This window comes from Nicotiana sylvestris, chromosome 9 (assembly GCF_000393655.2).
Source record: "Nicotiana sylvestris chromosome 9, ASM39365v2, whole genome shotgun sequence".
Classification (NCBI taxonomy): Eukaryota; Viridiplantae; Streptophyta; class Magnoliopsida; order Solanales; family Solanaceae; genus Nicotiana; species Nicotiana sylvestris.
In genome coordinates, this window is record NC_091065.1 from 16859476 (window position 1) to 16931564 (window position 72089).

Sequence of the window (72089 nt, forward strand, 5' to 3'; positions counted from 1 at the left end):
TTTCATTGTTCTTCTTCTTTGAAGAAGACACACTCAAAGTTTGTCTCCTGGGTTGTGCTAACAGAAGGAATAGATGCGAGATTAATGCCACGAACAACAAATCCTGAGAGTAATGAAAAAAGGCCAGAATAAGAAAAGTTATAGTAACAAGAAGGCACAGTAAGGTAAAATACCATGGGTTTTCATTTTCCACCCAAACTTTTGGGAGAGAAATTTCCACGATCTCTGGTCCATAGGGTCAACAATTATTTTTTTCTACCCAATCACGAAAGTCGAAAAGTGTACTAAAAACTTCCATGATTGCTGAAAAGGTAGGAAAAAATGAATTAGGAAATTGAATTATAAGAGAAAAAAAAAGCGATGAAGAAAAATACTCACGTACAAAGTTACACTTCTTAGGAAAGACATGTTTTCATAACCCATAAATCACGAGTGGGAACAACCACAAATCGGGCATACCATCCACGGGCACGATCATCCTTGGGGCTGACTAAAACTCTATTGCTTCTCGCCATAAGAGAAAAGACACCTTCGCGGAAAAGCTTCAGGGAATACAGATGGAGTAAGTGCTGAAAAGTAAAAGGGGTTGAAATTAAGTTTGATAAATAACGAAGGCAAGCTACTACCCTCTATACTATCGGATCTATTTGACCAAGACACACATTGAAATAACGGAAAAATTCAATAATCACTGGGTCAATAGGTGGGTTAAATCCCAGAGTGAAAGAATAGGTGTAAAAAACGAATAACCTTCACGATAAGAGGTTATTCATCGAACTAGAGGAAGAAGGCCAGGGGTGATTAAAGTAGGGTAACAATCGGCGAGATTAAGTATTGCTATGGAATAAACTTGCTTTCTCATTATCTCACAATCTGATTTGAAAGAGAACCTAAGGAACAATTTCAGAAACAACAGGCTCCTGCAACAATTCGTTATGGTCCTTACCTCTAGAGGAGGATCTAGGGGCCGGGGAAGTTTTGGCTTTGGAAGAAGAAGATTTTGAAATATTCTTTGGGAAAGGAGTAGAGATACGACTTGATATGGAACCTAAGCTATGGAGTCTACCACCTCTTCTACTCCTAACTGGGGTAAAGAAAGGAGGAAGTTCATCAATAATGATTTTCTTACAAGGGTCTGATAATGAAGAAGGGTTCGAAGAATGGAAAGCCATTTTAATGGTAAAAGCACGAGGTAGAAGTGAAATTGCAGAAGAAGTTTGGATGTGGATGCAAGCAAGTAGAAGAAGTTTTTGGGTAGTATGTAATGTGGTATTTATAAGGAAGAACCGTCATTATGAACCATCATCATGGAACCATCACTTCGAATTGATGCAGCCGCAGAACACCACCCTAAAAACACGTTATAAACTGCAGAACCAATCATGACTGGACATGTGTCCCGAGCATTAAATGGAAAGGACATACATCTCTTCGCTAATGGAGAAAACATAATGATGTTGGGAAGAGGCAAGGCGTTCCCACCATAAATAAACTTACCACTTCCCGAATATTCAGTTGGGAATATCTAGAAAGTGGGGGAACTATCTGTATTGGTGGAACAATAGGCATGACACATGGATTAACGTTATGGTATCAAATGGCATTTATATGAGGTTAATAAAGAAGAATGAGGCGCAGTTAAAATACTCACATGATTGATTACGGAAGGTTCCGTATATGATAACTGAGAAAGAATAAGTAAGCACGAGATACATGAATACTATAAAAGAGGAAGATTCATGAACATTTATGAATATGGAAAGAGAATCAACATCATCTCTGCTTATGCGCGATCGCTTATTATTACCATAACCATTACGAGTAATATTAATAACGGATAATTAATGCAGTTAACGTTAGTAACGAATAGGAATTAAGTGAGGGGAAACCATTACATATTATATCCTTATATAAGCGTCCTTATCTTATTTCGTACAATCATAAAAAAAGACTAACGAGTATATGCAATCCATCTTTTAGTTCTATATATTACTTGATGGAAGATTCTTGTTTGCAATTATCGAGAGAAAACAACAATCAACAATAAGATTTTTTTCCTTCGTTCGGTGTATTGTATTTCAATTACCTTTTATTCTCTTATTTTGAAAAAGTGAAATAAGCTTGGTTATTAGAAACCTGATTTATTTTATTATTGACTTTAATCACAAAAATTATTTTTTGGTTAAACAAACAGCTCCCTTAAATTAATTTCCTAATGTGTTTCTACGGGTAAATTTGGGTAAACTTCTTAGATCAATGTACTTTGAATATCGAATTGGGATGAAGTGCACTAGTAACCACTTTTAAGTTTACTATTTAAAAAATATTCACAATTTACAATATATTTAAAAATTAGTCAATTCATCCAAACTTCAGAACTAATTATCCTGAATTTTTATATCCTAAAATTTTGAGTTTATAATTTGAAATTTAAGACTTAGTGCCCAAAATTTTTTGAGATGTTAATTTATAATTCAGGACTAAGTGAACTGAAATTTTTTAACTGCTAATTTGAAATTCAAGACATAAAATTCTAATTTCTGTATACAATATTTGGACTTTAGGATACAATGTCCAGAAATTTGAACCTTGAGATTTAAACTTTAGAATAATTGAGCGAATTGATTAATCATTAAATACATTGAAAACTGTAAATATATTTTACACTTAATGCTTAAAAGTGACTACATGGTGTCATTTTCACTTTGAATTGTCATAAAAAAAAAATCTTCTAATATTACTTCCTCTGTTCCAGTTTATGTGAACCTATTTCTTTTTTGGTCCGTTTCAAAAAGAATGACCCCTTTCTAAATTTGATAATAATTTAGCTTAAACTTACAATTCTACCCTTAATGAGAAGTTTTTATAACCACATAAATATTCCGATACCCTTTTTTGATTTGTTTAGGACCACAAATTTAATAATACTTTCAAAAGATATTTTAAAAAGTTTATCGAAAAAGCATTTTCAAAAGTACAAAACGCCACGTAAAGTATGCACGAGCGCAAGACAAATAAGAATCCAACACGATTACACCTAATCAGTAAAGTATCTTCCTTTGTTGGAAGACAAAACAAAGAAAAAGGACACATACAAACGAAACAACTCTCTGCCATAATTCATTCACCTCATCTCTCCTCTCTCTTGCGGCGATCTTAATCTCTTACGTGGTTAATTTCTAAAACCCCTTTTGTTCTTATCTCTCTCTCTCTTTTTTTGTTTATTTTATGAAGTATATTATTAATTCGTATTACAATTCTTTTTGCTGTGTTTGTGGATCTGTTGGATTACTTCAAGAATTGGGTAATATTTCGTATTTCAATTCCTTTTAATCTCCTGGGTTTTTGACTTTTATGTACTGTGGATAAGAAATTTGCTTTGTATTGAAGCTAGGTTTTATAATTCTGAACCAAAAGCCATGTTTCTCATTTTTGGTTCTGTACTAAACCAGGAGCTTAGCTGGTGAAACTCTGAGGGTCACAGTTAGAATATAGAGAGTTATTGTGACATGAATTGCATAAGCAGAATTTTTGGTTCCTGTTTTAGTTTCAAGTTTAGGAGTTAATCATGTTTTATCTGGCTTTAAATATTTTTGAGTATCTTGCTCAATGTTGTCAAAAGCGAAAAGCTCTAAAAAGCGCTCCAGAGGTCTATTGGGGTTTTAAGCACAAAACGAAATTTAAGTGTGCGCTTCTTAACAATTAATACACTTATTTGCCGATTATATTTGTTGTTTAGTACTGATCGATTCAAGATAGAACACATGCTAATGAGTGACCACGTCGTAGTGCCTTGCCTACACTGAGGCGCAGCTTAAGCGCCTTAAATGAGCCTTTGGCAACATTGATCTTGCCTATAATACTTGACTAGAGACAGAATGGACATATATGGGAAATGGATTTTGATGATTCATTTAGCTGGCTCCAACTAATTTTGGATTGAGGCGTAGTTGATTTATTGATTTGCTTATATTTACCTGCAGTCTGTTATACATTTGTGCTCATGTATTTTTGTTTTTTTCTGAATATCGCTATGTTTATTGCGTCTGATGAACATTTTATGTTCTTCATCTTGTTTTTGCCCTTCCAAGAGGGCTTCATATGTACTTGCTTGCTTACAATGTGGGCGCGTTCCCCTCCTTAATTGCTTAGAAAAATAATCCTCTTCAGCAGAGGCAATTCCAGGATTTAAACTCTATGGGTTCCACCTTTAATACTAATTGCATTGAACTCATTATATTTAAAGTTATGGTTTCATATCGACTACTTGTTATAATATTTAGTGAATTTCCACACATAAATTTTTCCACGCCGCAAGTACTGGGTTCAGATGAACCCGATAACAATATGTTGCATCCGCGCCACAAGTATTAGGTTCAGATGAAGACGAACCCGAATACAATATGTTGCATTGCCTCTATTGTTCAGCCTATAACTTAGCTGCATAAATTTAGATGGTTTATAGCGAGCGGAAGCAAAGAATATGCTTTCTTTTCCCTATTATATTTTTCTCAGGAGAAGCAGGTTTAGGAGGTTTCTTAGCATTAATGTTGTTATCTTTAATGAGTTTTTGCGCAGGAGTGTTGACAATATGGAGCATGATGAGACGGGATGCCAACCCCCTCCTGAAGGCCCTATTTTGTGCGTTAACAACTGTGGCTTCTTTGGAAGTGCTGCAAACATGAACATGTGCTCTAAGTGTTACAGGGACACAGTATTGAAACAAGAACAAGCTAAGTTAGCTGCATCATCGATTGAAAATCTTGTCAATGGATCAACCGCCAGTGAGAAGGGGGAAACTATTGTTGTTGGCTCTGTCGATGTGCAATCTGATTCTGTGGAAGCAAAGGCTGTAGCTTTGCCATCATCTCCAATTTCAAGCTCCAGTGTCGTTGCTGAAGTAAAGGCTAAGGAGGGTCCTAACCGCTGCGGCACTTGTAAAAAAAGGGTTGGCTTCACTGGATTCAAGTGTCGCTGCGGTCACCTGTATTGTGGAGCACACCGTTACTCGGATAAACATGACTGCCAGTTTGATTACCGCTCTGCTGCCCAAGATGCAATAGCAAAGGCCAACCCTGTTGTGAAGGCAGAAAAGCTTGACAAGATCTAGAAGGGGTATTGTGCTTAAATTTGGTGATTTCATTTGGTTTTCCTCTGGTGGCAACATATAATATGAGATCTTATTAAACCTCAGGGGCAAAGAAGATTAAAAGATATTGCAGCTTGAAGAATTATTAGGAGAATTTGTGTGTTGGCTACAGTTTCATGCCTTCCTTTGTGCTGGTTTGATATCCACTTTGATTACGTCTGTTATGTGTTGTTCTGATTCACCTGGTATTCTATCCTATATTACATGTCTAAATGGTATGTGCGAATCTAGATAATATGGTTCTAGAAAATGTCCGTTGACATGGTTGTGCTTTGGCATTGTAAATTTCGCTACATGATCTCTTGTATGTTTTCAGCCAATGTTTCAGATATCATCTTCAATTCATTTTGCTTTCTAGCTATGTCTCACCTGTTTTTGCTACTATTTGGGATCTTGAACTTGACTATATCATATTCTCCGTGAGCGCATATTGGTTATGAGTTACCTTTTAATGGTTAGTAATACGTTTTGCTCTATTATTCAATAATGCTTGGTACTGATCAGCCCCCAGAAGGGGGGCCTTGGCGTAACTGGTAAAGTTGCCTCCATATGACCAGGAGGTTACGGGTTCGAGCCGTAGAAACAGTCTCTTGCAAAAATGCAGGGTAAGGCTGCGTATAATAGACCATTGTGGTTCGGCCCTTCCCGGGACCCCGCGCATAGCGGGAGCTTAGTGAACCAACCTGCCCACTGATTAGCTGCCAGTAATTCTGGCAATTAACATTCAAGACTAGTGTTGTATTTTTCTGAATATGGTTGAGATCTTATGCTATTTATCATCTGTACCAACAACTTGCGCCTGAGCAAAGGAGGGATCATTGCCCAAAAGTAAGTAGCTTCTTATTTCAGACGTCAACGTAGAGTCAATAGCATAATAGGAAGATTAGTTAGTAGGTCTTCTTTTTTATATTGGAGAAATATCCTGTGGGCTTCTGGCCGACTCTAGTTGATGGACAGGTTTTGAAACCCCACCGTGTATGAGCCTGTCCCTCTACGTTCATCTCAACTTAAATACCAAGCTTTGTTTGTAGCAGGGTTAGAATGCTTTACGTGCCCCCTAACACGCACCATTCTTATTCACTTGGTATTTATCAGATATTATACATCTAAGTGGTATGTGCAGATCTACATGGCATTGAAAAACATCTGTTGACATGGTTATGCTGTGTCAGGCAGACCTAAGAAATACTGGGGGACAGGTGATTAGGCAGGAGATGGCGCGACTTCAGATCGCTGAGGACATGGCCCTAAATAGGAGAGTGGAGGTCGAGGATTAGGGTAGAAGGTTATCAGGTAGTTGAGAGTTTTCTCCTTTCTTACCGGTAGCACTAGTAGCACGTATGTACTCTCATATCTCTAAGATTTATATTACACCATGTTGTTTAGCTTGTTTCAGTTACCGTATTCTCCCGTTATTACTATTTTGGTGCTACTCACTTTGTTCCCCTGTCTACCCCCTTTCTTCTTATTTCTCTCTGTCTGCTGCTTTTTCTTCTCCTCCCTACTTTTCTGAACCGAGGGTCTACTGGAAACAGCCTCTCTACTTTCACTAAGCAGGGGTAAGGTCTGCGTACATACTACTCTCCCCAGACCTCAAGTATACTACTCTCCCCAGACCTCAAGTATGGGAATATACTGGGTATGTTGTTGACATGGTTATGCTGTGGCATTGTAAATTTCGCTTCATGATCTATTGTACGTCTTCATCCAATGTTGCCGATATCATTTTCAATTCATTTTACTTTCTAGCTAAGTTATTCCTGAATTTGAGCTGAATTTTGCTGTAGTTTGTCTTTGACTTCTGTAGGTCAGATTATCAGAAACAAATACAATGTAACTGGCTAACAGCTTGTTTGGATGGTTGTTACCCATCGTTTTATAATGTAGTATATTGTGTCGTATTGTATTGTATTGTATTGTATCGTTTTATGAATACAACGTTTGGATAAATTATATTGTTTGCTGCTGTTAAATAATATTTTACTGTTTTGTTTGACTGTATTTTACTGTAGTGTAACTGATAAGTTTACTAAAATGCCCTTAATTGTTTAAATATTAAATTTATCAAGAATTAAGCATAAAAATAAGTTAAGAAAATCCCTTTCTACTAATTTATCACTAAATTTGTCTTATAAATAGATTAAGCAATTAAATTTATGCAAATTCTAACAAAATTAGCAATTTTATGTTGGAGTTGGGAGCGGCAGAAGTTCTAGAAAAAAAGGGACGAAGACAATACAGGTGATAGGTGGGAGATTTGGAGTTAAAAAAAAAGTAAAAGGGTAAAATATAATTATGAAGTAGTAAGTTATGGCATAATTGGAAAGAAAAATAAGAAATAATTCCACCACATCAAATTTGTTGTTTCAAAAAATGAGACTTTTGATTGTTTCGGAACAATGGAACAATGAATTTAATAATACAATACAACTAATTTTAATGAAACAATCAATATAAACATTATTTTGTAATAACAATACAATACGATACAATGAGTAACAACCATTCAAACAAGCTGCAAGATGTGGTGTATGCTGCATATTCATATCGTTTGATAATGTAAAAAATCAAACGAAGCGCATGGACAATTTTGTTACTCCCTCTATTTTATTTTGTATGAGATTCTCCATTTTAATCTGTTTTGAGAAGAACGATACCTTTAATATTTAATAACTCTTTAATTTTAGTTTTAAATTTCACCTTTAGAGCCAGTTTGGAAAGCCTCCTAGGAATTGGATTCATGTATAATTAGGTGTGATTATGTAGTTTGATATGTTTGTCTAATCAAGTAATTATTTGGTCAGTATGAAATTAGGTGTAATTTTGTAGAGTAATTATACTTTCCAATTCTCAACGGGAGGTGAGAATTGATGGTAATTATATTGTATAATTAGAAGATAATGTAACTTTTCTAATTCTTTTTTATTTTATTTTTTCAAATATCTTAAATAGTCTTATGTTTACATAATTTCTATTATTTTCATTTTTCAACCTTCCAACATTTTTCTTAAAGGGCGCTTCATGTAATTTTTCAACTCTTAAACACAATTTCGTATATTACTAGATTTGTTTTCTCTTCATTAAATATAAGTAATTATGAAGAGAAAATACCTTCTAAATTCATGTCTTTTTGATATATAAAGAGTGCGACAAATCATTAACTTCATAGTATGTTCATGAGTTGGTAAAAAAATATGAATTCATAATTAAAACTTAATTATTTTAAATAAAGAGATTACATTTGAAAGATAGTCATGATACCAATTATTCTTGACAAGTATTATTTATTAATTTATTTAACAATATTATTCTAGTAAAAGTATAATTTAAATACTTGGTTATAAATAATATCTAATATTTATTATAAATAATATTTAATATTTATTAATATCTAATATTTATATATGTAACATATTAAGATTTGCTTACTTTGTATTGCACTAACTCTATTTTCTAATCATTAATTATTATAAAAAATATTTTCTAAGTTTATGTCAACTTTCTTATATTCACATGTTGGTAAAAAAAATGTTCGTTATTAAACTTTTTGTTGTGTAAAAATATTATTAATTTGGAATGTATTCAATAATTCATTGCGTGAAGCTTTTGATTCTTGCCAGAGTTAGTTTGTATAATTAGCAAAAATAATTAGTAAAAGCAGATGCCCATTTTGCCCTGTCATTGATTTGAGCATAATTTAAGGTGGATTTCATATCTGCAGATTCTTGGCCGGAGTATTTGAAGGTTGATATATGGTGAAAGCGAGGTATCTCAAGTAAAATAAACCTTCTATAATATTTGGCCTAGATTCGCTCTTTTTCACACCCAAACCAGATTCAAGAGATCTACCACCCTCTTCTACTCTTTGGTGTTTCCGGCAGTATCTTCCGCCGTTACGCCGCCGTCAGCCGCCACAATCTTCTACTCAAAAAACTCACTCATTTTCTTATAAATCGTTTTGAACCTTAATTTTTGTAAAAGTTTAATTCCGTACTTGTTTTTTGAGTTTGTCATTTAACATTAGTGATTTTGACTTGGTCAAGATCTGCTTCGAATTTTGGGATCCACAGCTTTTTGCTGATCTACGGCTGCTTCACTTCATATATCAGTCTGAGTTTTGTCTCCGCACTTCCAATCGCTTTTACCCACTTCTCCTTTCAACTCTCTCATTGCTATTCCTCTCATCTTTTCCTCATCTCTATCAGCTGTTTCTGTATGTGCGATGCTTTTTTGACTATTTTGGATAGAGATCTGTTTGATGTGATCCGGCAGTGAAGTGCTAAACGACGGTGAACCTTTTTTCTGTTTATCTTATCTTATAACCACCTGTGTTTAAAAAAACGGGAACTATTTTCATTCCCTCAAGGTGGTGATTCCGAGTTTCCGATCGTTGTTCAATTGTTACGGCCGACATTTCGACTCCGTCCTTGATTCATTAATGCAAAGAGGTAGCGGTGATAGCTCCTTCTGGTTTTTTGGTCGTGGTATTTTCTGTATTTTCAGGAATTCTCGGAGTATTGGAGACAAGTTGGGCGCACGAGCACTGGCAAAGGAGAGCAACCTGGGCGAGTGTCAGCAAGTGGGCGGGAGCGTACAACTACATCGAGCACAGCAAATCAGCCACAGGTTTTGTTATCGGGAATTGGTACCTCCTGTTTTACTGTTTCCCTTTTGGTGTTAGCTAAATTACTGTTATTTTACTTCGCAATAGTTAAACCTTTGAACTAGGATACTAGCTACCACGTGTTTCCTTCAAGTTTGATTTGTGTACGTTGTACACTAGCGAGACTTCTCTAGATTGTTGTAGGTGTAGTGGCTGCAGTCTGGGATGATAGAATAAGGGCATGTCCTCGGGTGGGGCAGAGTGTGGGGTGGGGTTCAGGGGGTGGGTCGGGTAGCAGGGTAGGTAGAGGGGGCAAGGGAGCATATAGGTTGAGAATCGGGTCATGGAACATAGGTTCACTAACGAGTAAATCCATAGAGTTGGCGAAAATCCTGCAGAAGAGGAAGATTAATATAGCGTGTGTCCAGGAAACTAGGTGGGTCGGATCGAGGGCGAAAAACGTGGATGGGTATAAGTTGTGGTACTCTGGTGTCCTGAGGGGTAAGAATGGAGTGGGTATCCTGGTAGATAGCCATCTTAGGGAGTCCGTGGTAGAGGTCAGGCGGGTGAATGATAGGCTAATGACTATAAAGTTGGTGGTGGGTGAGGGTACTTTAAATGTCGTTAGCGCGTACGCACCACAAGCAGGCTTGGATGAGGATATTAAAAGGCAATTTTGGGAGGGGTTGGATGAGATTGTTCGTAGTATACCGCCTTCTGAGAGGTTATTCATAGGAGGAGATTTCAATGGTCATATTGGGTTATCTGCAGGTGGGTACACTGAGGTGCATGGCGGATTTGGTTTCGGAGAGCGGAACGGAGGGGGCATTGCGCTGTTGGACTTTGCCAAGGCTTTCGATCTAGTCATTGCAAACTCGAGTTTTACGAAGCGGGATGAACATTTGGTTACTTACCAAAGTTCGGTGGCGAAGACTCAGATTGACTATCTACTCCTCAGGAGATGCGACAGAAGGTTGTGCGAGGACTGCAAGGTTATCCCAGGTGAGACCCTCTCAACGCAGCATAGGCTTTTGGTGATGGACATTTGTATTAGGATAAGGAGGAAGAAGAGGTCAGTACAAGGACGCCCCAGGATTAGGTGGGGCGCCTTAACTAAGGATAAAGCTAAAGAGTTGGAAGGAAGGTTATCGGCAATGGGAGCTTGGAGAAGTAGTGGGGACGCAAACACAATGTGGTCGACGACTGCGGACTGTATAAGAAAGGCGGCGAGAGAGGTGTTAGGGATATCTACGGGACACTATGGTGGACACAAAGGAGATTGGTGGTGGAATGCAGTTGTCCAAGGTAAAGTGGAAGCAAAGAAGGCGGCTTACCTAAGGTTAGTAGGGAGCACTGACGAGGAGGAGAAGAGAGAGAACAGTCAAAGGTATAAGGTAGCTAGGAAGGAGGCGAAGATGGCAGTGACAGAGGCTAAAACGACAGCTTTTGCTCGTCTGTATGAGGAGCTAAGGAACAAAGGTGGGGAGAAGAAGTTATTCCGACTCGCTAAGGCGAGAGAGAGGACAACTCGGGATCTGGACCAAGTGAGGTGCATAAAAGATGATGACGGCAAAGTTTTGATGGGAGATGACCAGATTAAGAGGAGGTGGCAGACCTACTTTCATAAACTTCTAAGTGAAGAAGGGGATCAGGATATTATACTTGGGGAATCGAGGAATGCCGACAGTCACCATGAAGTAAGTAATTGTAGGGACATTGAGATCGATGAAGTCATGGAGGCAATGCGTAAGATGAGAAGGGGCAGAGCTACCGGGCCAGACGAGATTCCGGTTGAACTGTGGAGGTGTGTGGGTCAAGCAGGCTTGGAATGGCTTACTGCATTGTTTAGTGTTATATTCAAGACTAATAGAATGCCTGAAGAGTGGAGGTGGAGTACAATGGTCCCGTTGTATAAGAACAAAGGTGATGTCCAGAGCTGTAACAACTATAGGGGCATCAAATTACTAAGTCATACCATGAAAGTTTGGGAGAGAGTGGTAGAAATGAGAGTGCGAAGGACGGTGTCTATTTCAGACAACCAGTTCGGGTTCATGCCGGGACGATCTACCACAGAAGCTATCCACCTTATTAGGAGGATGGTGGAACAGTACAGAGATAAGAAGAAGGATCTCCACATGGTGTTTATTGATCTGGAGAAAGCGTACGATAAGGTTCCTAGGAAGGTCTTATGGAGCTGCTTAGAGGATAAAGGGGTCCCGAGTAACTATATTAGGGTGATTAAAGACATGTATGATGGAGCTAAGACTCGGGTTAGGACAGTAGGAGGCGACTCTGAACACTTTCCAGTTATTACGGGATTGCACCAAGGGTCTGCGCTCAGCCCATTCCTATTTGCCCTAGTGATGGATGCACTGACTCATCATATTCAAGGGGAGGTTCCATGGTGCATGCTATTTGCTGATGACATTATTCTAATTGACGAGACAAGAGGCGGCGTCAACGAGAGGCTAGAGATTTGGAGACATGCTCTTGAGTCTAAAGGTTTCAAGTTGAGTAGGACGAAGACGGAATACCTCGAGTGCAAATTTGGAGTTGAGCCGACGGAAGCGGGAGTTGAAGTGAGGCTTGACTCTCAAGTCATTCCCAAGAAAGATAGTTTCAAGTACCTTGGATCGGTTATTCAGGGGATCGGGGAGATTGACGAGGATGTCACACACCGTATAGGGGTGGGGTGGATGAAGTGGAGGTTAGCGTCGGGAGTTTTGTGTGACAAGAAAGTGCCACCGTTACTAAAAGGTAAGTTTTATAGAGCAGTAGTTAGGCCTGCCATGTTGTATGGAACTGAATGTTGGCCGGTAAAGAACTTACACACCCAGAAGATGAAAGTAGCAGAGATGAGGATGTTAAGGTGGATGTGCGGGCATACAAGGATGGATAAGATTAGGAATGCAGATATTCGAGAGAAGGTGGGTGTGGCCCCCATGGAGGACAAGATGCGGGAAGTAAGACTCAGATGGTTTGGGCACATTCAGAGGAGGAGCACTGATGCACCGGTGAGGAGGTGTGAGCGACTGGCTGTAGTGGGCACGCGGAGAGGTAGAGGGAGACCTAAGAAGTATTGGGGAGAGGTGATCAGACAGGACATGGCGCGACTTAGGATTACGGAGGACATGGCCCTTGATAGGGAATTATGGAGGTCGAGCATTAAGGTTGTAGGTTAGGGGAGAGGGTGAATATTTCTACAGCACAACTGAGAGAGACTATCTAGTTAGGAGTTAGACTAGGAATGTCAGTGGTCGTCTATTGATGCAGGGCTTTACCTTCTAGTTGTACTATACCAGCCATCTAATTCGTAGTTCGTATTTCGTATCCTGTATTTCATATTTCGTATCCCCTATATATTGTTGTTATTTTATTACGCATTTTTATGGTACTAATATATTATATCCTATTGCTTTTTTTTAGCCGAGGGTCTCCTGGAAACAGCCTCTCTACCCTTCGGGGTAGGGGTAAGGTCTGCGTACATATTACCCTCCCCAGACCCCACTTGTGGGATTATATTGGGTCGTTGTTGTTGTTGTTGTTGTTGTTGTTGGAATGTAGATTATTATTTCTCAATTTATAATTTTTAAATATGTTTATAACAAACATTTATTTTAAATTTCATAATAAATTAATATTATTATTAATTACATAGAAATGTTCGAGTAAAAACAAAGAGTCAAAACATACTTTGACTCTACCAATTTTTAAGCTCTTGTTCTATTCTTAACAAGCATCGTATTTTGTTAAGATTTACTATGTAATCAAAACAAAGAAAAGAGAGATAAATGTATTTAGAGTAAGGGTGTTAATAAAGTCGGGCCGACCCACTAACAACTCAGTTCGATCCGGTTCAGCCCGGACCAGCCCGGTTCGGTAAGGGGTGGGACGGGTTGGCTAGGGTAGGAGGTTGTGCCGGACGGGGTCGGTGTCGCGCCCTCTTTTCCTCGCGAAATCGGGTTTATGACATTTGGGAAGACAACTCATTCCCTTTCGGGAATTGGGTTTGAAGTGAAGAGTCGCCACCTAATGATTTGAGTGCATTAGGACACTAGGGAAGGTTTGATTAAAACAACCAGAGATTGGGTAAGGGCTTGAAATTATCTCAAGGGGAAGGTGTTAGGCACCCCTCAAGATCCACTAGTATGGTTCTCGGCCAAGCTATTATTGTGACTTTAAGTACGAACAACACATAGGCAAATAAAGGCTTCAAATAAGAGAGGATTTTTCACGTAATAAACAAAAGTAAGAAAAATGAACTAAAAGAGTTGATTTTCTTAAAAGAATGGTTTAAAAAGATTTAAAAGAAACAAAGAAAACAAAGGAGAAGGGGGGTCCTAGGTTTATTAATAATACGGATCACCCCACACAACATCCGGTAATCACTCCTCAGTGAGGGGCTACACGTGATGTTATTGCGTGGTCATCATATCCATATCTACCCTTTCCCACCCTGTTAAGGTATTAAAGCGCGGAATGGTCTCATTTACTTATTGCATGCTATTACCCGCCCCAATCCTATCAGCCCCGGAGGCACTAGGGACTACTAATCTTAGAGGGAGGAGGTATTGAGCTTATTTGTGATTTCAAAAGGTAAAATACTAAGGCGACAAATAAAACACATATAGCGAGTTTGGGGAAAGCATATAAACAAATAAAAGGGCTCAAACAGACATCCTTTAAACCAAAAAATCACATAATGTAGCATGACTTGCATGTACTGTTTTAGGTCTGATTAAAAATTAAAGGGTCGAGGCAGACTGATTTATTACATAGTTCAGATAAGAAGCTCGAATCAGGCATGCCTTCTAGTTGTTGCATATAAAATCTGATTCAGTTTATAAACTTTCACCCTATGGCTTGCCTAAGTGTTAGACGAAGACCCTATAGGCATGATATCTACTGATTCCAGAAACAATGAAGTAAACATGAATACATACTGGTTTAAGAAAAAAAATCGTTTGTTATTAAAGAAAGGTGAGTTTTAGCAAAAGAGCACAAGTCATTTGTGATTGGTTTTAAACTTATAAGCAAATGAAGCGATTCAGATTCGTTTAAAGCTCCTATAGGCATGATTTCTATGTGTTGTCGAGTTTGGAAATTTTTACAGACATAACAAGATTGCAGAAATCCTATAGGCAGCATCTAAATGCTGTACTTCGTTTAAGCCTATGAACATGATATCTAGATACAGTTAGTTATTTAAGCCCTATAAACAGGTTTGCCTAGTGACAGATGCATATGCAAGATTCGGATTTCCAGTTAACTATGAGCATGGTATCTATATGAGAGATGCAGAAATTTAACTATAGGCAGGATATCCATATGAATGCAGAATTCCTTATAGGCATAGTATCTATATATGAAAGTGCAGAATTCCTTATAGGCATAGTATCTACATATGAAAGTGCAGAATTCCCATAGGCAGGATATCTATGTGATATGCAGAGATCAGAAATTCCCTATGAGCAGGATATCTACCCCTTTTACATACATAGTTATTCCCCCTTTTTCACCAGCCATCCCAATAGTTTATTACAAAGTTATTACAGTCCAGAAAAATAAAGTAAAGAAAATACATCAGAAGTTGAAAATTACAATCAAGGAGAGTCGATTCAAACTTCCTGTCTGAAGTATGGAGTAAACCAACTCCAAAGATCATGTTTCAAAGCCTTTCTACCACTTGGGTGTGTCAAAGTTCCCTAAGAGTTTCATAAGAACTCCGGGCAGTGCTTACATCCAAATGTATCGCCATATTAAGCCAAAGTGCAGTGTGGAAGGGCCAGCCCTCAGGTGTCCAAGTTCAGAGGGAACTCAAGGTCCCAAGGCAAGGCTCATAAGAGGGGGGCAGAACTTAGAGACTAGGAGAGAGTGCAAGTGCAGAATTCTGAAAGGGGAAAAAGGGAAGGGAAATAGTACAATAGGGATATATGGAATGAGGGATTGCGAGAGCACAAGAAGAGAAGGTTGATGGGCATACCCAGCAATAGGATGTGCTGGCATACCCTCCAGCCTGTTTAGAGGTTAAGACCCCATTGGTTCAAAGCTCAGTTCATGGACAACAACTCATATTGCCATGCCCTAAGCCACCATTTACAATCACATAGGGGTAATGGGATATGGAGCAAAGATTCACAACAAAAACAGGCAGTAGAACATAGGCATTACAAAGCTAAATGTTGAACTCTACAGAAAATAATAAAGTAGACATGGATACAAAGACTGTAAGTAAACACATTGGGGTGATGCTGAAACTTAAATCAGGACATACCAGTTTCGAAGAAATAAGTAGAAAAAGCAGTAGTCTTGTAAAACCCAAAGTGCAAACAGGAAGACAGAATACTGTAAGTGTGAGTTTAGAAGAGATTGTGAAATTGTGAAGTCTGAAGTGTGTGTTTTGTGAAAAGGGTCGTGCCTTTTATAGTGTAGAAAGCAAGCAGAAATAAGGTAAGAAAATAGTTTGAAAAATGATTGTCAATCAATTACACAAGGCTTCCCTTAATTAAGGGATTCAGATTCAAAACGAGTAAAAACTTTTAAGGAAAGGAATTGAATAAACACTTTGTGTAAAGCATGCAATTGAGGGCAAATACATAAAGGTTATTTAAGGACAGGGTTTTGACAGTACACGGTTTGTGCAAATAAGGTAAGGGAGTCAATTAACAGCCAATAAATCACAAGGTCTGAGATTTGGTATGAATGAACCAAGTCAGAAAAGATGAAGAAGGGTTTTACTTAAGTCGAGTAACAGAGGAAATCAGTAAAAGATGGAAAGAAATCAATCAATCTATATTCAGAAGGAAGTTTGCACTAATTGCAAATTTGAAAACCATTTAGAGGAAAATTCATCACATATTAGGAGCATGTGAGCATGAAAAAAGACTGTCGTGTAAATCAGTAGAAATTCCAATGTAGAAGAGTTTAGCAAAAGGTTCAGCATTGTATGAAAAAAAGATGTCCAAACTCAGTTCAGAGACTCAAAGTCAGTCTGAAAGAGTTAAGGGTTCTAAAATAAAACCCTAGTTCAATCAAACCTCGGCAGAACCCCCAAATTCTAGGGTTTCCCCCTTGAATCAAGTACAGAGATGAGGAGGCAAGTAGTCGAATCGAAACATGTTTAGAGGTTTCAGAAAAAACTGAAACTTCTAACATGCTTCTTCCAGCAACAGAACTCATGAATAACATGTAAATACAGTAGAGGGGTTCAAGGCAAACAGAGTAAAGAAACTAATTCGAAACATGATGAGAAAAGACTGATAAGAACAGTAGAAGAAAGCATGCTTAAGAAGATCCTTTTAAAAGAAACTTAAACAAAGTTCAATAGAAGAAAAATAGTAAGAACACTTAAGAACACGGTAGAAGAATACAGTAGGCGAAACATACCAGAACATAGTAGAAGAAAATAACAGGACATAGTAGAAAAGCATACAAAAACATAGTATAGAAAGCACAGTAGAAGAACATACAAGAACGAAATATAGAAAGCACAGTAGAAGAACATACATGGTAGAAGGAAAAAATAGAACACAGTAGAGGCAAATAAACACAAAAGAAAAGGAAAAGAAAGTGAGAGAAACACTTAAGCATTTTCAGAAAACCCTAAATCATAAAAGAAAGACTTTGAAAAATGTAATTTTTGAAAGAAAAGTTAGGGAGATCGTTTGAAAACTCAAAGAGAGCACATATACACAACGGATCTAAAGATATCGGAGAGAACCTCAAAGGGTTAGGGTTTCAGAAGAACCCTAGAAATGAGAAAGGCTTTGAAAAGGTCACCGATCTGAGTCGGAGAGGTCAGACCCAGGCTCAAAATACCATGGTACGCCGGAGCAAGGCCGGCGATGACTATGGAACCTTGAATCGACAGAGGTCTGGGTGCAAACCTTCGAGGCCTGGCCTCGAATCTTCAGGTATCAGGTGTGTAAGAGCAAGGGAAGGTGAGTATAGGGCCCTCACAGCTTGGGAAACCATGGTTTCCGGTGGGTTTCGAGGTAGAAGATGATGAGAGGTGGCTAGGGTTAGGGAAGGGTCAAGAGAGTTTGAGAGAGGAGAGGGGTTTCAGAGGCGGCGGGTGAATGAAAATGTTTTTAGGGTTGAGGTGTTTGTGAATTAAAAAAGGAAAGGTAGAATCGTGGCCGTTGATCATTTTGATCAACGACCTGGATCAAAAGGGGAGCCGGGCGGGTTGGATAACGAGTCAAGGGTCGTGTAATTTAAAATTGCAATTGGGTTTAATTGGGGGGTTGATTTGGGCTACAATTGAAATGAAATAGGGTTAGTATTTAAATAGCCACTTTTCCCCTTTTCATTTTATAAAAAATAGTAAATGATTTCTGGAAATAAATTAAAGGTACCACACTAATTAATAATTTATAAATATTAAATAAAAAATACTAGAATCAATTTTTTAATTATAAACACAATTAAATCTTACAATAGGCTGAAATTGCAATTATATGCAATTTAGCTTTAAAAATACTAAATAAATTTGTAAAAATGTGTGAAAATTACCTTAACTTTATTTTGGTATAAATATGAGAATAAAATAAGTTAATCACCAAAATGATAATTTGAGGAATAATTATTGGTTTTTGTACTGCTAAAATTGGGCAATAAATTGTTTTAAAAATCTTTAAAAAATTAGGAAAAATACTAAAACATCTGGAAACACTTATATATGCATACATATGATATTTTGAAAGTATTTTTCATTTATAAAAAATATACAGGGAAAGGTATCAACAACTGCCCCTCTTTACCTGGGAAGGATGAAAGAGTTATCGGGTAAATATATGATGACCAATTTTGACCAAACGGAATAGTTTGAAGATTTTGACCGAGCTCTAGCTCCTGAACTGCCTACATATCCCTGATCTTACAGAAATCAGTCCATATGTAGTTCAGGATCTGTTGGCGGAATATGCCGATGGAGATTTTCCGAGACGTACGCGATATTTGGGCTAGGATGGATGGTAATAGTCTAATAGGGTTGCGGGAACTGGAGCGGGATTGCTCCTGCTGGGATGGTCGTTGCTCGCCGGTTTACCTGCAAATGAACAATATGTTGTGCGGAAATTTAAACATGATGCAAGTTCCCGTTGGACCATGAAATGTTGTCTTTGGACGGTTAGAATGACGTCCTCAGACCATGATGTCCTGAGCCATGAAGTGTATAATAAGGATTCGCAGGCCATGAAGTGGTGCTCTCGGGCCATGAGAATGATGCCTCCGAACTATGACGCCTTTCAATAATGATATGCAAAAGATAAAAGGGGTCCTCAGGCCATGACATGGCGTTCTCGGGCTATGAAAATGGTGCCTCCGAACAATGACGCCCTTGGATGATTCAGCGATCTTTCAGCCTATGAAATGCAGTAGGTGGCGATCTTTCAGCTAATGCAAATGTAAATAAGGTGGCGATCTTTCAGCCATGCAAGATATAAATAAAGTGGCGATCTTTCAGCCGATGCAAGATATAAATGCAGTGGCGATCTTTCAGCTGATGCAATATGTAAATAAAGTGGCGATCTTTCAGCCAATGCAAGATGTAAGTAAAATGGCGATCTTTCAGCCATGCAAGATGGAGGTAGAGCTTAACCTCGGAAGGCATAATAGTAGCCTTATGCAATGCAGAGAATGCAGATGGAGACAGAGCTTAGTCTCGGAAGGCATAATGGTAGCCTTATGCAATGCAGGAAATAAAAGGTGAATAGTAATAAAATTTCTTAGCTGATAGCTGATTGCGATATTGTGGCTACTGGGGATATTGTGCGCGGATAGCGACCGTGAATATGTGTAATAGTTCTGAGAGTTGTGTTCCTGAAAAGTATGAGTTGTATATTCGATGATTTTGCGACTTGGGTACCTGCATCCAAAGAAAAATCGTGAGTTTTGCAAAGGGGAAAGGTTAGTTCGTATTCCCGTCGACATGCTCGGCTCTTGTTTGCGTATCATTGGGGTAGCGTTGCTAAACAGAGCAATTTTGGTAACAGACATGCATGATTTAGTAAAAAATATAGTATAGATACATAATCGAGAATAGTTTTCTTTAGATGAACCGACGACTGCGACGTGGTTCAAGACATTGCAACTTCTCTTGCTCCAAAATTTTGAGGGCCCTCCTTAAAATTCTGCCCCAGTTTACTGGGCTGTTGCTTCTGACGGCTGTTGCTTCTGACGAATGGCTGGAATTGACTTTGGAATTTTGAGGGTCCTCCTTAAAATTCTGCCCTAGTTTCCAATAGCGGGGGAAATGGAAATTTTATTGAATTGTGACCGAACCCATAGGGCTGCCTAAGTATCCCCTATTAAACGGGAATCAGGTCAGGCGTAATTCAAATTACATCATATAAGGAAAACATAAAGATTATACATAGTATCGCTTGACTGCGTCTGAATTGATCGGCTTTGGCCAAACTTCTCCGTTCATTTCTACAAGTACGAGGGCTCCTCCTGTAAGAACCCGGTAAACCATGTACGGACCCTGCCAATTGGGAGGGAATTTCCCTTTGGCTTTATCTTGATGCAAAAATTTTTTCTTTAACACCAGCTGTCCCGGTGTGAATTGTCTAAGCTTGACTCTTTTATTGAAGGCTCTGGACATTCTGTTCTGATAGAGCTGACCGTGGCAAACTGCATTCATTCTCTTTCCGTCTAAAAGAGCTAGTTGCTCGTAATGACTCTTCACCCATTCTGCGTCGTCGAGCTCTGCTTCTTGTATGATCCTTAAGGAAGAAATTTCTACCTCAGAGGGAATGACTGCCTCTGTATCGTAGACCAGCATATAGGGGTTGCCCCAATTGATGTGCGGTCTGTGGTGCGGTACCCCAATAAAGCAAATGATAACTTCTCGTGCCACTGTTTATGCTTCTCTATTATTTTCCTCAATATCTTCTTGATATTCTTATTGGTGGCTTCTACGGCTCCGTTCATCTAAGGTCTGTAGGCTGTAGAATTCTTGTGTTTGATCTTAAAGGTTTCACACATGACTTTCATCAGGTCACTATTGATGTTGGAACCGTTATCAGTGACAATTGACTCAAGGATCCCGATGGCAAACGATACGGTCGCGGACAAAATCTGCCATGACTTTCTTAGTCACTGCTCTGTAAGATGCTGCTTCAACCCATTTGGTGAAATAATCAACTGCTACTAGGATAAACTTGTGCCTGTTTGATGCGGCAGGTTCGATTGGTCCGATAACATCCATTCCCCAGGCGACGAACGGACACGGCGAGCTTGTTGCATTAAGCTCATTTGGAGGCACCTTTATCATGTATACATGTATCTGGCAGCGATGCCACTTTCGGACATACTGGATGCAGTTTGTTTCCATAGTTATCCAAAAGTAACCAGCTCGGAGTATTTTCTTTTCTAAAACAAAGCCATTCATATGTGGACCGCAAGTCCCTGCATGAATTTCCTCTAATAGCATGGATGCTTCCTTTGCGTTGACACACCTTAGCAATCCCAAATCAGGAATCCTCCTGTACAGGATTCCTCCGGTGTGAAAGAAATTGTTGGATAACCTCCGAAGTGTGCGCTTCTGAGTAGCGTTTGCGAGTTCTGGGTATTCTCTTTTTGCCAAGTATTCCTTGATATCATGAAACCAAGGCTTTCCGTCTGCTTCTTCTTCGACATGAGCACAGTAAGCAGGCTGATTATGGATCTTTACCGGAACGAGATCAATGAAATTCTTGTCTGGATGTTGTATCATGGATGATAGGGTAGCCAGTGCATCGGCGAATTCATTATGGACCCTGGGAACATGTTGGAATTCTGTCTTTGTGAACCTCTTTCTCAACTCCTGTACATGATGCAGATAAGGAAGTATTTTGGCGTTCTTGTTCGCCCATTCTTCTCGGACTTGATGTATAAGCAAGTCTGAATCCCCAATTACTAGCAACTCTTAGATGTTCATGTCAATGGCCATCTTGAGCGCTAAGATGCAGGCTTAGTACTCAGCCATATTGTTGGTGCATGGGAACCTGAGCTTGGCAGATACCGGATAATGCTGACCGGTTTCTAATACTAGGACTGCTCCTATGCCAACTCCTTTGAAATTTGCTGCTCCATCGAAAAACATTCTCCAACTGTCATAGGATTCTGCAATGTCTTCTCCTATGAATGATACCTCTTCATCAGGAAAATATGTTTTCAGGGGTTCGTATTCTCCGTCCACGGGATTTTCAGCAAGGTGATCTGTTAGTGCCTATTCTTTGATTGCTTTCTGAGTCACGTAGACAATGTCAAATTGACTCAACAGGATTTGCCACTTGGCCAGCTTGCCAGTGGGCATGGGCTTCTGAAAGATGTACTTCAAGGGATCTATTATTGATATAAGATATGTAGTATAAGCACAGAAGTTGTGCATCAACTTCTGAGATACCCAAGTCAAAGCACAACAGGTGTGCTCTAACAGAGAATATTGAGCCTCGTACAGGGTGAACTTCTTACTGAGGTAATAGATGGCCTGCTCCTTCCTCCTCGTTTCATCATGCTGCCCCAGAACACAACCGAACGCTCCATCCAATATTGCAAGGTAGAGTAATAGAGGTCTACCCGGCTCAGGCAGAACTAAGACTGGTGGTATTGATAGGTATTCCTTGATTTTTTCGAAATCTTTTTGGCAATCATCAGTCCATGTGGTAGCGGCGTCCTTCTTCAACATCTTAAAGATCGGCTCACAGATGACCGTAGATCGTGCTATGAACCGGCTGATGTAGTTAAGTCTCCCAAGAAGCTCATTACGTCCTTCTTGTTCTTTGGCGGTGACAGTTCTTGAATAGCTTTGACCTTAGATGGATCCAGTTCTATCCCTCGGTGACTCACAATGAACCCAAGTAGCTTTCCAGCAGGAACCCCGAATGCACACTTTGCGGGATTCAGTTTCAGGTTGTACCTTCGCAGTCTATTGAAGAATTTCCTCAAATCTTCCATTTGATCAGTGGCTTTCTTGGACTTGATAATAATATCATCTACGTACAACTCTATCTCATTGTGTATCATATCATGGAAGATGGTAGTCATGGCCCTTATGTAGGTGGACCCTGCATTCTTTAACCCAAACGACATCATCTTGTAACAGTACATTCCCCACGGCGTAATGAAGACCGTTTTCTCAGCATCTTCTTCATCCATCCAGCGAAACAATCTACAAATGATTGCAACTCATGCTTGGCGTAATTGTCAATCAGGATGTATATGTTCGGCAAGGGGAAGCCATCCTTTGGATTGGCCCGATTGAGATCCCGGTAGTCGACACAGACTCTGACCTTCCCATCCTTCTTTGGCACCTGCACAATATTGGCTAATCATGTCGGATATTCTACTACCCTGAGGACCTTAGCTTTGACCTGCTTAGTGACTTCTTCCTTGATTTTCAGGCTCATGTCGGGTTTAAACCTTCTGAGCTTCTATTTTACCGGTGGACATGTCGGATCAGTTGGCAATTTGTGGGCCACAATAGATATGCTCAAACCAGTCATGTCATCATATGACCAGGCGAATATATCCTCATATGCCTTCAGAAATTCTGTGTATTCTTCCTTTTCTGACGGTGACAAATGAACGCTGATCTGAGTTTCTTTGATATTTTCTACATCTCCCAGGTTAACAATCTTAGTCTCGTCCAGGTTGGACTTAGGTCTGTTCTCAAAATTTTTAACCTCTTTAACAATCTCTTCCGGTATATCATCTTTCTCTAAATATATGTCTGTTTGTTGCGTTGTCTCGTTGCATGTCACAACCATTGGTTTATCAAGATATGTAATAGTAATGCCCGAGGATTTCCGGGCTTTGGTGGTTCTGATGGTCCAATTGTTGAGGCATGCTCCTCTGCTCACTGCCTGTATGGAAGGGCCTTTGGATCTTGTAGAATTTAATGATGATGCCAGAGTGCACGAACTAACCTTTGGGGAGGGGAATAAATAAAACAAAAGTAAAAACAAAAAAGGTAACAAGTCAGTGCGAATTATAAGAAAAAATTTAAACACATAGTGCAAGAATGTAAATCGTGTCCTAATTTGGGAAACCTCTTGTGCCTGAGGTAGGCCTAGAGACAAGTTGATTTGGAGAACATAGAATGCTAAATGCCTCATTTTATTAATAAAAGTAGAAGAATCCCAAAACGAAGCTAAATAACAGGAAATAAAATGTCACTAGTGGTCATTGGCCTTATTACATTCATAAAGAGAAAAAACAAATTCCTATCTATTTGGTCCCAGCAGGACCTTCCTCAGTTTGAATGCTCTCGTTAATCAAATCCTCCAGCTCGCATAGGTTCACCAGTAGAAATGTCTTTGCCATGTGTTCTCCTTCGTTTCCTTCAGCGTTCCGGTAGTCGGTGACTCTCTTCCTCACTTTCCCTTCCAATTCCAGCAGACTGTACTCTAGATATTCCAACTTTTCGCTAGCTTTGGTGGCCCTCTCTTTCCACTCGTTGATTTGGTCATTTGATGGAAGACTCCTACACCAGTCTAGCAAGAGTGAGGGTATGCTAACCATACCGAAGTTGGGGACCTCGTTCTTCATTTTCTATAAAACAAAAGGGTTAAAACCCTACCCCTACCAGACTTGGCTATTTAAATATCAATAATTGGCATAAAAAAATTTAGTTCTCCAAATAAATGCACAGAATGTGATAGTGTCTGTTTGGGTTTTAGGGAAACCCAGTGGACTTTGGACAAGGACATCTTAAAGAGTCATTATGCGGACAACATAACTGACTTGGCTAGGTTTGACCATGATGCATGCATAGTTAAACAGAGTAAGGTTTCTATGGGGTTTTAGACTGGTACCCTTGAGCAGACAACTCAAGGGAGAAAGGCACGGAATCGTCGACTACACCGTTGATTGACTAGTTTTACCGTAAATATGCCTTTTTCGGATTTATTGGTGATAATATTAGAAGAGCGCAACCACTCATTATAATCGTTGATATGGCATTTTGTTTGACACGAGTGGAATATGATGTTGAGCATGGTTATGCAAAAATGAAAGCAGGTTGTCACGTATTTGCACATTAGGAAAACTGTAAATACAATAGTTTTTCATAATTTAAAGAGGTGGTAAAGGAAAGCAGTAAAGGAAAAGAAACAAAAAGGCAAGTCAGCTTTGCAATCGAAAAGAAAATTGAATGCTTAAAAGAAATAAACAAATAATTGCGCATAAAGAAGCATAAATCACAATAATAGTCAGAAATGGTAAAAGCTCAAAAGTCATCCCCAGCAGAGTCGCCACGCTGTCACGCCCCCTTTTCCTCGCGAAATCGGGTTTATGACATTTGGGAATACAACTCGTTCCCTTTCGGGAATTGGGTTTGAAGTGAAGAGTCGTCACCTAATGATTTGAGTGCATTAGGACACTAGGGAAGGTTTGATTTGAACAACCAGAGATTGGGTAAGGGCTTGAAATTATCTCAAGGGGAAAGTGTTAGGCACCCCTCAAGATCCACTAGTGTGGTTCCCGACCAAGCTATTATTATGACTTTAAGTACGAACAACACATAGACAAATAAAAGCTTCAAATAAGAGGAGGGTTTTCACGTAATAAACAAAAGTAAGAAAAAGAACTAAAAGAGTTGATTTTCTTAAAAGAAATGGTTTAAAAAGATTTAAAAGAAACAAAAAAAAACAAAAGAAAGGAGGGTCCTAAGTTTATTAATAATATGGATCACCCCACACAACATCCAGTAATCACTCCTCAGTGAGGGGCTACACGTGATGTTATTGCATGGTCATCATATCCATATCTACTCTTTCCCACCCTGTTAAGGTATTAAAGCGCGGAATGGTCTCGTTTACTTATTGCATGCTATTACCCGACCCAATTCTATCAGCCCCGGAGGCACTAGGGACTACTAATCTTAGAGGGAGGAGGTATTGGGCTTATTTGTGGTTTCAAAAGGTAAAATACTAAGGCGACAAACAAAACATATATAGCAAGTTTGGGGAAAGCATATAAACAAATAAAAGGGCTCAAATAGACCTCCTTTAAACCAAAGAAAGCAAATAATGTAGCATGACTTGCATGTACTGTTTAAGGTCTGATTAAAACTTAAAGGGTAGAGGCAGACTGATTTATTACATAGTTCAGATAAGAAGCTCGAATCAGGCCTGCCTGCTAGTTGTAGCATATAAAATCTGATTCAGTTTATAAACTTTCACCCTATGGCTTGCCTAAGTGTTAGACGAAGACCCTATAGGCATGATATCTACTGATTCCAGAAATAATGAAGTAAACATGAATACATACTGGTTTAAGAAAAAAAATCGTTTGTTATTAAAGAAAGGTGAGTTTTAGCAAAAGAGCACAAGTCATTTGTGATTGGTTTTAAACTTATAAGCAAATGAAGCGATTCAGATTCGATTAAAGCTCCTATAGGCATGATTTCTATGTGTTGTCGAGTTTGGAAACTTTTACAGACATAGCAAGAGTGCAAAAATCCTATAGGCATGGCATCTAAATGTTGTACTTCGTTTAAGCCTATGAACATGATATCTAGATACAGTTAGTTATTTAAGCCCTATAAACAGGTTTGCCTAGTGACAGATGCATATGCAGGATTCAGATTTCCAGTTAACTATGAGCATGGTATCTATATGAGAGATGTAGAAATTTAACTATAGGTAGGATATCCATATGAATGCTAAATTCCTTATAGGCATAGTATCTACATATGAAAGTGCAGAATTCCCATAGGCAGGATATTATGTGATATGTAGAGATCAGAAATTCCCTATGAGCAGGATATCTACCCCTTTTACATACATAGTTATTCCCCCCTTTTTCACCAGCCATCCCAATAGTTTATTACAAAGTTATTACAGTCCAGAAAAATAAAGTAACGAAAATACATCAGAAGTTGAAAATTACAATCAAGGAGAGCCGATTCAAACTTCCTGTCTGAAGTATGGAGTAAACCAACTCCAAAGATCATGTTTCAAAGCCTTTCTACCACTTGGGTGTGTCAGAGTTCCCTAAGAGTTTCATAAGAACTCCGGGCAGTGCTTACATCCAAATGTATCGCCATATTAAGCCAAAGTGTAGTGTGGAAGGTCCGGCCCTCAGGTGTCCAAGTTCAGAGGGAACTCAAGGTCCCAAGGCAAGGCTCATAAGAGGGGGGAAGAACTTAGAGACTAGGAGAGAGTGCAAGTGCAGAATTCTGAAAGGGGAAAAAGGGAAGGGAAACAGTACAATAGGGATATATGGAATGGGGGATTGCGAGAGCACAAGAAAAGCAGGCTGATGGGCATACCCAGCAATGGGATGTGTTGGCACTCCCTCTAGCCTGTTTAGAGGTTAAGACCCCATTAATTCAAAGCTCAGTTCATGGACAACAACTCATATTGCCATGCCCTAAGCCACAATTTACAAACACATAGGGGTAATGGGATAGGGATCAAAGATTCACAACAAAAACAGGCAGTAGAACATAGGCATTACTAAGCTAAATGTCGAACTCTACAGAAAATAATAAAGTAGACATGGATACAAAGAGTGTAAGTAAACACATTGGGGTGATGCTGAAACTTAAATCAGGACATATCAGTTTCGAAGAAATAAGTAGAAAAAGCAGTAGTCTTGTAAAACCCAAAGTGCAAACAGGAAGACAGAATACTGTAAGTGTGAGTTCAGAAGAGATTGTGAAATTGTGAAGTCTGAAGTGTGTGTTTTGTGAAAAGGGTCGTGCCTTTTATAGTGTAGAAAGCAAGCAGAAATAAGGTAAGAAAATAGTTTGAAAAATGATTGTCAATCAATTACACAAGGCTTCCCTTAATTAAGGGATTCAGATTCAAAACGAGTAAAACATTTTAAGGAAAGGAATTGAATAAACACTTTGTGTAAAGCATGCAATTGAGGGAAAATACATAAAGGTTATTTAAGGACAGGGTTTTGACAGTATACGGTTTGTGCAAATAAGGTAAGGGAGTCAATTAATAGCAAGTAAATCACAAGGTCTGAGATTTGGTATGAATGAACCAAGTCAGAAAAGATGAAGAAGGGTTTTACTTAAGTCGAGTAACAGAGGAAATCGGTAAAAGATGGAAAGAAATCAATCAAGCTATATTCAGAAGGAAGTTTGCCCTAATTGCAAATTTGAAAACCATTTAGAGGAAAATTCATCATATATAAGGAGCATGTGAGCATGAAAGAAGACTGTCGTGTAAATCAGTTGAAAAATCCATTGTAGAAGAGTTTAGCAAAAGGTTCAGCATTGTATGAGTTAGTTCAGAGACTCAAAGTCAGTATGAAAGAGTTAAGGGTTCTAAAATAAAACCCTAGTTCATTCAAACCTCGGCAGAACCCCCAAATTCTAGGGTTTCCACCTTGAATCAAGTACAGAGATGAGGAGGCAAGTAGTCGAATCAAAACATGTTTAGAGGTTTCAGAAAAAACTGAAACTTCTAACATGCTTCTTCCAGCAACAGAACTCATTAATAACATGTAAATACAGTAGAGGGGTTCAAGGCAAACAGAGTAAAGAAACTAATTTGAAACATGATGAGAAAAGACTGATAAGAACAGTAGAAGAAAGTATGCTTAAGAAGATCCTTTTAAAAGAAACTTAAACAAAGTTTAATAGAAGAAAAATAGTAAGAACACTTAAGAACACGATAGAAGAATACAGTAGGTGAAACATACCAGAACATAGTAGAAGAAAATAGCAGGACATAGTAGAAAAGTATACAAGAACATAGTATAGAAAGCATAGTAGAAGAACATACAAGAACGAAATATAGAAAGCACAGTAGAAGAACATACATGGTAGAAGGAAAAAATAGAACACAGTAGAGGCAAATACACACAAAAGAAAAGTAAAAGAAAGTCAGAGAAACACTTAAGCATTTTCAGAAAACCCTAAATCGTAAAAGAAAGACTTTGAAAAATGTAATTTTCGAAAGAAAAGTTAGGGAGATCGTTTGAAAACTCAAAGAGAGCATAGATACACAATGGATCTAAAGAGATCGGAGAGAACCTCAAAGGGTTAGGGTTTCAGAAGAACCCTAGAAATGAGAAAGGCTTTGAAAAGGTCACCGATCTGAGTTGGAGAGGTCAAAACTAGGCTTAAAACACCATGGTACGCCGGAGCAAAGCCGGCGATGACTCTGAAACCTTGAATCGGCAGAGGTCTGGGTGCAAACCTTCGAGGCCTGGCCTCAAATCTTTAGGTATCAGGTGTGTAAGAGCAAGGGGAGGTGAGTATAGGGCCCTCACAGCTTGGGAAGCCATGGTTTCCGGTGGGTTTCGAGGTAGAAGATGATGAGAGGCGGCTAGGGTTAGGGAAGGTTCGAGAGAGTTTGAGAGAGGAGAGGGGTTTCAGAGGTGGCGGGTGAATGAAAATGATTTTAGGGTTGGGGTGTTTGTGAATTAAAAAAGGAAAGGTAGAATCGTGGCCGTTGATCATTTTGATCATTTTGATCAACGACCTGGATAAAAAGGGGAGCCGGGCGTGTTGGATAAACGGGTCAGGGGTCGGGTAATTTAAAATTGCAACTGGGTTGAATTGGGGGGTTGATTTGGGCTACAACTGAAATGAAATAGGGCTAGTATTTAAATAGCCACTTTTCCCCTTTTCATTTTATAAAAAATAGTAAATGATTTCTGGAAATAAATTAAAGGTACCAAACTAATTAATAATGTATAAATATTAAGTAAAAAATACTGGAATTAATTTTTTAATTATAAACGCAATTAAATCTTACAATAGGCTGAAATTACAAATTTTGCAATTTAGCTTTAAAAATACTAAAAAAATTTGTAAAAATTACCTTAACTATATTTTGGTATAAATATGAGAATTAAATAAGTTAATCACCAAAATGATAATTGGAGGAATAATTATTGGTTTTTGTACTGCTAAAATAGGGCAATAAATTGATTAAAAAATCTTTAAAAAATTAGGAAAAATACTAAAACATTTGGACACACTTATATTTGCATACATATGCTATTTTGAAAGTATTTTGCATTTATAAAAAAGTATACAGGGAAAAATTGGGTATCAACAGTCGGGCCTTTTTTGCTACCGGTGCACCGGAATCCGGCTAGCTCGCTAACCCTTCCAGCCCGGTCCAGCCTAGTTTATGTTGTAATTTTTTTTATTTTAAATTCTGACCGTTTCCAACGGTCAAAATAAAAAATGACCGTTAGGCAACTGCCATTTTTTGCACTTTTAGCCATTTCGGCCTATCTCCTTACTAAAATAGCCCCTTCATCCCCTAATAATTGATAAATTACATTCTTAGCCTTTTAATAACTATAAATAGCTCCCCTCTTCTTCATCTTTTCCCACAACTTGCTCTCTTCTTCTACTCTATTTCTCTGTCAATTCCCTTTTGATTATTGAATTGCTTATTGCTCTCAAGTTCTCAATTAATTAATATTTCAAGTTTATCAATTATTTATGGTAGCCACTACAATATTATAATTATCAAGTGAAGTGTGGTTACCATTTTTGTTAGGTTCAAGTTAAATCATGCACCGTACTTCTTGAGTGCCCTCACATGTTTGGGAACACTTTGAGGTGGTAGAAGAAAATCAAAAGGTTCGCAAAGTTCAGTGTAAGAACTGTGGTCTAGTCTTTAATGTTCGTCGAAAGGGGGGAAGGCACAGCTAGTTTAAGGAGGCATATCAAGGGTTGTCTTGAGTGTCCTCCACCAATTCGTATTTTAAGTTGATTTGAGACAATTTGTGTTATTTTAAATTTGTTAGACTTATTTAAGCTTATTGTGTTAGTGTATTAGACAAGTTAATTTGAAGTATTATTATGCAATGAAAATATGAAATGAAAGCCTTTGAAGTTTGATCCTTACATATTGGTCTTATAAAATAATTTTATGTAGCCACTTAATTTTAATTTTCAAATTTTATAATTCAAATTTCAATTTTAAAATTTAATTTTAAAGTTTAAAAGTTTAATTTTAAGCCTTAATTCTAAGCCTTAAAAGTTTGAAAACACTTAAATATCAAATTGAATATGAACAAAAAATATACTAAAAAAAAGTAACTGATGGTAGGCTATAATCTCATGTTTTAGTCGCTTTTTGCACTCCAATTTAATACACCTTAGTTGAATTTGAGCTTTAATCGCTAGTGTTTTGCTCTAATTGTATGTTTTATGCCTTGTAGGAGTGATTCTGAGCCATGTAGATATTATGGAATGAATTCAAGTGATTTGGAGCTTTGAAGTCTAAGTAAAAGCCCAAGAAATTAAGCCAGGATCGTGTTCGGGGATCAACGGATGATAGTGCAACGAAACAAAGAATCGAGTAGGCATATTATGCACTGTCTAGTAAAATACACATAACTCTTTGTTAAGAACTCCATTGGGCTACACAATATATTGTTGGAAAGATAATTCAAAGGGCTACAACTTTTATGTTTTATGTTTCTTCATATTTCTAACAGAACAGGGTGAAAAGTGCGCAGCCGCGAACTGACCGTGCATATGGGGCAGCAAGTGTGAAAAGTGCGCGACCAAGTGCGCGGCCACGCACGTCCTGTCCGGGAAAAGTGTCCTTTTTTTGCATAGGAAAAGGTGTATTTGTTTTCCGACCTTACTTGGTATATATGCATGGAAACACGGTATTTGGAGGACTTTTGACATAATTTAGACCTAAGGAAGCTAAGAAGAGGAGGGAGAAGCAAGAGCACAAGGATTTCACCATTCATTCTCACCCAAGACAAGGGTTTGGATGTTTATGTTTTTCTTTGACTTAAACTTACTTTTGATGAATTTCTCCATATCCATAGAGTAATTATTCCGTAGGGATTGATGGATTTGGTGTTTTGAGAATTTTTTGTAGATAGTAACTCTAGTTTTATGTATTGAATCGTTTTAGGTATTTTTATGGTTGCATATTTATTCACATGCTTATGTAATCGAAAGAGGCTAATTTGTGGTGTTTTGCATTATCTTGTTGGTTGAATTCGTTGATTCTTCTTAGTTATCGAAAAAGAGACTAGTTGAATTAATGTTTAGACCTATTTAGAAGGATAATCGAAAGAGGTTCTCCTAAAGATTAACCCACTACGAATTCTTGCATATCTTCACTGAGCCTAACTTAGTTTATATTGTGAGGTTGAGACTTAATCGAGAGAGGAGTTTCTACTGAACATTCAAACTAATAATAGAGTGAATTCGAGAGACTCACTTGAACTATAGATTGAAGTAACTAGAGTTGATTCCTAAACAAGTACCTTGCACCTATCCAATCAACCCCTATTTTCTCTCATTGATATCTTCTTTGCTTACTCTTGTTGTGATTGTCATTAGCCAATAATTTAGACTTTTAGTAAATTTTAGTTTTAAATCATACAACTATAAAGTGTTAATCATCTTGGATAGCAATTAAAACTAGAAGCTACGAAAATACTGTTTAAATCCAATCCCTGTAGATACGATAATTTTCTATACTATATTCAACTAGTGAGCCTAAGTTTATACGTCGGTTTTGCGTTCGTCAGTAACCCGGCTCGGTTCGGCCCCATTAAGCCCGAATCCGGACGGGCCTACCAAAACCCAAAAATTCCCAGCCCATTACTAGCCCGGAACCCCCAGCCCACTAACAGCCCGGAACAATAATCGGATGAGCTATTTTTTTCGTGTCCAGCCCGAACCAGCCCGTTCGGTTAATACCTTTAATTTAGAGCCGCCAAAATGGCCTTGGTCCGTGAGACCAGCCCAACCCATCCCGCTACTTGGATAGGTTTGGGGTGGCTTTTTTAGCCCATTTAAAACAGAGGCTTATAAGCCCGGCCCAAGTTAGCCCACTAGCCCTTGAGGCTTGACTAAGGTTGGGCCTGGGCCGGCCGGTGGGCTAAAAAGTTATTAAATTTAAATTAAATAACTATTAAATATTTATTATTTTAAAAAAGTAAAAGCTAAAATAACTATTAAATATAATCCCCATTCCCCAACCCTAGATTACTCTTTTACCCTTTCATATCAACTAGAATTTAGATTTTTGACATACATGTAATATGACAAAATTAGTTTTTCATTTGCTTAATTAATAACGAACTCGAAAAGTTTTAGGTGGCCAAAAATAATTTTTTTTCAAAAGAAAATATTACTTTAAGTGGCCGATGATCATTTTGGATTATTTTAATATATTATTAATTGTCATGACCCGGATTTCTCACCCTCGGGAGTCGTGATGACGGCTACTAGTGAAAGCTAGGCAAGCCAACCATTTGAATTATTTACCTTTTTCCCATTTTAATCCTTTAACAATTATGAACCAACATTATGTAAACAACGGAATTTAATAAGCGAAAGAATAGAATATAACCATTTAAATATTTCCAATACAAATCCTTAAACATAAACTACCCAAAACTTGTGTCACAATTTCATAGACGGTCTAGGAATACTACAAATAAGGGTCCGAAAAATAAATACAACACTGTCTTTGAAATACATAAATGAAACAGGATGAAAGGATAGAAGGTGACGCCAAGGCCTGCAGACGCCTGCAGGACTACCTCAGATCTCCAAATGGACTGAAGGCAGCAACCCAAAGCTAAGGTCCGTAAGCTCCAGTACCAGGATCTGCATACAATACAGAGTGTAGTATCAGCACAACCGACCCCATGTGCTGGTAAGTGCCTAGCCTAACCTCGGCAAAGTAGTGACGAGGCTAGGACCAGACTACCAAATAAACCTGTGCTGTTAAATCATATACAGCGGAAAATAAAAGCAAACTTTTACAATTAAAGATAGGAAAGGGAAATCATGCTGCGGGGAACAACAAGTAGCAACCGAAACCAATAGTTGAATGTAAAGAACACCATAACTCAATTATCAATAGAAATCAGGAAAATCAAAGACAAGTGCACGGCATCACCCTTCGTGCTTTTACCTTACATAATCATGACGCGGAATGATCCTTCATGCATTATCACTCATATAAAGGCACGGAATTGTACATCGTGCGGCACGATATCACCCTTCGTGCATTAACACTCTCTTACAAATATCATACACGACATCACCCTTCGTGCTTTAACACTCTCTCACAAAAATCATGCACGACATCATCCTTCGTGCTTTAACACTCTTCCTTACCCAAACAACAATCACAATGCAATAAGGGCAAGGGAATAAATAAAATCACAATAAAAATCCCGGTAAGGGAATAATAGTACAACAATCATATCCCGGCAAGGGAAACAATACCAAAACAATAACATCCTGGCAAGGGAGATAACACTAAAACAACAATATCCCGGCAAGGGAGACAATATCATAATCCTCTTTTCTTTTTAACATTTACCTCACAACTCAATTCACAATTTGAGCCAATACTCTATAATGTTCAATTGACAATTATACTTCCACAAATCATTTTATAACTTGAGCCAACACTCTTCAATATTCGAATACCAATATTACTTCCACAAGCATTTTTCAACAATAGAAATCATCACATAAGGTATGAACAATACAAACGGAGTCACATTAATCATAGTATAAGATCTTGTCGTATTTGCGACACTGAAGGAATCCAGTCCACTTTGTATTTGCTAGGGACCCTTCGCAATTGCGATATCGCTTTTGCGATAATTATGTTGCATTTGCGACCAGGGCAGCCCGAGCCATCTTCGCATTTGCGATAAAGATCGCATTTGCGGGCTCGCATTTGGCGAAGCCTGCAGGCCTGCAACATACCAGCAATTTCCTAAGTCCAAACTTCACTCTGTGGCCTATCCAAAACTCAACCGAGCCCTCAGGGCTCCAAACCAAACATGCACGCAAGTCCAAAAACATCATACAAACTTGCTCGTGCGATCAAATCATCAAAATAACATCAATAACTATGAATTTAGCATCAAAATTAAAGAAAAATCGCATGAACTCTTAAGTTCAAAATTTAACAACTGAAGGTCCGATTCACGTCATTTCAAGTCTGTTTCTTACCAAATTTTACAGGCTTGACTTAAATCACATATAAGAACTGTACTAGGCTCCCGAACCAAAATACAGGCCCGATACCATCAAATTCAATTACATTCAATTTTTCCAAAAACTCTACAATTTCAGCTAAAAACGTTTCTTCAAAAATTCATTTCTCAGGCTTGGGACCTCGAAATTCGATTGGCATACGCCCAAGTCCCATATTTTCCTACGGACCCTCCGGGACCGTCAAATCACGGTTCTGGGTCTGTTTACCCAAAATATTGATCGAAGTCAACCTATATTCATTTTAAAAGCAAAATTCATTATTTTCACAGATTTTCACAAAATGGCTTTCCGGATACACGCCCGGACTATGCATGCAAATCGAGGTGAGATAAAAAGGAGGTTTTAAGGCCTCGGAACATAGAATTTATTTCTAAAACAAGTGATGACCTTTTGGGTCATCACATTCTCCACCTCTAAAACAACTGTTCGTCCTCGAACGAACATAAAAAGGAAGTACCTGAGTCGAAGAAAAAATGGGGATAACGGCTCTGCATATTGGACTTGGACTCCTAGGTCGATGCCTCAACAGGATGACCTCTCCACTGAACACAAATAGAAGGGAAACTTTTCGATCTCAACTGACGAACCTGCCAGTCTAGAATAACTACCGGCTCCTCCTCATAGGACAAGTCCTTCCAACTGGACAGTGCTTAAATCTAACATGTGGGATGGATCGTCGTGATACTTTCGGAGCTTGGACACATGAAACACTGGATGCACGACTGATAAGCTCGGTGGCAATGCAAGTCTGTAAGCCACCTCTCCCACTCGATCAACAATCTCAAACAGGACAATGAACCTAGGGCTAATCTTGCCCTTCTTTCCAAATCTCATTACGCCCTTCATAGGCGACACCCGAAGCAACACCCGCTCGCCGACCATGAATGCCACATCACGAACCTTACAGTCGACATAACTCTTTTACCTGGACTGAGCTGTACTAAGCCTATCCTGAATAATCTTGACCTTGTCCAAGGCATCCCATACTAGATCCGTACCCAACAACTGATCCTCTCCCAGCTCAAACCATCCAACCGGTGACCGACATCGCCTACCATATAAAGCCTTATAAAGAGCCATCTAGATGCTCGACTGGTAACTGTTGTTATAGGCAAACTCCGCTAAAGTCAAGAAGTGATCCCACGACCCTCCAATGTCAATGACAAAATCTCGGAGCATAACCTCCAAAATCTGAATAGTACGCTCGGACTGCCTATCTGTCTAAGGATGAAATGTTGTGCTTAACTCAACCCGTATGCCCAACTACCACTGAACTGCTCTCCAGAAATGTGAAGTAAACTGCGTACCTCGGTCCGAAATGATAGACACGGGCACACCATGAAGACGAACAATCTCTCGGATATAGATCTCAGCTAACCTCTCAGAAGAATAGGAAATTGACACAGGAATGAAATATGCTGACTTGGTCAGCCTATCAACAATAACCCACATTGCATCAAACTTCCTGTAAGTTCGTGGGAGTCCAACAACGAAGTCCATAGTGATACGCTCCCACATCCACTCAGGAATCTCAATCTTCTGGAACAAACCACCATGTCTCTAATGCTTGTACTTAACTTGCTGATAATTCAAACACCGAGCCACATACGCAACAATATCCTTCTTCATCCTCCTCCACTAATAATGCTGCCACAAATCCTGATACATCTTAGCGACGCCCGGATGAATAGAGTACCGGGAACTGTGGGCCTCCTCTAGAATCAACTCTTGGAGCCCATCCACATTAGGCACACAAACTCGACCCTGCAGCCTCAAAACTCCATCATCTCCTAATGTAACCTACTTGGCACCTCCATGTTGCACCGTGTCCCTAAGGATACACAAATGAGGGTCATCATACTGTCGATCTCGGATATGCTCTAATAAAGAAGAACGAGCGACTGTGTAGGCTAACACATAGCTGAGCTTAGAAACATCCAACCTCACGAACTGATTGGCCAAAGCCTGAACATCCAGAGCAAGCGGTCTCTCACCAACCGGAATATATGCAAGACTGTCCATACTAGCTGACTTCCTACTCAAATCATCGGCCACCACATTGGCCTTTCCCGGATGGTATAATATGGTGATATCATAGTCCTTCAGTAACTCCAACCACCTTCTCTACCTCAAATTTAGCTCCTTCTGCTTGAATAAGTATTGCAAACTTTTGTGATCCATGAACACCACATATGACATCCCATACAGATAGTGCCTCCAAATCTTCAATGCGTGAACAATGGTTGCTAACTCCAAATCATAGACTGGATAGTTCTTCTCATGAATCTTAAACTATCGTGAAACATAAGTAATGACCTTGCCATCCTGCATCAACACCGCACCAAGTCCAATACGAGATGTGTCACTATAAACTATATATGGCACTGAACATGTGGGCAAAACCAACACCGGTGCCGTAGTCAAAGCTGTCTTAAGCTTCTGAAAGCTTGCCTCACACTCGTGCGACCACCTGAACTGGGCACCCTTCTGGGTCAACCTGGTCATCGGGGCTACAATAGATGAAAACCCTCCACAAACCGACGATAATAGCCTGTCAAACCTAAAAAACTCTGGATTTTTGTAGCTGATTCGGGTCTAGGCCAGTCCTTGACTACCTCTATCTTCTTTGGATCTACCTGAATACCCTCTACTGAAACAACATGACCCAAGAAAGCAACTGACCCCAACCAAAACTCGCACTTCAAAAACTTAGCATACAACTGACTATCTCTCAAAGTCTAAAGAACCACTCTCAGGTGCTGCTCATGCTCCTCCCGACTGGGGGAATAAATCAAAATATCATCAATTAAGACTATCACGATTGAATTCAAGTAAGGCTTGAACACTCAGTTCATCAAATCCATAAAAGCTGCTGGGGCATTTGTCAACCCAAATGACATCACTAAGAACTCATAATGCCCGTACCGAGCGCGGAAAGCTGTCTTAGGGACATCGGATGCCCTAATCCTCAACTGATGGTAGCTAGATCTCAAATCAATCTTCAAAAATACCTTGACACCCTAAAGCCGATCAAACAAATCATCAATCCTCGGCAATGGATACTTGTTCTTGATTGTAACCTTGTTCAACTGTCGGTAATCTATACACATCCTCATCGACTCGTCCTTCTTCTTAAAAAACAACACCGACGCACCCCAAGGCGAGACACTAGGTCTAATGAAGCCTTTATCAAGCAAGTCTTGCAACTACTCCTTCAATTCTTTCAACTCCAGCGGGGCCATACGATATGACGGAATAGAAATGGGCTAAGTGCCTAGATCCAACTCAATTCAGAAGTAAATATCCCTGTCGGGTGGCATACTCGGTAGGTCTGAAGGAAAAACCTCAGGAAACTCACGAACAATAGGCACAGAATCCATAGAAGGAACCTCAGCACTAGAATCACGAACATATGCCAAATAGGCCAAACAACCCTTCTCGACTATATGTCAAGCCTTTATATATGAGATAACACTACGAGTAGAATGACCAAGAGTCCTTCTCCACTCTAAACGAGGCAACCCCAGCAAGGTTAAGGTCATAATCTTGGCATGACAGTCCAAGATAGTGTGGTAAGGTGATAACCAGTCCATCCCCAATATGACATAAAAATCAACCATATCCAAAAGTAACAAATCTACACGAGTCTTGAGACCCCCAATCACAACTATACATGAACGATGGACACGATCTACCACAATAGAATCACCTACCAGTGTAGACACATATACATGAGCACTCAAAGAATCACTAGGCATGACCAGATACGGTGCAAAATAAGATGACACATAGGCGTACGTATATCCTGGATCAAATAGAACTAAAACATCTCTACTACAAACCAGAACAATACCTATGATAACTGCATCGGAAGCCTCAGTCTCAGGCTTGGCTGGAAGAGCATAACATCAGGGCTGGGCCCCATCACCTTAACTACATCTCTGGGACAACCTACTGCTGGTTAGCCTCCACCTCTAGCGGCCTGACCTCCACCACTAATACATCTACCTCCACCTCTACCTCCACCTCCAGTTGGTTGAGCGGGTTATGGAACACTCGGTGCTTGAACCATGGCACGGGAACCTTGATGCTGAGAGCTACTCAATGCTCGAGGGAAAAATCTAGCAATATGTCCCATATCGCCACAAGTATAACAAGCCCTCGGCTGCTGAGACTGCTGACCTTAACGACCTGAATGACCACCTCAAAAACTCTGGAGCGGCGGTGCACTAATAAGAGCTAGTGGTGTACTGTAGGACTGCTGATCGGAATACTGCATAAGAGAACTATGGCCACCTGAAGTACCGTAAGAAACCAAAAGTGCTGACTGAAAAGGACTAAGAGGATGGCCTCTACCATATGAATCCCTGCCTCCAGACGAGGTACCACTGAATTTGCCTGAATGACGAGGCCTCTTATCAGACCCCTAACCACCCTCCTATGATAAAACCATCTCAAGCCTCCGATCCACATTGGCCGCATCCTGAAAGGAAATCTCGCTCCCCGTCTCCTTAACCACCTGAAGTCAAATAGGCTGAATGAGTAACCTCCTCACTCTCTCTCTCTCTCTCAGTGAGAAGTATAAGAAGGGCATGATGGGCCAAATCAATAAACCTGGTCTCGTACTGAGTAACAGCCATAGAACCCTGCTGGAGACGCTCAAACTGCCTCCGATAGCTCTTCCTCTGAGTGATAGGAAGAAATTTCTTCATAAATAGTTGAGAAAACTGATCCCAAGTCAAAGCTGGCAACCCAGCTGGTCTAGCCAAACAATAATCTCTCCACCAAGTCTTGGCGGATCCAGACAAACAAAAAGAAGCAAAGTCGACCACATTGGTCTCCACTATCCCCATGTTCTTGAGAACCACATGACAACTGTCTAAATAATCTTGGGGATCCTCATAAGATGCACCGCTGAAAGTGGTAGTGAAGAGCTTGGTAAACCTGTCCAATCTCCACAAGGCATTAGCAGACATAGCTGCACCATTACCGGTCTGAGCTACCACACCTGGCTGAACTACTCCAACTGGCTGAGCTACTGGAGTCTGAAACTGGGGATCCATCTGCTCTAGAGTGTGAGTAGCAGGAGTCTGGGCTCCTCCTCCAGCCTGAGAGACGACTAGTGGTACAGGAAGCAAGCCTTCCTGGGTGACACTCTCCATAAGGCCCACTAGACTGACCAGAGCATCCTGGAGTACTGGGGTAGCAATGAACCCCTCTGGGACCTTAGTTGGGCCCACCGGAATTGGCTGGGCTGGAACCTCATCATCAAACTCAACCTAAGGCTTCACCGCTGGTGCTTCTGCTCTTGGCTGAGCTTTGCCCTTGCCTTGGCCTCTAGCACGACCTCGATCTATGCCCCTCGTAGGAGATGCTGCTGGGAGCTCGGGCTGTTGATCAGTGAATGAGGAAGCGCGTGTTCTCGCCATCTGCGAAAGAACAAAGTAGAAATTCAATTATTATTGAGAAACCAAACCGCACGACTGGAAAGAATAGATATAAAGTTTTTCCTAACTCTGTAGTCTCTGGAGGATGAATACAGACATCTCTGTATCGATCCCTCAGACTCTACTAATCTTGTCCGTCAATTGTGAGACCTAAGTAACCTAGAGCTCTGATACCAACTTTTCACGACCCGGATTCCCCCCCCTCCCCGCGGGAGTCGTTATGGCGCCTACTAGTGAAAGCTAGGCAAGCCAACCATTTGAATTATTTACCTTTTTTCCATTTTAATCCTTTAACAATTATGAACCAATATCATGTAAACAACGAAATTTAATAAGTGGAAGAACAGAATATAACCATTTAAATATTTCCAATACAAATCCTTAAACATAAACTACCCAGAACCGGTGTCACAATTTCACAAACGGTCTAGTAATACTACAAATAAGGGTCCGAAAAATAAATACGATGTTGTCTATGAAATACATAAATGAAACAGGATGAAAGGATAGAAGGAGACGCCAAGGCCTGTGGACGCCTGCAGGACTACCTCGAATCTACAAATGGACTGAAGGCAGCAACCCAAAACTAAGGTCCATAAGCTCCAGTACCGGGATCTGCACACAGTGTAGAGTGTAGTATCAGCACAACCGACCCCATATGCTGGTATGTGACTAGCCTAACCTTGGCGAAGTAGTGACGAGTCTAGGACCAGACTACCAAATAAACCTGTGTAGTTAAATCATATACAACGAAAAATAAAAGCAAAATTTTAATATTAAAGATAGGAAAGGGAAATCATGCTGCGGGGCACAACAAGTAGCAACCGAAACCAATAGTTGAATGTAAAGAGCACCATAACTCAATTATCAATAGAAATCAGGAAAATCAAAGACAAGTGAAGGGCATCACCCTTCGTGCTTTTACTCTCGTCCTCACCATAAAATCAATAGAATTGGCACGACATCACCCTTCTTGCTTTTACCTCACATAATCATGGCACGGAATGATCCTTCGTGCATTATCACTCATATAAAGGCATGGAATTGTACATCGTGCGGCACGACATCACCCTTCATGAAGTAACACTCTCTCACAAATATCATACACGACATTACCCTTCGTGCTTTAATACTCTCTCAAAAAAATCATGCACGACATCACCTTTCGTGCTTTAACACTCTTCCTTACCCAAACAACAATCACAAAGCAATAAGGGCAAGGGAATAAATAAATCATAATAAAAATCCCGGAAAGGGAACAATAGTACAACAATCATATACCGGCAAGGGAAACAATACCAAAACAATAACAACTTGGCCAGAGAGATAACATTAAAACAACAACATCCCAGCAAGGGAGACACTATCATAATCTTCTTTTCTTTTTTCACATTTACCTCACAACTTAATTCACAATTTGAGCCAATGCTCTACAATGTTCAATTGCCAATTGTACTTCCACAAATCATTTTACAACTTGAGCCAATGCTCTTCAATGTTCGAATACCAATATTACTTCCACAAGCATTGTTCAAAAATAAAAATCATCACATAAGGCATGAACAATACAAACAGAGTCACATTAATCATAGTATAAGATCTTGTCGCATTTGCGACACTGAAGGAATCCGGTCCACTTTGAATTTGCGAGGGACCCTTCGCAATTGCGATATCGCTTTTGCGATAATTACGTTGCATTTGCGACCAAGGCAGCCCAGGCCATCTTCGCATTTGCGATAAAGATTCGCATTTGCGGGCTGGCACTTGCGAGCCAGGTTTCACAATTGCGAAGCCTGCAGGCCTACAACATACCAACAATTTCTTAAGTCTAAATTTTACTCCGTGGCCTATCCAAACTCAACCGAGCCCTCGGGGCTCCAAACGAAACATGCACGCAAGTCCAAAAATATCATACTGACTTGCTCGTGCGATCAAATCATCAAAATAACATCAATAACTATGAATTTAACATCAAAATTAAAGAAAAATCTCATGAACTCTTAAGTTCAAATTTTAACAACCGAAGGTCTGATTCACGTCATTTCAAGTCCGTTTCTTACCAAATTTTATAGGCTCGACTTAAATCACATATAAGACTTGTACCGGGCTCCGGAACCAAAATACGGGCCTGATACCATCAAATTCAATTACTTTCAATTTTTCCAAAAACTCTACAATTTCAATTAAACAATTTTCTTCAAAGATTTATTTCTCCGGCTTGGGACCTCAGAATTCGATTCTGGGCATACGCCCAAGTCCCATATTTTCCTACGGACCCTCCGGGACCATGAAATTATGGGTATGTATCCGTTTACCCAAAATGTTGACCGAAGTCAAGCTAAATTCATTTTAAAAGCAAATTCATCATTTTTCACAGATTTTCACATAATGGCTTTCTAGATACACGCCCAGACTGCACACGCAAATCGAGGTGAGAAAAAAAGGAGGTTTTAAGGTCTCGAAATACAGAAGTTATTTCTAAAAGAATTTTAGGTCATCACATTAATATTTAAACTGCTCCTTATTATAGAAAAAGATCAATTTTAATTATACAAAAAAAATTGACCACCAGAAAATTTCAAGAATTTTAAAAATTTTATGGACTGTAATGATGAAATCAGCAAATGATGCTAATCCTAAATTAAAAAGCCTCAGCATATAAACTTCCAGCTTGTTTGGATGGTTGTTACCTATTGTATTATTTCGTATTGTTACATCAAATACAATATTTATTTTGATTGTTACTTGTATTTTATTTTATCGTATCGCTAAATCTGTCATTACGTAACGACGAGATGTGCCACTTTATGTAACGACCGATTTGGTATGATCGCGTCATTACCTTATCTTTTTCTCTCCTCTCACCATTCATTATGTTAAATAATTTTATTTTATCATTTACACTACCTTTTTATATATAATTTTTTCCCGTACATAATTTTTCTTTATAATATTACAAGTTTATTCTTCATATTGTTAGTGTGTGATATCATAAAATAACTGAATACGATACAATCTGTCCAAATATTGTATTCATCAAACGATACAGGACAATACAATGAAATACGATACGATAAATTATGAAATAATATGTAACAACCATCCAAACAAGCTTGAAGCAATCCCTAAATTTGAGAAAAATGAAAGAAAAGTATTAAGATATATATTTATGTAACTTTAAAAAGGAAGAGCTAGAGATATAGAGAATTTGCATTTCAATTATGATATTCCTCGTCAAATATCAAGTTTTTTGTACGCTCTAAGAAAACAGAAGTTGTTTACATAATTAAGCGACTATGTCACGAAAATATTTAAGAATTTAAAGAAATTCTTTTTTCTAAAAAAAATTGAAGGGCCGACCCGCGGCCCTCTTAGGGATGGGTTGGCAGACCATTTTAAAGCCCATTCATATGATGGCCCGGCCTGGCCTAGCCCACGAGCCTTGGGTTGGCCTGGCCCATTTTGAAAGCTCTACCTTCGTTTATGGAAACGATTTAAAGAAATTCTAAAATTGAACGGCCAGCCCGCCCTAGCCCACGACCCTCTTAAGGCTGGGTTGGGCTGGCCATTTTAATGCCCATTCATATGGTGGGCCGGACCGTCCTAGCCCACCTAATTTAAAAGCCCACGTGGCTTGGTATGGCTCGTTTTGACAACTCTAGATGTATTGTATCAATAGATATAAGAGTGTTAGAATCAAAGTGGGTGTGTGCGGAGGAAACTCATTAACAAAGGTGTAACCAATTCATCAAAGAGCTTATAGAGAGACTCTTTTGCAACCCAAGGGGACTGAACTAGAATTCACATTGAATCCAAACCATATAAAAATATTATTGCATTTACTCTCCTGAACTTTACAATTTATAATATACTTATTTACTATTTACACGGTCTCATACACGGTCTCAGGATCATTTGAGTAACGCAATAAGGCAGTTGACTATTAAAGAAGAAAATTAAAAAGAAAAAAGGGCAACAATTCCCCCAACCACTTTCAGAACCATTTACTTTTTTTTTGTTTCAATTTATGTATCTTACTCTCCTTCGAAGTTTGTTAAAAAATAACTTTCTACATTTAATAACTCTTTAATTCTAACATTCCACATGACATGTTTCAAACCATAAAATTCACATAACCTTTTGTTATATTAACTCTAGGAAAAAGGTATCAACACTTCATCTTTGCGAAATCCTATTACCTTCTAAATTTTTTTAAAACAAATTATTTCCTCCCTAAGTACGTAGGTGGTAGAGAGAGCTCATAAGTAAAAATAAAAATATTACACATTTCTTTCTTCCTTTCTTTATTTTAACTTTTAATTTCTTTTAATTTATTCTTTTTTTCTTATGTTCTTCTTTTCTCTATCCTCACCGGCTCATTACGCGTGAACTTTTTTCGATGTTATCTCCTATTTATCTGCTAATCTTCTTCTTTTCTATCTGTATACGATCGAGATTGAATGCCTTCGATCTATATACTTAAGAGGTCGTCCAAAGTCCGAGTTTGGGCAAGATCAAGTTTGAGCTCGAGGGACCAGACTCGAGTTCGAAGACAGATCACGATACATACCGAGGTCAAGTGTGCTCGACCTCGAAATAGTATCATTATAGACTTTTAATAGAATGAGCTAGATTCCTTCCACGTCCCCAAGATCGTGGCGCAAATTCCGAAATATGATTGTACGATTCTGTACTAGGCGGTTAGACAGTTGTACTAAGACTATTCCTTACTGTAAATAGAAATATACCTTATTTAGGGATTCCCCTATTATATAAAGGGGATCCCAATCATTTGTAACATCATCTAATGATTGAGCAAAGAACATACTCTCTACTTTTTGCCTATTGTTCATCAGAATCATCCTTTAGCTCTACTGTTCTTACTTACTTTTCTTGCTTAATTGTTCTTATGGTTCTAAGTCCACCTCGGGTTCACTAAGCTCGAGGTCACTTCTGCTGAGTAAAATTGGTTTGATTCACTTCTATCTTTCATTTCTACTTCATATTTCTTAATTATCAATTGGTATTGAATTAAATCACATATCTTTAAAACCACTAATCAAATTTAATTGTTACTCGTATTTTTGAGGTAAACAGTTTGGCACCCAACGTGGGGATAAGGATAATAGTGATTATTTTTTTACTTATTCTCATTACACACGTTGTTTTACACTTTTTCTTGTCAAGATTTTTTGATTCTCAGGCTGAAACATGTCTAGCACACAAAACGCACATGTTCATGACAATGAAAGTCTTGGAGAAAACAACAGTATCGGGGTTGGTGTACCACTAGTAAACCTTGAGGAAGTGCCAAATATGGATCCAGTTGATATCAGTTCACATAATACTCTAAATGCGGATTCAGGCACAGACCCCGTAGGGAATGAACGAAGGGAAGCCCAGTCTAGTGGACAAAGAACGCAAGGAATGTGGGATGGGGTAATCAACCTCCGAGTGATATTTGAGATGCTGCAAGCTCAACAAGTCGTCATCGCTCAACTTCAGATTCAAAATAAGATTCTGAATATAGCCGAACTAGTAAACTCTCGACGTATTGAACCAGCATTAGAAACGCCAAATGAAAGCAGCTCGGGGACTGACCCCACAATTATGAGAATGCTCGTAGAGCTCACTTAGAGGATCAAGTCCAGAGAAAAGAAGATTGAAGAAAATGACAAAAAGGTGGATACTTACAACTCCCGTGTTGATCAAATGTCGGGGGCACCTCCGGTCTTGAAAGGTCTAGATGCCAAAAAGTTCATACAAAAACCATTCCTCCGAGTGCGGCTCCGATACCCATTCCCAAGAAGTTTCGCATGCTCTATATACCTAAATATAATAGGACAAATGACCCTAACGAGCATATTACTTCATACACTTGCGGAATCAAAGGAAATGATTTGAACGATGATGAGATCGAATCAGTCTTGGTGAAAAAATTTGGAGAAACGTTGTCGAAAGGATCTATGATTTGGTATCACAACTTAGCTCCTAACTTTATTGACTCGTTTGCTATGTTAGATGATGCCTTCGTGAAAGCACACGCCGCAGCCATAATGGTGGCCACGAGAAAATCAGACGTCTTCAAAATAAAGCAAAGGAACGCGAGATGCTAAGGGAGTTCGTATCCAGGTTTCAGATGGAAAGAATGGAATTTTTGCCGATCTCCGATGACTGGGCAGTACATGCCTTTATGCAGGATTTGAATGAAAGGAGCTCGATTGCGTCTCGACATTTAAAATAGAACTTGATCGAATATCCATCTGTCACATGGTCAGATGCGCACAATCGCTACCAGTCAAAAATCAAGGTCGAAGATGACCAGTTGGGAGCCCCCTCGGGTTCAGTTCATCCTAACAGATTTGTAGCCAAGCCCCCGAGGGACACAGACCTGGAATCAAGATCAAACAAGGAAAGGTATCAGTCATACGTCGATCGGAGAAGCAACGACTTAGGTCGCAACACTCCTCGAAACGATTGGAGAAACGATCGAGGCCAAAGTTCTCTGGGACTCATGAGTAGGAGCGGGTTCGATAAGCATACTGACCCCGCTGAGGCTCCTCGATTATTAGAGTACAACTTCAACATAGATGCATCGAGGATTATCTCAACTATTGAAAGAATCAAAGACATCAAGTGGGCCAGGCCTATACATGCCGATACTTCTCAAAGAAACCCGAACTTAATGTGTAAGTATCATGGAACACATGGTCATAGAACAGAAAACTGCAAGTAGCTAAGGGAAGAAGTGGCTCGGTTGTTAAACGAGGGCCACCTTCAAGAATTCCTGAGTGATCGGGCTAAGAATCACTTCAGGGAGAGAGATGCAAGGAAAAATGAGCAAGAAGAACTACAACATGTGATCCACATGATCATCGGTGGAGTCGATGTCCCTCAACGACCTATATTCAAGCACACCAAGTATCAATCACTAGCGAAAAATGGACTAGGAGCTATGTGCCCGAGGATGTTTTATCATTCTGTGACGAGGAAGCAGAAGGCATATCTTAGCCTCACAATGACGCCCTGGTAATCTTTATCATTTTGAATAAAATTCAAGTTAAACATTTTTAGTGGATCCAAGTAGCTCAGCAAACATAATCAGATCGAGGGTCGTGGAACAATTTGGCCTACAAAATCAGATTGTACCTGCATCCTAGGTCCTAAATGGCTTTAACATGTCAAGCAAAACAACAAAGAGAGAGATTATCCTGCCAGTAAATGTAGCATGGACCATACAAGATACAAAGTTCCATGTCATTGAAGGTGACATGAGGTACAACGCGCTCCTCGGGAGACCATGGATATACAACATGAGGGCAGTGACTTCAACTCTTCATCAGATGATGAAGTTCCCAACAGAGGAAGGTGTGAAAACAGTCTATGGAGAGCAACATGCTGCAAAGAAGATGTTTGCGATCGAGGAAGTGGTGTTGATACCAGAACCTTTGACCTCGGAGAAATCGAGCATCGGAGGTAAACAAAAGGCCAAATAGCAATCACCTCCTCCAGCCTCGATGGAATCAGAGCAACAGGTAATCGAAGATGAAGATGAGGATTTCCTTACTCCTCGAACCTTCGGCGTTCCCAAAGAATCCGATGCAACCAAATCAACTATCGAGGAGCTGGAACATGTCATTTTGATTGAACACATGCCCGAGAGAAAGGTATGCCTGGGAGTGGGATTGACCCCCGAAGTCAGGAAAAACTCATTCAATTTCTTTTTGATAATATGGATTGCTTTGCTTGGTCCTATTTAGATATGACAGGGATTCCACCGGAAGTCACCACGCATCGGCTAAGTACCAACCCCAGTCATTTTTCTTTGTTTTCATAAAGGACGAGGTAACCAAACTTCTTAAAATAGGATCTATACGGGAGGTAAGGTACCCCGAGTGGTTAGCCAATGTAGTCATAGTTCCTAAAAAAGGAAACAAACTTAGAATGTGTGCAGACTATAAGGACTTGAACAAAGCATGTCTAAAAGATTCTTTCCTACTGCCCAACATTGATAGTATGATCGATGCCACGGCCGGCCACGAGATCCTAACTTTTCTCGACGCCTACTCTGGGTATAATCAGATTCAGATGAACCCGGAGGACTAGGAAAAGACTTCGTTTATTACTAAATTTGGGACTTATTATTACAATGTAATGCCCTTCGGGCTAAAAATGCAGGAGCTACATACCAACGCCTAGTTAACAAAATGTTCGAAGAACAAATAGGTAAAACAATGGAAGTCTATATTGATGATATGTTGGTTAAGTCCCTTCGCGCAGAGGACCATTTAGTTCATTCACAGGAAATATTTACAATTTTGAGGAAATACAACACGAAACTTAAAGTGGAGAAATGTGCCTTTGGAGTTGGCTCTGGTAAGTTCCTCAGCTTCATGGTGTCAAATCGGGGTATCAAAATCAATTACGATAAGATCAAGGCTATCGAGGACATCACGATCGTGGATAGTGTGAAGGTCGTGCAAAGGCTGACAGGGCGAATAGATGCCTTGGGTCGATTCATTTCGAGGTCGTCGGATCGAAGTCACCAGTTATTTTCCTTACTCAAGAAGAAAAAGGATTTCTCATGGATCCCAGAATGTCAGCAAGCCTTAGAAGAATTAAAGAGATATCTATCAAACCCGCCTTTATTTCACACCCTGAAGGTAGATGAAAAAACTTTACCTATACTTGGCAGTGCCCGAGATAACGGTAAGTGGGATACTAGTGTGAGCACGTGATTTTTGCCTCACAAAAACTACTCCAAAATAAATCAAAAAATAAAATAAATTTCTTTTAGTGTGCAATTTTTAGAATTTGTGTAGTGTTTGTTAATTATTTGTGTTGTCCGTAAATGTTTGCTTTGTTATAATTAAACAAAAAATTAAAATAAAAATACATGTTTCATGCATATCTAGGATTTAATTATGCATTTAATAATTAATTAAAAAATAAAATTACAAAAATATGCGTTTGTTCTAATTTTAATGTTTCACTATGTGATTAATATTTTTGTCTATGTGTTAAATTGTTAAAGGTTGATTAATATTTTGAAGGAGTAATTTTGTTTTTATAATTTTAATTAGGATTTTAATAATTGAAGAATTAAATTGGAAATTAAAAAGAGTGGAAATTAAATGGGCAAAAATGGATCTGAGCCAAAATTTCTAAACAAAATCAGGCCCAACCAAATTAATCCCCTTCACAGCCCAATCCCAACAATCCCATGTCCGGTCCAATTCGAACAAACCTAAACGACGCCGTATGGGTACTTCAAATCTAGGCCATTGATTCGTTTCAATCAAACGGTCCAGTTCAGCCATTGCTTAAATGAAACGACGGCGTTTTAAGTTATCAAATCTGAACCGTTCCTCTATCTTGATCCAACGGCCTCAGGAATTCACCCAAACCCGATCCATTTCACCCCTGGGCTGACCCCTTTCCCCCAACTTAAACCAAACGATGTCGTTTGGTTAAGTGAATTGATCTCAACCGTGCATCTTGATTGATCCAACGGATGAGATCAATCCACCCCACTTGTATATAACTCCAATCCACACCCCAGCCCCCAAACCAAACACCCCACCCCCGGTCCTGTTCATCATCTCTTTCAAAGAGATCTGATGAACTCCGCCCTTCACCACCGTACACCGCCTACCGGAAATCGTCTCACGGCGGTTCCGGTAGTCCAAACCACCCCACCTTAACACCCTCGACTCCTCTCAACCTCCCCGTTCCAATTCCATAACCCATATACCTCGAATCAGGCCCCAATGTCTCGAATCTTCGATTGAAGGTTGGCCTGAAAAACCAACTTTCTCCGATGACCTCCAAAATAACACCAGAGTCTCCCCTGTCCATCCTCATCACGAATCTGTTAGTAGCATGGTTCGAATCTTCATAGAACTGCTCGAATCTTCATTTGAAGATTCGAGTGAAACCTAACCCTACTCATATACCTTCCAAATTAACACCAAATGACCCTTAGACCTCCCTCGTGCCTAGAATACCATTGGTTTGCTTCGAATCTGCCCAGAAGTGTTCGGATTTAAGATCCAAAATCTGAAACCCTAAAGATTTTCCAATCTTGGAATTTCTTTCAATTCAAGCGAGGGATTGAGGTTTAATCGACCTTAGTCGAAGTATTTTCAGTTGAAAATACTTCGACTAAGGTCTGTTTGATTTCAAAAAGTCCGAATCCATGTTGAGTTTGAGTCCGGTTGAATTTGAAGGTTCAGAGGTATTTTTTCTATTTCTTATGTGTATTCTACGTGTATTTTATGTTTGTTTCATTAGTCTATTTAATTTTTCATAATTTTCTAGTCAATTCTGTGATTCTGCCTTATACCCGTCTATTTGATCCTAATTATACCATTGTTTCTGTCAGTATGATTATTTACAATGTGTGTAATCGACTCGATTAAGTTTCGTCGATTAGTTATATTATGAATTCTCGTTTATGATAATACTGATTGAAAACAATCTGTTTCTATAGACTGTTTGTTGACAAATGTTGTAGATAATCAGTTTAATTAATACTCGTTTGTAAATCAATAAGTCTGTCAGAATAAATGTTGTATGTATATTGTTTCCTGAACATTAAGTTTCAGGGCATTGTCAGTATATTGACAATGCTCCTGTTTGTTTGATTTTAGTTCAAAAGTTGAAGTTCAGTTTGAATTATTGTACTGAATTCAGTGTAATGTTATTGTGATGTTAGGTTTAAACTCAATTTCACAAGTATTGATTAGATACCATTGTATTAGAAAAAGTACATTCTCAGTTAAGATTCAGTCCAGAACTTAAGAGAATTGGTATTAGCTGTTTTAATTTAGGTTGATAGTTAGGTTTGAACAGATTTTTAATCTGTTTTGTATCAGATTCTGAATTTAAGTTTAAAGGCAGTAATAACAATAATTACAGTAGGATTTCTGGGGCATTTCTAGGATAAAACAGTAAGGGTAATATGATAGTATAGTGGGCTGAAAGTGGAAAGTTAATGGCTATTATATAATGTGATAATGGGAAACAAAGGGTAATGGGGCTGCTGAAAATCAGGATAAGATCACTTAATGGGATTTAAAGTATTTAAAAGCAGATTATAATGGGACTTTCTGATTTTTAAAAGAAGAAAGGGGTCCAGGCAGCACTTAAAAAGAAAGGGACAGACCTGTATAAGAGAGGGGGGATTGGGACTGATTTAAGGATCAGATTTTGAGAGAGATTTTAAGAGAGATACACAGAGGGAAAAGATAAATTTGAGAGAGGAAAATCACAAGCAGACTTAGAAATCTGAAAGGGAAGATAGAAAGAAAGGAAAACAGAAACATTAAAACAGAATTCTGTCTCGGAAGTCAGTATTGAAGCTGATTCTGTGTTTTGAAATTGAAAGCTTTTTTAGTCTGCTTTGTTCTAAGTCTCAAAATCAGAAATATTATTCTTTCCATTAAATCTGTCCGGATTTGTTCGATCTCATTGTTCAGTTAAAATCTGAAATTTCTTAAAAGTACTGTCACTGTGCATCTGGGTTCCTCGGGTCCTATATTTGCTTAAATCTGTGGGAATACTGGTATTCTGCTGATTTTGTTACTGCTGTAACTGCTGAAATTTACTCCTTCTACCTTCATTTCCAGGTACCTATCTTTTAAAATTCTATGATGGGAAGAGATTCAGCATGACAAATCAATGAAACTTGGATTGCAATTCTATTTTTTCATTTGTCTAAGTTCATTATTTTAAATTTCAGTCTTGTTTCATGTTGGTTAGTATAGTAGTATGCTTGACATGATAATTATCAGTTGATCATTCTCTTTTGAAATTCATATAATTGTTGTAATAGTATTATCTATTCCAGAATTTCATTAAAGTATAGTTATGATTGAATTATCAAAATAGGGAACATGGCATAAAGGTGGCCATTAATTAAGTCTTATGACATTGTTAGTCAGGTATAGAGTAGTATGGAAATATCAAGAAAATGCATTGTTAGCATATTTTGATTATTTAGTTATGGATTAAGGCTAGATGATGTTGGTTACATTTTGTCTATATATAGCGTAACAATGATTATGTTTATAATCAATAGTCGAAAGTTGCATTAGTACAAGTCCGCCATGTTCACAATGTCAAAAAAAATAATATGGCGAATAATGTTGTGTGCAATATCATTTTTTTTAAGTCAATAGGTAGATTTGTTCTCTTTCTTAATAACAAATGGCCTAGGAATTTTACAATGCGAAAGTTAGTATTTAGCAATGGCTCACATAAATTGAGAATCAAATCGGTTTGATTATATATATATATATATATATCTTACTTTCAATCATAAGCAGAATTAACAAAATAATTAGGCCTATTAGATTAAGAACAAGCAATGTGGAAAGAGATTAGATTTATAATGTGTAACAAGTTTAAAATTGTAAAAAATAACATTCATTGCAAAATGGAATAATAAGAATTCTTCAAAAATATCATTTCCTTTCAAGAACTGATTTTTTTTAGTTTCATACGCTATGCACATTTTTAGTATACATATTGTATTTACTAAAATAGTATTAGTCATATGCTTATTGTGCTCTTTAAATTTGAATAACTTTGAGGAATATAATTCATACGCGAAGAAATATAATTTGCAATCAACGTCCAATAAATTGTAAATTCTTTTAAAGGAATTAGAGACTAGAGGAATATTTATTTCTCATGATTTTCCCATAAAAATACATGAACGTAATAAACAATTTATGGGAAATTTATGCTATTCTCAAAAAATATTCCACGTGATTAGGGATAGGTTCGCGTAACCTGATTGTATTTCCAAAAGAAATTCGGATTATGCGTTCGCGCAACTTCGAGCGAACATTTAATAAAAATGGGTTTCTTCGGAAAATATCAAGTTAATTTCATGAAAACCCGAGATGTGCGGTTCACTACTTAATTATACAAAGAGCGATTTTTTTTTGTTTTTTATTTAAGCACAATTTCGAGTAAGTATTTTAATAAATATATTACCTATATTATTGTGTACACGTGCGCGTGACACGAATCCGCACGTTTTAAAAAAATATAATCTATAACACGAATATACGTACGCGTGATTCGATTCAAAGAAGGGCCTTTAATTAGAAACAATCTAAACAAAAGCGGTAATAAAAATTGGGCAACAGATAAATATGCATTTAACAAATCAAAGCCAAATATAAAAACGGTTAAGCGACCGTGCTAGAACCACGGAATTCGGAAATGCCTAACACCTTCTTCCGGATTAACAGAATTCCTTACTCAGGATTTCTGGTTCGCAGAATAACAAACAGAGTCATATTCTCCTCGATTCAGGGATTAAAACCGGTGACTTGGGACGCCTTAAAATTCCCAGGTGGCGACTCTGAAACAAATAAACAAATCCCGTTTCGACTGTCCTTCAACTGGAGAAAACTCCCTAAGCGCCCCGCGGGTGCGGAAAAAGGAGGTGCGACAGCTCTGGCGACTCCGCTGGGGACAAAAGTGTCACCCAGAACCACTGGTTCAGGGTTTAAAGAATTCGAGCTTAAAATATCTGTGTTAATTGGCTTTATTTACTATATGATTTTCAACTGTTTATATGCTAATATGCTAAATGTTTTTTTTTACCGCTTTAATATTATTTGAATTGTGAATATATACAACTGCTACGAAACCCCCTTCTTTCTGAGTCTTCTGAATTTATGGTGTACACGTGCGCGTGACCCACCTTTCTGTTAAAGTCATACCAAATAAGACGGAGTTGGGACAAGTAACTAGGCCGGGTAGACTTTCGTGCTCCCGGTACGTTGCCCCCACTTCGGCTCAAACTGTCCGTTTGGGTAAGCCAGGTTTAGAACAATATGCCTCAGGTTTTTACCTAGAATAACTCAGCCATGTACCGGATCCCTAGTAGGAACGTCTATTTGCATCATGTACATCTGACCTTGGAGACTCAACACAGGGGTTGGGTCTGTCTAGGACAGGTGAACCCGAAATAAAAAGACCATCCTGATGCATCCTACTTGCTACCTGTGCATTCATTTGCCTCGAACATGCTTGTTGACCAGCTTAATTGAAATCATTGTGAGAACCGAGGAATAAAATGGGTTGTTTTAAAATTCCCAAAAATAGTTTTAAATCTTGAAAAAGTGTTTAATAAATAATAATAAAAAAAATTTGAAAATGATTTTTTTTAGTGTATATTTTCAAAATGAGTCTTGACTTTATTAAATTAAATTTCAGATACAAAATGAGCACCACACAAAACCCCCCATCCACGAATACAGACGAGTTTCTATTTCAGCTTCAAATGCGGTGGTATGAATTAAGCGAAGATGGTCAAAAATGGGTCGTCAAGCATTTGGGAAATCTCACAGATATTATGAAAATTAAACCCCGTGATGATCTGATTGCGGCGTTAGTAACTTTTTGGGACCCTGTTCACAATGTCTTTCGTTTCTCTGACTTCGAGCTTACTCCTACATTAGAGGAGATAGCTGGATATGCTGGTTTTGACGGAAGTCTAAGAAATCAAAGCCTGATATTCACAAAGGCTCCCTCGGTACATCGATTCTTCGGTCTTCTGAACATCAGCAGTCAAATCAGGAAAAGCAATGTCATCAATGGATGTTGTTCCTTCAACTTTTTGTATTCAAGGTTCGGAAAGTCAGATGGGTTCGAAATTCATGAGAAAGGCCTTACTAACAAGCAAAACAAAGACACTTGGCAGATTCACCGTCGCTTTGCCTTCATGGTGGCTTTTCTAGGAATCATGGTCTTCCCAAACAAAGAGCGAACAATTGATATTCGCACCGCAAAAGTTGTGCAAATCCTCACCACCAAGGAAAATCACACCCTTGTCCCCATCATTCTCTCAGACATTTATCGGGCGTTGACTTTATGTAAATCAAGAGCAAAAGTCTTCGAAGGATGCAAAATTTTGTTGCAAATGTGGGTGATTGAACATCTCCGACAACAGCCCAAGATCATACAGTATGGGCCAAGCAATGATAGTTGCATCGAGAGTTATGAGGAAAGAATAAAAGATTATAAGTCTCCAGAAGGGATAGAAGCATGGGTATCTCATCTAAGGGCTTTAACAGCAAATCAAATTGAGTGGACTTTGGGATGGCTCCCGATGAGGGAAGTGATACACATGTCAACCTCAAATAGTTATCTGCTACTATTGGGATTGAGAAGCATCCAGCCATATGCGCCACTAAGAGTCCTAAGACAACTAGGGAGATATCAAGTAGTTCCTGATGATGAAGATTTGAGTATGCAAGTAATCGAATTACACCCTGAAGCCACTATTCCCGAGGCTTTAATTCAGCAAATGTGGAATGGATGTCGATACTTGAAAAGTGATACTCAAGAACCAAACACTACAAGGGGTGAAATAAATCCTGGGTATGCAAGGTGGTTCGAGAAACAGTCTCGCGTGGATGATGTACCAGAAACCGAGCTAAGTAGGCCAACAAAAAGACCCCATTTTCAAAGCTTTAATGATAAAATCCAAGAGCGGTTGATTTGGGGAGAAAAGGAAAAAAGGTACAAAGCAACTATCCATGCCCTAAAAGAAAATCTGAGGAGCCTCAGTCTGGAGAAAGATTTGCAAGCACAAGAAGCCGAAGGCGAGAAGAAGAGTCTAGCTTGTGAGAATGAAAATCTTCACGCTCGATTTCAAAAAATGAAAAAAGTTTCTGAAACACCAAAGAGGAGTTGGAAGGATCAAAAAACCATCGCCAATCTTTTTGAAAGAATGCAAGATTATGATTCCATTCTTGCGGAAAACGAAAGGGCGTTGAGCAAAGCTAAAGAAAGAATCCAACAATTAAACGAAGAGGCCAGATCTAATAAGGAACGCCAAGTAAGGCAATCCGAAGAAGACAGGGCACAATTCAAGAAGGAAAAAGACCATTGGATACGATCAGAAGACCAGCTTCGTGCACAACTAGAAGAGGCAAGAAGATGCAACAGAGAACATCAACAAGCAGACATCGACAGGGAAAGAGCGCATGCAAGATTAGAGCAGGCCAGACTCCGAGCTCTATTAGAGTCAGCTCTAGATCGTGAAGACCGTGTCATAGATGTAGCCACCACCCGCCAGCAGCAATTGCAGAACCAAAACCAACGTCTTCAAGATTTCAGGCACAAATCCACGACCTGGCGGTCTACACCTCTCAAAGTTATGTAAACTGCCAAGGAATGGATTATGAAAGGTTTACAGAGCATGCACCCACTTTTGCCCGTCATCTAGCAATAGAGTTGGAAAGGATGTATCGTACGCTGGGAGGTCATCCAGGTCAAGCCCCACATTAAGCAGATAATCTAATGATTGACAACAAAAGTGGAAAGTGGGGCATGTTGTGAGATGTTAAGAGTTGTATCTTTTATTTTGATTTAAGTATGCGTGTTTTAAACCATTTTATTATAAAGTTTTCAAATGTAATGTTTATTCATCTTTGTATAATGAATAAAAGTGTTTGCCTCATGTCCGAACTACGCAAGGTCTGATTCATGCGGGGGCATGATACGTAGGCAATCTTTATAAGATTCGACCACCACAATAAAAGATATATATAATAAATAAAATTAAAAGTGAATAACAATAAAAATTTCAAGAAAGCTGGGACGACACAAGCAGCCGAGCAAATGCATAATAGAAAGGGATTACTTGTCTAGGAGCATTGCATCTCAACGTGTAATTATATATGTGTTAAACTCTCAAAACTAACAAGTTTGTTCATTTCCAGAATTCAAGCAGTTAGTTTCTCTAAAGAGTATACTGGCATATTATCATTATCACACGAGATCAAAAGGACCAATACCCGAAAGTATGTCTATCCCAGATGTTGACACAGGTATTGAGCTAGAGGAGATGGATGTCGGGAAAATGAAAGAAGAGATGTTTAAACTCAAGCAGCAAATGGCTGAGATGTACCAAGCCTGGTCTACAGGACAGTTACCCCCATCTTACCCAACTAACCCTGCTTCATCAATGGCCCAAACTCAGGATAATCTTACCACTGAATTATCCCCAAATTTCCCCATCTACCAACACTACCGAGGCACCACCTCTCAGACACCGCAGTCTCCCCCTCCTAAACCAGTTCCATACTTTCCTCCACCTGTAACTCCCGTCTTTTTGGCACCTCCCATAGTTACACTCCACAAATCTCCTAGTGAGCCTACATTCCAGGCCCAAGACAATCAATATTACCCCCCAGAGCCCACCTTCAAGGCCTCCGAAATCCATTCAACTACTCCTCGTTTTGACCTCCCAACCGAAATTGACAAGCCAGCCAAAAATGCTGAACAAGAAGAGATGTTCAGGAAGGTCAAAAGTCTAGAACAATCGTTCAGAGACATGCGAGGATTAGGTGGGCAAGTCAGTGTAGCATACAAGGATTTGTGCTTATTCCCAAATGTACAATTACCAGTTGGCTTCAAGATGCCTAAATTTGACCTATACAATGGGCACGGCGACCCAGTAGCCCACTTAAGGGGTTTCTGCAGCAAGATGCGAGGAGCTGGGGGAAAGGATGAATTATTGATGGCTTACTTCAGTCAAAGTTTAAGCGGATCAGCTTTGGAGTGGTATACACGCCAGGACCATGGGAGATGGTACACCTGGGATGACCTGGCACAGGCATTCGCATACCATTTCCAATACAATCTGGAAATCATCCCAGATCGACTATCTTTGACAAAATTTGAGAAGAAACACAATGAAAGTTTCAGAGAGTATGGCTTCCGGTGGAGAGAACAGGCAGCAAGAGTGGATCCTCCTATGAAGGAGAGTGAAATGGTAGACTACTTCCTCCAAGCCTTGGAACCAACTTACTATGCCCATTTGGTTTCAGCGGTAGGGAAATCATTCAACGAAGTAGTGAAGATGGGAGGTATGGTGGAAGAAGGCCTCAAGACAAATAAAATCATGAGCTATTCAGCAATTAAGGCAACTACTCAAGCTATTCAAGGCGGGGTAAGAGGAATCGGAAGAAAGAAGAGGGAGGAAGCAGCGGTAGTTGATTCAGGAATTTGGTCGGGACCCAGAGGTTCACCGCCTTACTATAATCAACAACGACCTCGCCAATCAACTTACCACCACAATTCATCCCAACACTACTATCACCCTTCGGAGCCTCATTTTTCCATTAACCATGCACAAGCATACAATCAGCCACCTGTTCACGCTAATTGGCATGCTCCTGCCATACCAGGTACTTACCCATGAGCCTATCCCAGACCAGGTTTCAGGCCTAGGCCAACATTCAGGGGAAAAAGGGAACAGAAAAAGAAAACCTACACTCCATTGGGAGAGTCTTACACTAGTCTATTCCACAGGCTGAGACAGCTGGACATGCTAAGACCTATACAATCCAAGCTACCCAATCCTCCTCCAAAGAATCTGGACTACACAATTAGCTGTGAATATTGTTCCGGTACACCAGGCCATGATACGGAAAAATGTTGGCATTTGAAAAATGCAATACAATAGCTAATTGATACTAACAAAATCGAGGTTCAAAACCCCGAAGCTCCCAATATCAACAGAAATCCAATGCCAGCCCATCAGGAGGCCAATATGATAGAAATCATACAAGCTGATGGGGAGACAAAGAAGCCGTCACAAACTGTCATGATGATCAGGTCTCATGAAGCCAAGCTAGATAAGCAGTTAACAGAGGAGAAGCCGGTACCTAAGCAGAACAGAAATGGTGATGAACCATCTATGGTAGTCAAGAAGGGATCATCGAGCAAAGTTGCCACAAAGCAAGAAAGGCCGAAAGTGATAGTACCAGGGGTTGCCAACAAACCCATTGTATTCGTGGAAGGAGCCCGTACAGATCGGGTTATTATCACACCTGTAACCCAGCTACCAGTGATCAACAACAAGGCCATTCCATGGAACTATGAACGGGTGACTGTAATGTACAAGGGAAAAGAAGTCAAGGAAGAAGTGTGTGAGGTGCAAGGCTTGACTCGTTCGGGAAGATGTTTTACTCCCGAAGAGTTAAGAAAAACTAAAAATAATCCAACACCAATAAAGAGAGCTGTGACAGAAGAAGAAGCGGAAGAGTTTTTAAGAAAAATGAAACTCCATGACTATTCTATTGTGGATCAACTGAAGAAGACGCCCGCTCAAATTTCATTGTTTTCATTACTGATCCATTCAGAGGAGCACCGTCTGGCTTTGATGAAAATCCTGAATGAGGCTCATGTTCCTGAAAAAATCTCTGTAAATCATTTGGGAAGAATAGCCAACAGAATCTTTGAGGCAAACAGAATTACATTTTCTGATGATGAATTGCCTATGGAAGGTACTGAGCACAACAGAGCTCTTTACCTCACCGTGAAATGTGAAAACTCCGTAGTAACCCGGGTTTTGGTTGACAACGGGTCAAGTGCAAACATCTGCCCTCTCTCCACTTTAAGCAAATTAAAAATCAAAGAGGAGAGGATCCAGAAGAATAATATCTGCATATGGGGGTTTGACGGTGGAAGCAGAGATTTATTTGGCGACGTAGTGTTGGAACTGACAATAGGGCCAGTTGAATTCACAATGGAGTTTCAAGTACTGGACATAACTGTTTCTTATAATTTGTTGTTGGGTCGACCATGGATCCATGCTGCTAAAGCAATCCCGTCAACACTACACCAGGCGGTCAAGTTTGAATGGGATCATCAAGAAATAGTTGTGCATGAGGAAGAAAGTTTAAATGCTCACAGCAGTGCCATTGTACCGGTCGAGGGAATAGAAAATGACCAGGGACCATGGGTATACCAAGTATCCGATACAGTATCGGTAGAGAAAATTCCAGAGGGGAAGTACCTTCCGAATCCAAAGATAACCTCTGCATCAGTCATGGTAGCCTATGAAATGTTAAAAAATGGTTTTATACCCGGCAAAGGTCTGGGATCATCTTTGCAAGGAATTATACAACCAGTATCTCTCCCCGAGAACTGGGGAACATTCGGTTTGGGGTTCATACCCACTGTCACCGACGTGAGAAAGGCCAGAAAGCTGAAACACAAGGCATGGGTTCTTCCAAAACCAGTCCCACATCTGTCAAAGTCTTTTGTCAAGACCGGTGCTAAAAATCGCCCGATAACAACAATTCCTAAATCCCGGGTCAATTCTGAGGAGGAATTAATTGAAAGATTCGAGAAATTGTTTAATGATGTGAATATGTTGGAAAGCGGAGAAGGGTGTAGCAACGCAGAAGTTCAATTCGTTGGGCCAGAAACAAAGCTTAATAATTGGAAAGCCACTCCTCTCCCCATTCGAAAGGAGTCTTGGTAGTTTATTTTGATTTTCTTTCAGTTTGTTTGGGTTACCTCAGGGTTGTAATCCCAATGCTTATCTTACAGTTTGTTTGAAGTGTGCAAACCTTGTTATCTTTTAGCATCCAATAAAATACAGTTTCCTTTATCATTCCTGATAGTTTTCTTTTTCCCTTTCTTCTTTTTCTGTACAGTTCTTTTTACGCTGGCTCTAATGATATGGCATGCATGAGGAATCCTCAGCCCAGTCTTAAAATCAATCTGGTTCTGAAGTAATAATTCAAGAAATATATTGTGATTATGAATCAGAATATGATGAAGATGAGGTTTTTGAAGAGATTAGTAAAGAGTTAATTCACTTTGAGGAAAAAACCAAACCTAACTTGAGTGATACCGAGGACATCAATATAGGGGACACGAGTAATATCCGGGAAACTAAAATAAGTGTCCATCTCGAACCAAAGATCCGAGAAGAGTTAATTAAAGCACTCATAGAATTCAAAGATGTTTTTGCATGGTCATATGACGACATGCCGGGCCTGAGCACTGATTTAGTGGTTCACAAATTGCCCACCGATCCAACGGTGCCTCCTGTCAAGCAGAGGCTGAGAAAATTCAAGCCTGATATGAGTGTGAGAATTAAGGAAGAAATCACCAAACAGTTGGAAGCAAAGGTCATTCGAGTCACTCGATATCCTGTTTGGTTAGCTAATATCGTTCCTGTGCCAAAGAAAGACGACAAAATTAGAGTATGCGTCGACTACCGCAATCTCAACAAAGCAAGTCCGAAGGATAATTTCCCATTACCCAATATCCATATTTTGATCGATAATTGTGCCAAGCATGATATAGGATCTTTCGTGGATTGTTATGCCGGGTATCATCAAATTCTAATGGATGAAGAAGACGCAGAAAAGACGGCATTCATCACACCATGGGGAACTTATTGCTACCGGGTAATGCCATTCGGTTTGAAGAACGCCGGAGCAACCTACATGAGAGCGATGACCACAGTGTTTCATGATATGATACACAAGGAGATTGAGGTATACGTGGACGATGTGATCATAAAATCAAAGCATCAGGCCGACCACGTTGGGGATTTGAGGAAATTCTTCTTAAGACTTCGCAGGTACAACCTCAAGCTTAACCCTGCCAAATGCGCATTTGGAGTTCCATCTGGAAAGTTGCTGGGATTCATAGTCAGTCGGCGAGGCATCGAGCTAGACCCATCAAAAATCAAAGCCATCCAAGAATTGCCACCTCCAAGGAACAAAACTGAAGTAATGAGTTTGTTGGGAAGGTTAAATTACATCAGCAGGTTTATTGCTCAGCTCACAACAACCTGTGAGCCAATTTTCAAATTGTTGAAAAAGGATGCTGCGGTCAAATGGACCGATGAGTGTCAAGAAGCGTTCGATAAGATAAAAGGATACCTGTCAAACCCACCCGTGTTGGTCCCGCCAGAACCAGGAAGACCTCTGATTCTTTACTTGACGGTCTTGGAAAATTCATTTGGTTGTGTATTGGGGCAACACGACCTCACCGGCAGAAAAGAACAGGCAATCTACTACCTTAGCAAGAAATTCACAGCTTATGAGGTTAAGTATACTCATCTGGAAAAGACATGTTGCGCCCTAACATGGGTAGCTCAGAAGTTGAAACACTATTTGTCGTCCTACACTACTTACCTCATTTCTCGCCTGGATCCGTTGAAATATATTTTTCAAAAGCCTATGCCAACGGGAAGACTTGCAAAGTGGCAGATATTGCTCACAGAATTCGACATCATCTATGTGACTCGGACTGCAATGAAAGCCCAAGTATTGGCGGATCATTTAACTGAAAACCCGGTCGACGAGGAATATGAGCCATTGAAAACCTATTTTCCCGATGAAGAAATAATGCATATCGATGAGATCGAGCAAATTGAAAAATCTGGTTGGAAACTTTTCTTCGATGGAGCTGCTAACATGAAAGGAGTCGGGATAGGAGCTGTAATCATCTCTGAAACAGGGCATCACTATCCTGTTACGGCTCAACTGCGATTTTATTGCACCAATAATATGGCTGAATATGAAGCTTGTATTATGGGGTTAAGGCTAGCCGCAGACATGGGTATCCAAGAAATCTTAGTCATGGGAGATTCGGATCTTCTGGTACATCAAATTCAAGGAGAATGGGAAACCCGAGACTTAAAGCTCATACCATACCGACAATGTCTACATGATCTTTGTCAGCGGTTTCAATCAGTGGAATTCCGGCATATTCCAAGGATTCATAATGAGGTTGCCGATGCATTGGCTACTTTGGCATCAATGTTGCACCATCCAGACAAAGCTTATGTGGATCCACTACATATTCGAGTCCACGATCAGCACGCTTATTGCAATATGGTTGAAGAAGAATTTGATGGTGAACCATGGTTCCACGACATCAAGGAGTATATCAGGATGGGGATATATCCCGCACAAGCCACGGGACATCAAAAGAGGACCATTAGGCGATTGGCAAATGGATTCTTCTTAAGCGGAGGAGTTTTGTATAAAAGAACACCAGACCTTGGATTATTAAGATGCATAGATGCCAGACAAGCTACAACATGTCTGAAGTACATTCTGGAGTTTGCAGACCCCACATGAGCGAATATGTGTTGGCAAAGAAAATCCTCCGAGCTGGCTACTATTGGCTTACCATGGAGCGAGATTGTTGTCATCAATGCCAGATACACGGAGATTTGATTCATTCTCCACCATCCGAGTTGCACACAATGTCGGCACCATGGCCCTTCGTTGCCTGGGGCATGGATGTGATTGGACCAATTGAGCCGGCAGCATCCAATGGGCACAGGTTCATTCTGGTAGCCATTGATTATTTTACCAAATGGGTTGAGGCCAAAACATTCAAATCAGTGACCAAGAAAGCTGTGGTCGATTTTGTCCACTCAAATATCATATGTCGATTCGGAATCCCAAAGGTGATCATCACAGATAACGGTGCTAATCTTAACAGTAACTTAATGAAGGAAGTATGTCAACAGTTTAAGATTACACATCGCAACTCTACCCCATATCGGCCCAAGGCGAATGGAGCAGTCGAGGCAGCCAACAAAAACATAAAGAAGATACTTCGGAAAATGGTAGAAGGTTCAAGACAATGGCACGAAAAACTACCATTTGCGTTATTGGGATATCGCACTACTGTTCGCACTTCAGTAGGAGCAACTCCTTATTTGTTGGTATATGGCACTGAAGCAGTAATTCCTGCAGAAGTTGAGATTCCTTCCCTTCGGATCATCGTCGAAGCAAAGATTGATGATGATGAATGGGTCAAAACCCGTCTGGAACAGTTAAACTTGATTGATGAAAAACGATTGGCCGCAGTATGTCATGGTCAATTATATCAAAGAAGAATAGCAAGAGCATACAACAAAAAGGTGCGTCCACGGAAGTTTGAAGTGGGTCAACATGTGCTGAAACGTATTCTTCCACATCAGGTTGAGGCAAAAGGCAAATTTGCCCCGAATTGGCAAGGACCATTCATTGTGACCAGAGTATTATCGAATGGTGCACTATGCTTAACAGATATTGAAGGCAAATGCATAGACATGGCGATCAATTCTGACGCGGTAAAGAGATATTATGCATAATTTTTCGAATGTTTGTATTTAGCATTATTTCGAAGATTGGAATGACAAAGGCAATTTATTCTTCTATCCAAACACTATACCATTTGCTTCCCCTTTGAGCCATATTTGTTTCTTTCCTACCCTCTCTTGGAATCGATGAAAATCAAATATATATATATATATATAAAAAACCACTATTATTGTAGTGAACTACGTTTGACCTGATTCCTCAAAGAAGGATACGTAGGCGCCTCACGGCTCGGTCATAGGGTGCACAATATGCATAATGTGCCCAAAAAGAAACATCAAGAGACCCCAATCAAGAAACTGGGGCAAAGAATTGTATTGGAATAAGAAAAAGATTCCAAGAGTTGTAATTTTAAACCCATACCAAAACTATTTAGCTTTTGATACCTTTCCATTCCAACCCCATACCAAAAAGACCTTTCAATCAATCCTAGAAAAATGCTGAGTCAAGCAAATGAAGATGGTTCATAACACTCTGGTACAAACAAGAAAAGAAAGTAAAAATGAGAGAGTCTTATAGGTGAAAACCCACACGGGCACCATAAGATGACATAAGTTGAGAGAAAGTAAAATGAGAGAGTCTTATTGGTGAAAACCTTCGCAGGCACCATAAGGCGACATAAGTTGAGATAAATTAAAATGAGAGAGTCTTATTGGTGAAAACCTTCGCAGGCACCATAAGGCGAAAAGGAAGTAAGAAATGAACAAATGAGGAAAGTTTGTCGGTGAAAACTCTTTGAGATATTGCAAGTCAAACAGGTCTGTAAAATGAAAAATGAAGTTGGGTTATGGAAATTTTGGGGAAAACAAAAATGAGACAATTAAAAGGAGATTGATTAAAAGACTGGGTTGATTAATCCGAAATGCATACCCTGATCATTGGCGCCAGTAACTCCAATCAGATAAGTTTTTATTCCTTCTCCAACAGTCATCCAAATTTGGATTTTTCTTTTCATTCTATAATTGTCGAAATCAGCGTGTTTCGTCACTAATAATCTTACTTTTCTAAAGCTTTGAGATAAGTTTTATTCCAAACAAATAAGAAGGAATGTCAAGGTATACTACCAAGATTCAAGATTACATGATGCAAAATACGGCCATGAAAGGCGGGAGATAAAAATAATAAGATATGGGTGTAAGAAAAGTGGAATCAAAAGTGGATCAGCAATGTCAGGAGAACATATGATTACGGTTAAAAGGGTTTGAAGGAAAACATACAGAGGGGAATCCTATAGTTAAGGATAAATTACAAGGACAAACAGTCTTTTCAACCATTTCAAGGCAACAAAACAAGATAGAGAAGCCCCACCGTCGGCGAGAATGCCCAGTTAACCATCCTGTTTTAAAACTAACAAAGTTTTCTTTGATTTAAAAACAGGGGCAAAAACAACATTTGTGTCAGGAAAAACCTGATGAAAAAAAAGAAAAAGTTAAAAAGAAATCAGGCGTCCACCTGGAGAATGAGGATGAAGAATTAAAAAGAAGTCAGGCGTCCACCTGGAGAATGAGGATGAAGAAGTTAAGAAGAAATCAGGCGTCCACCTGGAGAATGAGGATGAAAAGAAGAAGTCAGGCGTCCACCTGAAGAATGAGGATGAGAATTAAAGAAGTCAGCCGTCCACCTGAAAAATGAGGATGAAGAAGTTAAGAAGAAATCAGGCGTCCACCTGGAGAATGAGGATGAAAAGAAGAAGTTAAGAAGAAATCAGGCGTCCACCTGGAGAATGAGGATGAAGAAGTTAAGAAGAAATCAGGCGTCCACCAGGAGAATGAGGATGAAGAATTAAAAAGAGGTCAGGCGTCCACCTGGAGAATGAGGATGAGAATTAAAGAAGTCAGGCGTCCACCTGGAGAATGAGGATGAAGAATTGAAGAAGTCAGGCGTCCACCTGGAGAATGAGGATGAAACATTTAAGAAGAAATCAGGCGTCCACCTGGAGAATGAGGATGAAAATGGAAGAAATCAGGCGTCCACCTGGAGAATGAGGATGAAGAATTTAAGAAGAAATCAGGCGTCCACCTGGAGAATGAGGATGAAAGAATTAAGAAGAAATCAGGCGTCCACCTGGAGAATGAGGATGAAGAATTGAAGAAATCAGGCGTCCACCTGGAGAATGAGGATGAAGAATTGAAGAAATCAGGCGTCCACCTGGAGAATATGGATAAAGAATTTAAGAAGAAATCAGGCATCCACCTGGAGAATGAGGATGAAAGAATTGAAGAAATCAGGCGTGCACCTGGAGAATGAGGATGAAGAATTGAAGAATTCAGGCGTCTACCTGGAGAATGAGGATAAAGAATTTAAGAAGAAATCAGGCGTCCATCTGGAGAATGAGGATGAAAGAATAAAGAAGAAATCAGGCGTCCACCTGGAGAATGAGGATGAAGAATTGAAGAAATCAGGCGTCCACCTGGAGAATGAGGATGAGAATTGAAGAAATCAGGCGTCCACCTGGAGAATGAGGATGAAGAATTGAAGAAATCAGGCGTCCACCTGGAGAATGAGGATAAAGAATTTAAGAAGAAATCAGGCGTCCACCTGGAGAATGAGGATGAAGAATTGAAGAAGTCAGGCGTCCACCTGGAGAATAAGGACAAAGAAAAGAAGCAGTCAGGCGCCCACCTGGAGAACAAGGGAATATAATTGAAGCAGCAGTCAGGCGCCCACCTGGAGAACAAGTGAATACAATTAAAGCAGCAGAAGTCAGGCACCCACCTAGAGAACAAGGGAATACAATTGAAGTATTGAAATCAAAAGCCCACTCATATGAGAAAGGAGCACACTTAGAGCCAATAAAGCAGAGGAGTCCAACAAAGTCCCCAGCAGGAAACGACAAGAGTCCCGAATAGAAAAAGAAAATATAGGACACAATGAAAAGGAATACGAAATAAGCCAAATGCCCAAGAGTCACCAAGATATCAAGACAACAAGGAACGCAGGGCATGTCCTAGATAAGATTTTATAATTCATGTACCATAGTCTAGTTTAGCTTTTTGTATTATCTTTGAAGTAAGGTGTAATAAGGAGTTCAGCAAGCAGTAAAAACAGCACGAAACAGCAGTAACATCACAGTCCCATGGTAGTCTCAGCTACCTAAAACTTCCCGAACTACATTGACCTGATTCCTTTATAGCCAAGGATATGTAGGAAGCCTTTGAAGCAGAGGTTCGGTCAAATCTTTCAAAAAATACTTCCCACGGAGTATTTGAACGGGCAAAAAATCGCTCGTATCCGCTCACTTTATCTTTGCACGAAAACTCTTCGAGTTTCCGCGCAAAGAGGGGCAGCTGTGAGCACGTGATTTTTGCCTCACAAAAACTACTCCAAAATAAATCAAAAAATAAAATAAATTTCTTTTAGTGTGCAATTTTTAGAATTTGTGTAGTGTTTGTTAATTATTTGTGTTGTCCGTAAATGTTTGCTTTGTTATAATTAAACAAAAAATAAAAATAAAAATACATGTTTCATGCATATCTAGGATTTAATTATGCATTTAATAATTAATTAAAAAATAAAATTACAAAAATATGCGTTTGTTCTAATTTTAATGTTTCACTATGTGATTAATATTTTTGTCTATGTGTTAAATTGTTAAAGGTTTATTAATATTTTGAAGGAGTAATTTTGTTTTTATAATTTTAATTAGGATTTTAATAATTGAAGAATTAAATTGGAAATTAAAAAGAGTGGAAATTAAATGGGAAAAAATGGATCTGGGCCAAAATTTCTAAACAAAATCAGGCCCAACCAAATTAATCCCCTTCACAGCCCAATCCCAACAATCCCATGTCCGGTCCAATTCGAACAAACCTAAACGACGCCGTATGGGTACTTCAAATCTAGGCCATTGATTCGTTTCAATCAAACGGTCCAGTTCAGCCATTTCTTAAATGAAACGACGTCGTTTTAAGTTATCAAATCTGAACCGTTCCTCTATCTTGATCCAACGGCCTCAGGAATTCACCCAAACCCGATCCATTTCACCCCCGGGCTGACCCCTTTCCCCCAACTTAAACCAAACGATGTCGTTTGGTTAAGTGAATTGATCTCAACCGTGCATCTTGATTGATCCAACGGATGAGATCAATCCACCCCACTCGTATATAACTCCAATCCACACCCCAGCCCCCAAACCAAATACCCCACCCCCGGTCCTGTTCATCATCTCTTTCAAAGAGATCTGATGAACTTCGCCCTTCACCACCGTACACCGCCTACCGTCAATCGCCTCACGGCGGTTCCGGTAGTCCAAACCACCCCACCTTAACACCCTCGACTCCTCTCAACCTCCTCGTTCCAATTCCATAACCCATATACCTTGAATCAGGCCCCAATGTCTCGAATCTTCGATTGAAGGTTGACCTGAAAAACCAACTTTCTCCGATGACCTCCAAAATAACACCAGAGTCTCCCCTGTCCATCCTCATCACGGATCTGTTAGTAGCATGGTTCGAATCTTCATAGAACTGCTCGAATCTTCATTTGAAGATTCGAGTGAAACCTAACCCTACTCAGATTCCTTCCAAATTAACACCAAATGACCCCTAGACCTCCCTCGTGCCTAGAATACCATTGGTTTGCTTCGAATCTGCCCAGAAGTGTTCGGATTTAAGATCCAAAATCTGAAACCCTAAAGATTTTCCAATCTTGGAATTTCTTTCAATTCAAGCGAGGGATTGAGGTTTAATCGACCTTAGTCGAAGTATTTTCAGTTGAAAATACTTCGACTAAGGTCTGTTTGATTTCAAAAAGTCCGAATCCAAGTTGAGTTTGAGTCCGGTTGAATTTGAAGGTTCAGAGGTATTTTTTCTATTTCTTATGTGTATTCTACGTGTATTTTATGTTTGTTTCATTAGTCTGTTTAATTTTTCATAATTTTCTAGTCAATTCTGTGATTCTGCCTTATACCCGTCTATTTGATCCTAATTATACCATTGTTTCTGTCAGTATGATTATTTACAATGTGTGTAATCGACTCGATTAAGTTCATCGATTAGTTATATTATGAATTCTCGTTTATGATAATACTGATTGAAAACAATCTGTTTCTATAGACTGTTTGTTGACAAATGTTGTAGATAATCAGTTTAATTAATACTCGTTTGTAAATCAATAAGTCTGTCAGAATAAATGTTGTATGTATATTGTTTCCTGAACATTAAGTTTCAGGGCATTGTCAGTATATTGACAATGCTCCTGTTTGTTTGATTTTAGTTCAAAAGTTGAAGTTCAGTTTGAATTATTGTACTGAATTCAGTGTAATGTTATTGTGATGTTAGGTTTAAACTCAATTTCACAAGTATTGATTAGATACCATTGTATTAGAAAAAGTACATTCTCAGTTAAGATTCAGTCCAGAACTTAAGAGAATTGGTATTAGCTATTTTAATTCAGGTTGATAGTTAGGTTTGAACAGATTTTTAATCTGTTTTGTATCAGATTCTGAATTTAAGTTTAAAGGCAGTAATAACAGTAATTACAGTAGGATTTCTGGGGCATTTCTAGGATAGAACAGTAAGGGGTAATGGGGCTGCTGAAAATCAAAGGGTAAGGGGTAATAGCATAGTGGGCTGAAAGTGGAAAGTTAATGGCTATTATATAATGTGATAATGGGAAACAAAGGGTAATGGGGCTGCTGAAAATCAGGATAAGATCACTTAATGGGATTTAAAGTATTTAAAAGCAGATTTTAATGGGACTTTCTGATTTTTAAAAGAAGAAAGGGGTCCAGGCAGCACTTAAAAAGAAAGGGACAGACCTGTATAAGAGAGGGTGGATTGGGACTGATTTAAGGATCAGATTTTGAGAGAGATTTTAAGAGAGATACACAGAGGGAAAAGATAAATTTGAGAGAGGAAAATCACAAGCAGACTTAGAAATCTGAAAGGGAAGATAGAAAAAAAGGAAAACAGAAACATTAAAACAGAATTCTGTCTCGGAAGTCAGTATTGAAGTTGATTCTGTGTTTTGAAATTGAAAGCTTTTTCAGTCTGCTTTGTTCTAAGTCTCAAAATCAGAAATATTATTCTTTCCATTAAATCTGTCCGGATTTGTTCGATCTCATTGTTCAGTTAAAAAATCTGAAATTTCTTAAAAGTACTGTCACTGTGCATCTGGGTTCCTCGGGTCCTATATTTGCTCAAATCTGTGGGAATACTGGTATTCTGCTGATTTTGTTACTGCTGCAACTGCTGAAAAATTTACTCCTTCTACCTTCATTTCCAGGTACCTATCTTTTAAAATTCTATGATGGGAAGAGATTCAGCATGACAAATCAATGAAACTTGGATTGCAATTCTATTTTTTCATTTGTCTAAGTTCATTATTTTAAATTTCAGTCTTGTTTCATGTTGGTTAGTATAGTAGTATGCTTGACATGATAATTATCAGTTGATCATTCTCTTTTGAAATTCATATAATTGTTGTAATAGTATTATCTATTCCAGAATTTCATTAAAGTATAGTTATGATTGAATTATCAAAATAGGGAACATGGCATAAAGGTGGCCATTAATTAAGTCTTATGACATTGTTAGTCAGGTATAGAGTAGTATGGAAATATCAAAAAAATGCATTGTTAGCATATTTTGATTATTTAGTTATGGATTAAGGCTAGATGATGTTGGTTACATTTTGTCTATATATAGCGTAATAATGATTATGTTTATAATCAATAGTCGAAAGTTGCATTAGTACAAGTCCGCCATGTTCACAATGTCAAAAAAAAAATATGGCGAATAATGTTGTATGCAATATCATTTTTTTTAAGTCAATAGGTAGATTTGTTCTCTTTCTTAATAACAAATGGCCTAGGAATTTTACAATGCGAAAGTTAGTGTTTAGCAATGGCTCACATAAATTGAGAATCAAATCGGTTTGATTATATATATATATATATATATCTTACTTTCAATCATAAGCAGAATTAACAAAATAATTAGGCCTATTAGATTAAGAACAAGCAATGTGGAAAGAGATTAGATTTATAATGTGTAACAAGTTTAAGATTGTAAAAAATAACATTCATTGCAAAATGGAATAATAAGAATTCTTCAAAAATATCATTTTCTTTCAAGAACTGATTTTTTTTAGTTTCATACGCTATGCACATTTTTAGTATACATATTGTATTTACTAAAATAGTATTAGTCATATGCTTATTGTGCTCTTTAAATTTGAATAACTTTGAGGAATATAATTCATACGCGAAGAAATATAATTTGCAATCAACGTCCAATAAATTGTAAATTCTTTTAAAGGAATTAGAGACTAGAGGAATATTTATTTCTCATGATTTTCCCATAAAAATACATGAACGTAATAAACAATTTATGGGAAATTTATGCTATTCTCAAAAAATATTCCACGTGATTAGGGATACGTTCGCGTAACCTGATTGTATTTCCAAAAGAAATTCGGATTATGCGTTCGCGCAACTTCGAGCGAACATTTAATAAAAATGGGTTTCTTCGGAAAATATCAAGTTAATTTCATGAAAACCCGAGATGTGTGGTTCACTACTTAATTATACAAAGAGCGAATTTTTTTTTTGTTTTTTATTTAAGCACAATTTCGAGTAAGTATTTTAATAAATATATTACCTATATTATTGTGTACACGTGCGCGTGACACGAATCCGCACGTTTTTAAAAAATATAATCTATAACACGAATATACGTACGCGTGATTCGATTCAAAGAAGGTCCTTTAATTAGAAACAATCTAAACAAAAGCGGTAATAAAAATTGGCCAACAGATAAATATGCATTTAACAAATCAAAGCCAAATATAAAAACGGTTAAGCGACCATGCTAGAACCACGGAATTCGGAAATGCCTAACACCTTCTTCCGGATTAACAGAATTCCTTACTCAGGATTTCTGGTTCGCATAATAACAAACAGAGTCATATTCTCCTCGATTCAGGGATTAAAACCGGTGACTTGGGACGCCTTAAAATTCCCAGGTGGTGACTC

At 39.0% G+C, this 72089-nt stretch overlaps 2 protein-coding genes across 4 annotated transcripts; one reads left to right on the plus strand and one right to left on the minus strand.

Moving 5' to 3' along the window:
* The first annotated feature begins 3007 nt into the window (after positions 1–3007).
* LOC104226484 (zinc finger A20 and AN1 domain-containing stress-associated protein 8) lies at positions 3008–5510 on the plus strand. 3 transcript variants are annotated; one of them, XM_009778495.2, is made up of 3 exons: positions 3008–3171; positions 4579–5115; positions 5195–5510. In XM_009778495.2, the coding sequence occupies exon 2, from the start codon at positions 4592–4594 to the stop codon at positions 5108–5110; it is 519 nt and encodes a 172-aa protein (XP_009776797.1). In that variant the 5' UTR covers positions 3008–3171; positions 4579–4591; the 3' UTR covers positions 5111–5115; positions 5195–5510. The 3 variants fall into 3 exon arrangements, with proteins under 3 accessions (XP_009776797.1, XP_009776796.1, XP_070011850.1); XM_070155749.1 differs by having other exon boundaries at positions 3113–3304; XM_009778494.2 differs by having other exon boundaries at positions 3047–3171; positions 4579–5510.
* Positions 5511–39236: 33726 nt separating this feature from the next.
* Positions 39237–39788, minus strand: LOC138877274 (uncharacterized). Its single transcript, XM_070156870.1, has one exon. It carries the CDS (start codon positions 39786–39788, stop codon positions 39237–39239), a length of 552 nt encoding a protein of 183 aa, XP_070012971.1.
* Positions 39789–72089: the final 32301 nt, after the last annotated feature.

What these genes read in the sequence shown, in the direction of transcription:
- LOC104226484 (XM_009778495.2), top strand. Translation starts at nt 4,592, where the DNA reads ATGGAGCATGATGAGACGGGATGCCAACCCCCTCCTGAAGGCCCTATT.
- LOC138877274 (XM_070156870.1), bottom strand. Translation starts at nt 39,788, where the DNA reads ATGGATCCCCAGTTTCAGACTCCAGTAGCTCAGCCAGTTGGAGTAGTT.